This window comes from Manis pentadactyla, chromosome 16, assembly GCF_030020395.1.
Source record: "Manis pentadactyla isolate mManPen7 chromosome 16, mManPen7.hap1, whole genome shotgun sequence".
Taxonomy (NCBI): Eukaryota; Metazoa; Chordata; class Mammalia; order Pholidota; family Manidae; genus Manis; species Manis pentadactyla.
In genome coordinates, this window is record NC_080034.1 from 61,490,610 (window position 1) to 61,551,557 (window position 60,948).

Below are 60,948 nucleotides of genomic sequence, written 5' to 3' on the forward strand. Positions count from 1 at the left end.
TAATGCAATGCTGTTGTCAACTACCCTTCAATAAAAAAAAAAAAAAAAAAGACTCTCAAAAAAAAAAAAAAAAAAAAACCTACATTAAATATTTTAATATTTAAATACAGAGATCTCAGGTTTTCTTCAATCAGGCCAAAAATCACAAAAATTACCACAGTTACCGATCGAATGAGTGGAATGTTTACATTTAAGATAACCCAAAAAGCCCATGTAACTTTTTTAAATACAATAATTTAATCAAATATACCGTAAAACGGAATGGTGGTAACACAGGAAGCAAAAATAAGCTTGCAAGTGAGATTTTTTTTTTATATAATTATTTTTTATTGAAGGGTAGTTGACGCACAGTATTACATTACATTAGTTTCAAGTGTACAACACAGTGGTAGAACATTTATATACATAATTCTAGGTTCCAGCTATCACCCTACCAAGCTGTTACAATATCTTGACTATATTCCTTATGCTATACATTACATCCCGGTTACTTATTTATTTTACCATTGGAAGTCTGTCCTTTTTTTTTTTTTTTTTTTTTTTTTTTGTGAGGGCATTTCTCATATTTATTGATCAAATGGTTGTTAACGACAATAAAATTCTGTATAGGGGAGTCAATGCTCAATGCACAATCATTAATCCACCCCAAGCCTAATTTCGTCAGTCTCCAATCTTCTGAGGCATAACAAACAAGTTCTTACATGTAGAACAAATTCTTACATAATGAATAAGTTACATGGTGAACAGTACAAGGGCAGTCATCACAGAAACTTTCGGTTTTGCTCATGCATTATGAACTCTAAACAGTCGGTTCAAATATGAATACTCATTTGGTTTTTATACTTGATTTATATGTGAATACCACATTTCTCTCTTTATTATTATTTTTTTTAATAAAATGCTGAAGTGGTAGGTAGATACAAGATAAAGGTAGAAAACAGAGTTTAGTGCTGTAAGAGAGCAAATGTAGATGATCAGGTGTGTGCCTGTAGACTATGTGTTAATCCAAGCTAGACCAGGGCAATAAAACATCCACGTATGCAGAAGATTTCTCTCAGAACAGGGGGGGTGAGGTTCTAAGCCTCACCTCTGTTGATCCCCAATTTCTCACCTGATGGCCCCCCTGCGACTGTGCCTGTCTTAGGTTGTTCCTCCCTTGAGGAATCTTACCCGTCTCTGGCTAACCAGTCATCTTCCAGGGCCATACAGGGAAATGTGAAGTTGGTAAGTGAGAGGGAAGCCTTATTGTTTGAAAAGGTTAGCTTTTTACTTCTTTGCATATTTATGCCCTGTGGCTTCTATGCCCAGCATTTGTCTTGAGGTATCTTTACCACTTGGAAGAATTATGATACTCGGTAAATTTGATATGAGGCACGAATTCTATTTAAGGGTTGTAATTAGGAAGGAAGAAGAAAAGCTATAGAAGTAGCAGGCGGAAGAAAACATGGGAAGATTGATTATTTCTTTGACATATCTTCTTGTAGAGTAACTTAAGCATGTATAGGTTTTAAGCTACTACTTAAATTGCGCACACACATTAACATAATAGGAGTATAGTTACATAACCAAAGCATATCTGTAATTACCAGCCATCTCCAGTGAAACCAAGAAAACCAGTTAGGCACCTTAGGCATTTGTGAAAACTTATCTATGATATGGTGGATATTGTCCAACTGAACTTGAACAGTCTGAGAGAAATCAGAAAAATTAAAACAACCCATTCCTGGGGACTGTTCACATGCCATATGTTCTTTTAACAGTAAATAGTCTGTAGTTGTAAGACTTTGGAGCGCTACAATTTGCACTTCTCCAAATTCTTGGTTGAGTTCCAGCAGTATAGATCCAGTCAAATTTGTTGTTTTACTGTATGCACAGGCCAGCTTAGATATCTCCTTCATTCCCATGGCAAGTCCAGGAACTGGTGGGATGAGTGCATCTACAGCTGTAGCAGTGCGTGGATCTTTGTTGGGATTTTTTGATGATCATCTTCTGGCATGAGTCTTCCAGAGAGTGCAGATGTTGGAAGTTCTTTTTCATATCGTATCTTAGTTCATTTTCGGGGTAGCCCAATTAGGCTTTGATCCTCTGTATAAACACAAACAGACCCTTTGCCTACACTTTTATATGCCCTTTATACTCTTGTGTAGAACTCGTTGGAGGTTACCACACAGGAACTGCCCCCTTTTATTTTTTTTTTTTGCTTTGTTTTTGGTATCACTAATCTACACTTACATGACGAATATTAAGTTTACTAGGCTCTCCCCTATACCAGGTCTCCCCTATAAACCCCTTTACAGTCACTGTCCATCAGCATAGCAAAATGTTGTAGAATCACTACTTGCCTTCTCTGTGTTGTACAGCCCTCCCTTTTCTCCTACCCCCCCATGCATGTTAATCTTAATACCCCCCTACTTATCCCCCCCTTATCCCTTCCTACCCACCCATCCTCCCCAGTCCCTTTCCCTTTGGTACCTGTTAGTCCATTCTTGAGTTCTGTGATTCTGCTGCTGTTTTGTTCCTTCAGTTTTTCCTTTGTTCTTATATCCCACAGATAAGTGAAATCATTTGGTATTTCTCTTTCTCCGCTTGGCCTGTTTCACTGAGCATAATACCCTCTAGCTCCATCCATGTTGCTGCAAATGATTGGATTTGCCCTTTTCTTATGACTGAGTAGTATTCCATTGTGTATATGTACCACATCTTCTTTATCCATTCATCTATTGATGGACATTTAGGTTGCTTCCAATTCTTGGCTATTGTAAGTAGTGCTGCAATAAACATAGGGGTGCATCTGTCTTTCTCAAACTTGATTGCTGCGTTCTTAGGGTATATTCCTAGGAGTGCAATTCCTGGGTCAAATGGTAAGTCTGTTTTGAGCATTTTGATGTACCTCCATACTGCTTTCCACAATGGTTGAACTAACTTACATTCCCACCAGCAGTGTAGGAGGGTTCCCCTTTCTCCACAGCCTCGCCAACATTTGTTGTTGTTTGTCTTTTGGATGGCAGCCATCCTTACTGGTGTGAGGTGATACCTCATTGTAGTTTTAATTTGCATTTCTCTGATAATTAGCGATGTGGAGCATCTTTTCATGTGTCTGTTGGCCATCTGTATTTCTTCTTTGGAGAACTGTCTGTTCAGTTCCTCTGCCCATTTTTTAATTGGGTTATTTGTTTTTTGTTTGTTGAGGCATGTGAGCTCCTTATATATTCTGGATGTCAAGCCTTTATCGGATGTGTCATTTTCAAATATATTCTCCCATACTGTAGGGATCCTTCTTGTTCTATTGATGGTGTCTTTTGCTGTACAGAAGCTTTTCAGCTTAATATAGTCCCACTTACTCATTTTGGCTGTTGTTTTCCTTGCCCGGGGAGATATGTTCAAGAAGAGGTCACTCATGTTTATGTCTAAGAGGTTTTTGCCTATGTTTTCTTCCAAGAGTTTAATGGTTTCATGACTTACATTCAGGTCTTTGATCCATTTTGAGTTTACTTTTGTATATGGGGTTAGACGATGGTCCAGTTTCATTCTCCTACATGTAGCTGTCCAGTTTTGCCAGCACCACCTGTTGAAGAGACTGTCATTTCGCCATTGTATGTCCATGGCTCCTTTATCAAATATTAATTGACCATATATGTCTGGGTTAATGTCTGGATTCTCTAGTCTGTTCCATTGGTCTGTGGCTCTGCTCTTGTGCCAGTACCAAATTGTCTTGATTACTATGGCTTTATAGTAGAGCTTGAAGTTGGGGAGTGAGATCCCCCCTACTTTATTCTTCTTTCTCAGGATTGCTTTGGCTATTCGGGGTCTTTGGTGTTTCCATATGAATTTTTGAATTATTTGTTCCAGTTCATTGAAGAATGTTGCTGGTAGTTTCATAGGGATTGCATCAAATCTGTATATTGCTTTGGGCAGGATGGCCATTTTGACGATATTAATTCTTCCTAGCCACGAGCATGGGATGAGTTTCCATCTGTTAGTGTCCCCTTTAATTTCTCTTAAGAGTGACTTGTAGTTTTCAGAGTATAAGTCCTTCACTTCTTTGGTTAGGTTTATTCCTAGGTATTTTATTTTTGTTGATGCAATTGTGAATGGAGTTGTTTTCCTGATTTCTCTTTCTGTTGGTTCATTGTTAGTGTATAGGAAAGCCACAGATTTCTGTGTGTTGATTTTGTATCCTGCAACTTTGCTGTATTCCAATATCAGTTCTAGTAGTTTTTGGGTGGAGTCTTTAGGGTTTTTTATGTACAGTATCATGTCATCTGCAAATAGTGACAGTTTAACTTCTTCTTTACCAATCTGGATTCCTTGTATTTCTTTATTTTGTCTGATTGCCGTGGCTAGGACCTCCAGTACTATGTTAAATAACAGTGGAGAGAGTGGGCATCCCTGTCTAGTTCCCGATCTCAGAGGAAATGCTTTCAGCTTCTCGCTGTTCAATATAATGTTGGCTGTGGGTTTATCATAGATGGCCTTTATTATGTTGAGGTACTTGCCCTCTATTCCCATTTTGCTGAGAGTTTTTAACATGAATGGATGTTGAACTTTGTCAAATGCTTTTTCAGCATCTATGGAGATGATCATGTGGTTTTTGTCTTTCTTTTTGTTGATGTGGTGGATGATGTTGATGGACTTTCAAATGTTGTACCATCCTTGCATCCCTGGGATGAATCCCACTTGGTCATGGTGTATGATCCTTTTGATGTATTTTTGAATTCGGTTTGCTAATATTTTGTTGAGTATTTTTGCATCTACGTTCATCAGGGATATCGGTCTGTAGTTTTCTTTTTTGGTGGGGTCTTTGCCTGGTTTTGGTATTAGGGTGATGTTACCTTCATAGAATGAGTTTGGGAGTATCCCCTCCTCCTCTATTTTTTGGAAAACTTTAAGGAGAATGGGTATTATGTCTTCCCTGTATGTCTGATAAAATTCCGAGGTGAATCCATCTGGCCCGGGGGTTTTGTTCTTTGGTAGTTTTTTGATTACCGCTTCAATTTCGTTGCTGGTAATTGGTCTGTTTAGATTTTCTGTTTCTTCCTGGGTCAATCTTGGAAGGTTATATTTTTCTAGGAAGTTGTCCATTTCTCCTAGGTTTCCCAGCTTGTTAGCATATAGGTTTTCATAGTATTCTCCAATAATTCTTTGCATTTCCGTGGGGTCCGTCGTGATTTTTCCTTTCTCGTTTCTGATACTGTTGATTTGTGTTGACTCTCTTTTCTTCTTAATAAGTCTGGCTAGAGGCTTATCTATTTTGTTTATTTTCTCGAAGAACCAGCTCTTGGTTTCATTGATTTTTGCTATTGTTTTATTCTTCTCAATTTTATTTATTTCTTCTCTGATCTTTATTATGTCCATCCTTCTGCTGACCTTAGGCCTCATCTGTTCTTCTTTTTCCAATTTCGATAATTGTGACATTAGACCATTCATTTGGGATTGCTCTTCCTTTTTTAAATATGCTTGGATTGCTATATACTTTCCTCTTAAGACTGCTTTTGCTGTGTCCCACAGAAGTTGGGGCTTAGTGTTGTTGTTGTCATTTGTTTCCATATATTGCTGGATCTCCATTTTGATTTGGTCATTGATCCATTGATTATTTAGGAGCGTGTTGTTAAGCCTCCATGTGTTTGTGAGCCTCTTTGCTTTCTTTGTACAGTTTATTTCTAGTTTTATGCCTTTGTGGTCTGAAAAGTTGGTTGGTAGGATTTCAATCTTTTGGAATTTTCTGAGGCTCTTTTTGTGGCCTAGTATGTGGTCTATTCTGGAGAATGTTCCATGTCCACTTGAGAAGAATGTATATCCTGCTGCTTTTGGATGTAGAGTTCTATAGATGTCTATTAGGTCCATCTGCTCTGCTGTGTTGTTCAGTGCTTCCGTGTCCTTACTTATTTTCTGCCCAGTGGATCAATCCTTTGGAGTGAGTGGTGTGTTGAAGTCTCCTAGAATGAATGCATTGCAGTCTATATCCCCCTTTAGTTCTGTTAGTATTTGTTTCACATATGCTGGTGCTCCTGTGTTGGGTGCATATATATTTAGAATGGTTATATCCTCTTGTTTGACTGAGCCCTTTATCATTATGTAGTGTCCTTCTTTATCTCTTGTTACTTTCTTTGTTTTGAAGTCTATTTTGTCTGATATTAGTACTGCAACCCCTGCTTTCTTCTCACTGTTGTTTGCTTGAAATATGTTTTTCCATCCCTTGACTTTTAGTCTGTACACGTCTTTGGGTTTGAGGTGAGTTTCTTGTAAGCAGCATATGGATGGGTCTTGCTTTTTTATCCATTCTGTTACTCTGTGTCTTTTGATTGGTGCATTCAACCCATTAACATTTAGGGTGACTATTGAAAGATATGTACTTATTGCCATTGCAGGCTTTAAATTCGTGGTTACCAAAGGTTCAAGGTTAGCCTCTTTAGTATCTTACTGCCTAACTTAGCTCGCTTATTGAGCTGTTATATACACTGTCTGGAGATTCTTTTCTTCTCTCCCTTCTTGTTCCTCCTCCTTGATTCTTCATATGTTGGGTGTTTTGTGCTGTGCTCTTTCTAGGAGTGCCCCCATCTAGAGCAGTCCCTGTAAGATGTTCTGTAGAGGTGGTTTGTGGAAAGCAAATTCCCTCAGCTTTTGTTTGTCTGGGAATTGTTTAATCCCACCGTCATATTTGAATGATAGTCGTGCTGGATACAGTATCCTTGGTTCAAGGCCCTTCTGTTTCATTGTATTAAATATATCATGCCATTCTCTTCTGGCCTGTAGGGTTTCTGTTGCGAAATCTGACGTTAGCCTGATGGGTTTCCCTTTATAGTTGACCTTTTTCTCTCTAGCTGCCTTTAACACTCTTTCCTTGTCCTTGATCTTTGCCATTTTAATTATTATGTGTCTTGGTGTTGCCCTTCTTGGATCCTTTCTGTTGGGGGTTCTGTGTATTTCCGTGGTCTGTTCGATTACTTCCTCCCCCAGTGTGGGGAAGTTTTCAGCAATTATTTCTTCTAAGATACTTTCCATCTCTTTTCCTCTCTCTTCTTCTTCTGGGACCCCTATAATACGGATATTGTTCCTTTTGGATTGGTCACACAGTTCTCTTAATATTGTTTCATTCCTGGAGATCCTTTTGTCTCTCTCTATGTCAGCTTCTATGCGTTCCTGTTCTCTGATTTCAATTCCATCAATGGCCTCTTGCATTCTATCCATTCTGCTTATAAACCCTTCCAGAGTTTGTTTCATTTCTGCGATCTCCTTTCTGGCATCTGTGATCTCCTTCCGGACTTCATCCCATTTCTCTTGCATATTTCTCTGCAGCTCTGTCAGCATGTTTATGATTCTTATTTTGAATTCTTTTTCAGGAAGACTGGTTAGGTCTGTCTCCTTCTCTGGTGTTGTCTCTGTGATCTTTGTCTGCCTGTAGCTTTGCGTTTTCATGGTGATAGGAATAGTCTGCAGAACTGGGACGAGTGACGGCTGGAAGGACTTCCTTTCTTGTTTGTTTGTGGCCCTCCTCTCCTGGGAGAACAGCGGCCTCTAGTGGCTTGTGCTGGGCAGCTGCGCGCAGACAGGGTTTCTGCTTCCTGCCCGGCTGCTATGGAGTTAATCTCCGCTGTTGCTGTGGGCGTGGCCTGGCTCGGGCAGCTACTCCAAAATGGTGGAGTCGCGTTGGAGCAGGAGCTGCTGGGAGGCTATTTATCTCCGTAAGGGGCCTCCCTGCTCCCTGCAGCCCAGGGGTTAGGGTGCCCAGAGATCCCGGATTCCCTACCTCTGGATTAAGTGGCCCGCCCTGCCCCTTTAAGACTTCCAAAAAGCACCCGCCGAAACAAAACAACGACCACAAAAAAAACAAGAAAAAAAATTTTTTTAATTAAAAAAAAAAAAAATTTTTTTTAATTAAAAAAAAAAAAGGTGGTCGTTCGTTTTTCTTTATTCTCCGGTGCCAGCCTCAGGCCTCTGCTCACCGGTCTTTCTGCCCTGTTTCCCTAGTATTGGGGTCCCTGTCCCTTTAAGACTTCCAAAAAGCGCTCGCCAAAACAAAACAGCAAAAAAGCAAAAAAAAAAAATGGTCGCGCGCTTTTCTTATGTCCTCTGTCGCCCAGCCTCCAGTGCCTGCTCACTGTTCTTGCTGCCCTGTTTTCCTAGTATCGAGCGCCCTGCACTCTGGCCCGGATGGCTGGGGCTGGGTGTTCGGCAGCCCTGGGCTCCGTCTCCCTCCCGCTCTGCCTGCTCTTCTCCCGCCGGGAGCTGGGGGGAGGGGCGCTCGGCTCCCGCGGGGCCGGGGCTTGTATCTTACCCCCTTCGCGAGGCGCTGGGTTCTCTCAGGTGCGGATGTGGTCTGGATATTGTCCTGTGTCCTCTGGTCTTTATTCTAGGAAGGGTTGTCTTTGTTATATTTTCATAGATATATGTTGTTTTGGTAGGAGATTTCCGCTGCTCTACTCACGCCGCCATCTTCCGCCCCTCTGGAAGTGAGATTTTTAGAAGCTCGTGGAAACTATGCCATATTGCAGAAGCAAAAAGGAAAGTTCTAATCTCATTAAGAGTACTTGGGTCATCTTCGTTCATTTGGTCATTCAAGGTTTTAAGTATTGTCACTTCCTGTATCACAAAGTCCACAGGAGGGACTGGTGGATCGGGTCCATTATGAGGACTTGTTGGCTTTCCAGTTAGGTTGGATCCTCTTAGATTAGGTTGTCTCAGTAGAAACAAGATCACCGCAATAATCATCCAGGCCATTAATTAAGATCATGGTAACACTGATGCCGTTATCACCAGAGGGTCCTGGTAATTCCTGCAGACATTCTGTCTGTGCAGCAGGACTGGGACTGCCTCAGTGGACTCATCAGCCTTCTCATCGCATATTCATGAGAGCAAACATTCACAGGGATCAAATCCACCTCCTGCCATGATTTCCCAGCTGGATTTATCTTGACTGTTTAAATCCACCCAGGCAACAACCAAGGGGGCGGGGGTAATGGGGGCCAGGCCCAAGGCTTGGCAGAAAGATCGCCTGGAGTTTCCAGAACGGTAGGGCTGCTCCGGAGGCCTCTGCCGGGGCTGCTCCCGACCACCAACTTCCGCCCCTCCTGTTTTGATTCAACTCTTGACAGTTTGTCTTTTGAGTGTTTAGAACATTTACATTTATTGTTTATTAAGGCCAGTATGGATGGGTTTAAATATGCCCTCTGGCTATTCGTTTTCCATTTGTCCTACCCATTCTTTTCCTTTTTCCTTTCTTCGTTTTTTTTTATTACATTTCCTCTCTACTATGACTTACCAGCTATACCTATTTTATTTAGTTAGTTGCTTCTCTGGGGTTTATCATGTATTTTTAACTTACCAGACTATATTCAAGCAATACACATTACGTGTATACTGTGCAACCCTTATAATGCATTTCCAATTCTCCCTTCCACGTTTGTGCTGCTGCTGTCTATGAGAGCTGTGTTTGACTCAAGCCATGATCGGAATTCCAGGGCAGCAATCCGCACACACAGGGCCCACTCTGTCAGACAGTGAGAAATGGACTATGTCCCATGCTAACAATGCTGTTACTTGGGGGAGATGCCAACTGCATAGTCCCCAGCTTCTCGGGCATCACCAATCAGCCCCAGACCTGGAGCAGGCTACTCCAAGGTTGCACCAGCACTGGCTCATTATTTGCTGCATCATGATGGTGTCTAGGAGTGGGTCAGGAATTTTCAGGGCAAAGTGGGGGACAGGGGAGGTGGGGCTTGGGACAGAAGTTATTTACCAAGCAGTTTAGAAGTATTCAGTATTTTTACACTGGTCAGCAATGCAGGTGTGTACAAGCTGTGCATATGCCCTGGAAATAGGTAATGTGAAACAGCTACTATACACATTTCCTTATGGAGCCTTCAGTGTATAGTGTGTTTGCTGATAAAGCACAAGAGAATTGTATTTAGGTTGGACCATAAGCAGAGCCAGACATAGAAGGCAGAGCAGAAAAAATAACAAGTGGGTTATTACAAATCATAGTAACAGTGTATCTACTACTTGCCATCTCTCAGACACTATGTGAGACAAGCCCCTCATTACCTCCAGGCCTCACCACCACTGACCGTTGAGGGTGTACTGCTATTCCCAATCTACAGATGAGGAATAGGAGGCATGGAAAAACTAAGACTATGCCCAGGGTCACATGGCAAAAAGGCAGATCTATATTATCTGACTCATCCCACTGTCCTCTTTGATCAAGGCTATTCCTTCCAGTACATAAAGGATTTATTACTTAAAAGTTTGTCAGCAATACCAATAAAGCCCAGGCTTGTGCCTCATCTCTCTGTCTTCCTGAAAGTTCCCTTAATTACCTTTCTCATTCTGAAGAGGAATCATGGCTTGCAGCTGGAGGAACAGGGGTTACCAAAGCTCCACAATTTTAGGAAATCAGCCTCATGAACATTGTACACAAGCATCCCAACCCCAAATCCCATAACTGGGGCCACAACGTGTGAGCTTACAAGGCAGGACTCCCGGGGCCTGCAGCCTTTCTAAATTTAACATTGTCCAGACAGCGTGGGTAGCAACTCTTCAAAATCCAAGTGCCTCCTGCTTTGTATTATTCTATTTTAAGCCAACATCCTTCCTCTTAGGTGGCCCTACTTGCTTTTTTTGAATGGGAAAGTGACAGTTTGCTCAGTAAAGATGAATCCAGCTTAAGTCTGAAAAATCATAATTTTTCTTTCCTGAAAAGGAGTACTATAAATTATCAGTCCCAAACCAAATATCCAAAAGCTGCAAGGACTTTTCATTACACCAAACTCCCAAATTTATGACCAGAGTAGGAATGAGTCAATAAAACAAGTGTGGGTTAAAAGAGTGTTAGTTTAATAATACAATTGCTAGTTCAATTACAGCAACTCAAAAGCAAGCTATAGCCTCATAAAAATATGCAAATAACAATCAATGGATTTATTTTTTTATACTTGGAATGCAACAAAGCTTTACACCAGAACTCTTGGACCATTATGAACTCACTAGACATGAAAAGAAAACATCCTCAGAAGACAGGTAGAGACCCTATGCACATTTTTATTTATTAATATTTCTGTATGACAGAAGTGATTAGAAAAAATTTTTTCCAATGCCAAATTATTTTCTCAAATTCACCACCTGACAACTACTTTTCACTGAAAGATTTGAGACTGTCCAATCAGATTACTCAAGAGGCAAAGAGTTGGAGATCACTGATCTAATTTAAAATTCTGAGTGATGAGTTCAGTTCGTCATTGAATGTGATCAGTGCCCTGGGTGCTCTGCTCAGCAGCTGCCTTGACAATATGTAAATTAAAGTGACCACGATCAGTCTAAACATTTGAGACATTTCCTTAATTTCTGCTCACAAATACCTCCTCTCAGCATAAGCACTATTTTCCTATGACAGATTGAAATCACACCCACATTCTCTTCAAGATGAGCAGAAGGGATGCAGTTGACAAGAGGATAAAGCAGGTTCTGAGTTTTTCCTCAGCTGATTCCAACTTCCTTATGCTGTTGAAATTCCTCCAAGAATCTGGCATTTAATTGTCAATTAATCTTAATTTTAGAAGGTGAGATTTTGCTTTTTGTCTTCATATGACATCTTGCTACATAGAGTTGATCAGTGCAATGAAGTTTGGTATGTAACTAAATGGTATCAAGATACAATGCAAGTTCATTTGTGGATCAGTTTAACAAAATGGCAGGTAGTAAATGTTCAATTTTTTTTTTATAAAGGAATTTAGTTCAGAGATAGATAGGGAGACTGCTACGAATTAGCAGACACTACTGTGAGTGAATCCATTAAAAAGGGTTCACAGTTAATAACATATTTTTATAGTGGTTAAGAGCAGGAACTCTAGGTTCCAATCTTGTTGTACTGTCTGTATGATGTTGGGAAAATGACTAAGCATCTCTATGCCTAAATTCCCTCATCTGTAAAATTATCACCTACATCATTCAAGAGTTATACTAAATAAGCACTTTGGGGATTCAAAGATAATCATCATGTATTTGATTTCAAAAAATCTTACAAACTTAGTTGGGGATAGGAGCAGTACAAAGGTAACTAACTATAAGGAGAAAAAACTCCAAGTGTGGATCCTAGAGCAAGACTGCATGGACTGGAATCCCCACCCCAACACTTTCTTTCAGCATCAGGAGCAAGCTGAGTTCACTGAGCCTGAGATTCCTCATTCCTAAAATGGTGATGACAATAGTATTTACATTTCAGAGTGTTTTATGAGAATTAAGTAAGTTTAATATGAAGAGCTCATCAAAACCATAACATGGTATCACTTCACACCCATTAGAATGGCTATTATTAAAAAACAAAAAAATCACCAGAAAATAACAAGTGGTGCCTAGCATGTGGCAAAACTGGATCCCTGGTACACTGCTGGCAGAGAATGTAAAATATACAGGTTTGTGAAAACAGTATGGTACTTTCTTGAAAATTAAACAGTTACCTTATGACCCAGCACTTTCAATTCTAGGTATACACTCAAAAGAACTGGAAGCTGGGACTCAAACAGATATCTGTATACCCATGTTCACAGCAGCATGACGTCGACACGTGAACAATGTGGGGTTAGGGGTGCTGACCCCTGTACAGTCAAAAATAACCATGTGAAATGTTGATTCCCCAAAAACTTAACTATTAATTGCCTACTGTTGACCAGAGAAGCCTTTACCAATAACATAAACACTTAACACATATTTTATATATGTATCATATACTATATTCTTACAAAAAAGCTAGAGAAAATAAGTTTTTTCAATGTTTCAAATCTCAAAAAAGTTCTCCAATATATTTAATGAAAAATAAATTAGTAAATAACTGTAAGTGGACCCATGCAGCTCAAATCCATGTTGCTCAAGAGTCAACTGTGTGTATAACAGCCAGAAGTTGGAAACAACCCAAATGTCCACCAACAGATGAATTGACGGACAAAATATATATACATATAATGGAATACTATTCAGCTTTAAAAAGGAATGAAATTCTGATACATGCTACAATATGAACCTTGAAAACACTGTGCTAAGTGAAAAATGCCAGACACAAAAGAACAAATATTGTGTAATTCCAATTACATGAGGTAACCTAGAACAGCCAAACTCAGAGACAAAAAGCAGAATGGGGGCTACCAGGGAGCAGGATAAATGGGCAATTGCTATTTAATGGCCACAGAGTTTCAGTTTGGGTGAAAACACCCTGCAGATGGATGGTGGTGATAGCTCCACAACACTGTGAATGTACTTAATGCCACTGAACTGTACACTTAAAATGACTAAAATGGTAAATTTCATTACGTGTATTTTACAATTAAAAAAGCTCAGAGTCTACCACATAGTACATACTTGGCAAACTTTCCTTATGCTTTTAAAAGAGTTCAGCAGAGAAAACTATTTACACCAGTAGGTCAGAAATGTAGGTGATAAGGTGTCATATAACCGAGGACTTAAAGGATGGGTAAGATGGATGGCAGTTACAGTAATTATTAGTATCAGCATATTATGAGTCAAAATTTAGGTATTAGTTATCGGGGGCTTAATAATGCTTCGGTCAAAATTTAAAGTAACAAATTGACAACTATTATGTGCTAGGCATAGAGGTTATATTAATGAAGATATAAACCCTGCCATCAAGGAGCTCATAATCCAGTGGATGCCAAAACACTAATAGATAAGCATAGAAAATTAATACTTTCAAGGGTCAAACAAATGTCTATTATGTTAACTCACATTTTATTTGATAGGTTGAAGTAGTTGATACTATAAAAATTTGGACTTTAAAGAACGCTGTTTTAGATCTTCTCCTTTTACCATGCTTTACCCTACTTGTCCCCAATCCCACCACTCAACTTCTCCTTTCCACTTATTTCTTTCTTCTATTAAAAAACCAAGTATGTCTTTCAGTTTTATTCTTTAGTTTCTTCTTGTTAGTAAACTCACTGAAATCATAATGGAAAACAAAATAAGAAATTAAGTTATACTGTATGAAACTGCTGTTAATTCAAATGGTTATATAAAGCAGTACTTTCATATGGTTTAACATTATGTTAACTCCAAAGTCCTTAAGATTTTTAAACCTGAATTTATAATTTAGAAATTAAGTATACTGGCAGTAACCAGACGTCATCTTGGCAAACAACCCTTTAATTTCCAATTTATAAACCTGAGAGCTGTTTTCCATACCTTGATCATAATAGCCAATCTGATCTAAATCCAGTCAATCTTTCTGTCATTGTCAGTTACTTTTCAAAATAATAAAGGTTTCACTTCTATTTGGAACCTATCTTGGAATCTTTAACCTGAGTATCCAAGATTCAAAATAATGCTATTCAAACATGAGATGCTTAACATTTACTGCCACAGTTTCAACTGAATGAACTATCACACAACAAAACATACTCCTAGCAGCAAAATGGAAGAGACTCCTGACAATATACATGGGTCAGGGTGGAGAGGAAGAAGGCAGGGTACACATTGTAGTATTCCATTTTTATGAATTCTAGAAAAGATTAATCAACAGTAACAAAAAGCAGATCTGTGGCTGCCTAAGGATGGGGCAGAGAAATTGATTTGGAAAACAGGTATAAGGGAGCTTTGGGGGATGATGGAAATGTTTTCTATATGATTGAAGTGATGGTAACATGGAGGAAGGGGATTAAGTTTGTCAAAAGGTAAAATAAGTGTATTTTATTTTGTGTAAACAGTACAATAGTTAATTTATAAAAAGCAAGACAGTATTGGAGCCAAGATGGCACCGTGGGTAGAGCAGTGGAAATCTCCTTCCAAAATCACATATATTTTTGAAAATACAACAAATACAACTATTCCTAAAAGAGAGACCAGAAGACACAGGACAACAGCCAGACCACATTCACACCTGAGAGAACCCAGCGCCTCGCGAAGGGGGTAAGATACAAGCCCCGGCCCCGCGGGACCCGAGCGCCCCTCACCCCAGCTCCCAGGGGGAGGAGAGGAGTCGGAGAGGGGAGGGAGAGGGAGCCCAGGACTGCTGAACACCCAGCCCCAGCCATCCGGACCAGAGCGCAGACAGTGCGGGGGGTGCTGCATACTAGGGAAACAGGACAGTGAGTGGGTCCCCACAGCCGGCGCCCATGGTACAAAGAAAAGCGAGTGCTTTCTGAAACTCTTAAAGGGACAGGGACCCCACAGCTGGACAGAAGCGTCCCGGGACACGTAGCCCAGCAGCTGGGAATCCCAGGGAACTCCGGGCGCCCTAACCCCCTGGAGGGCAGCGCAGCTCTGAGGCCCCTCATGGCGATAAACAGCCTCCCGCCTGTTTCCCCTCTGACGCGGCTCCGTGATATTGGAGCAGCAGCCTGAGGCAGGCCACGCCCACAGCAAACGCGGAGCTTAACTCCACAAAGGCAGGGCAAGAATCAGAGGCCCCGTCGGCGCGCAGCTGCCCAGCACAAGCCGCTAGAGGTCGCTGTTCTCCCAGGAGAGGAGGGCCATAAACAAGGGAGAAGGGACGTTCTCCCAGCCGACACACGTGCCAGCTCCCCACAACTACCTCTGTGGCCATGAAAAGGCAGAAGAATTTGATACAGACCAAAATCACAGAGTCAACCCCTGAGAAGGAGACAGACCTAACCAATCTACCTGAAAAAGAATTCAAAATAAAGGTCATAACCATGCTGATGGAGCTGCAGAGAAATATGCAAGAGCTAAGGGATGACGTCCAGAGGGAGATTACAGAAATGAAACAATCTCTGGAAGGATTGATAAGCAGAATGGATAAGATGCAAGAGGCCACACATGGAATAGAAACCAGAGAACAGGAATGCACAGAAGCTGACAGACAGAGATAAAAGGATCCCAAGTAATGAAACAATATTAAGAGAACTGTGTGACTAATCCAAAAGGAACAAAATCCGCATTATAGGTGTACCAGAAGAAGAAGAGAGAAAAAGGGATAGAAAGTGTATTTGAAGAAATAATGGCTGAAAAATTCCCTAAACTGGGGGAGGAAATAATCGATCAGACCTCAGAACTACACAGAACTCCCAAGAGAAGGAACCTAAGGAGGACAACATGAAGACACATAATAATTAAAATGGCAAAGATCAAGGACAGTTTTAACGGTAGCTAGAGAGAGGAAAAAGGTCACCTACAAAGGCAAATCCATCAGGCTATCATCAGACTTCTCAACAGAAACCTTACAGGCTAGAAAAGAATGGCATGATATATTTAATGCAATGAAACAGAAGGGCATTGAACCAAGAATACTGTATCCAGCACAATTATCATTTAAATAAGGAGGGATTAAACAATTCCCAGACAAGCAAGAGTTGAGGGAATTTGCCTCCCACAAACCACCTCTACAGGGTATTTTAGAGGGACTGCTCTAGGTGGGAGCACTCCTAAGGCTAAATAGATGTCACCAGAGAAAATAAAATCACAGCAAAGAAAGCAGACCAACCAAATACTAACTAAAGGCAAAAAATAAAATCAACTACCCACAAAAGCAGTCAAAGGAAACACAAAAGAGCACAAAATAAAACACCCAACATATAAAGAATGGAGGAGGAGGAATAAGAAGGGAGAGAAATAAAGAATCACCAGACAGTGTTTATAACAGCTCAATAAGCAAGTTAAGTTAGACAGTAAGATACTAAAGAAGCTAACCTTGAACCTTTGGTAACCACGAATCTAAAGCCTGCAATGGCAAAAAGTACATATCTTTCAATAATCACCCTAAATGTAAATGGACTGAATGCACCAATCAAAAGACACAGAGTAATAGAATGGATAAAAAAGCAAAACTCATCTATATGCTGCTTACAAGAAACTCACCTCAAACCCAAAGACATGCACAGAAAAAAAGCCAAGGGATGGAAAAAGATATTGCATGCAAACAACACGGAGAAAAAAGCAGGTGTTGCAGTACTAGTATCAGACAAAATAGACTTCAAAACAAAGAAAGTAACAAGAGATAAAGAAGGACATTACATAATGATAAAGGGCTCAGTCCAACAAGAGGATATAACCATTCTAAATATATATGCACCCAACACAGGAGCACCAGCATATGTGAAACAAATACTAACAGAACTAAAGGAGGAAATAGAACGCAATGCATTCATTTTAGGAGACTTCAACATGCCACTCACTCCAAAGGATAGGTCCACTGAACAGAAAATAAGTAAGGACACAGAGGCACTGAACAACACACTAGAACAGATGGACCTAATAGACATCTATAGAACTCTACATCCAAAAGCAACAGGATACAAATTCTTCTCAAGTGCACATGGAACATTCTCCAGAATAGACCCACATACTCGGCCACAAAAAGAGCCTCAGTAAATTCCAAAAGATTGAAATTCTACCAACCAACTTTTCAGATCACAAAGGTATAAAACTAGAAATAAATTCTACAAAGAAAACAAAAAGGCTCACAAACACACAGAAGCTTAACAACGTGTTCCTAAATAATCAATGGATCAATGAACAAATTAAAATACAGATCAAGGAATATATGGAAACAAATGACAACAACACAAAGCCCCAACTTCAGTGGGACACAGCAATAGTCTTAAGAGGGAAGTATATAGCAATCCAGGCATACTTAAAGGAAGAACAATCCCAAATGAATAGTCTAACGTCACAATTATCAAAATTGGAAAAAGAAGAACAAATGAGGCCTAAAGTCAGAAGAATGAGGGACATAATAAAGATCAGAGAAGAAATAAACAAAATTGAGAAGAACGAAACAATAGAAAAAATCAATGAAACCAAGAGCTGGTTCTTTGAGAAAATAAACAAAATAGATAAGCCTCTAGCCAGACTTACTAAGAGAACAAGAGAGTCAACACACATCAGCAGAATCAGAAACGAGAAAGGAAAAATCACAACAGACTCCACAGAAATACAAAGAATTAATAGAGACTACTACGAAAACCTAAATGCTAACAAGCTGGAAAACCTAGGAGAAACGGACAACTTCCTAGAAAAATACAACTGTCCAAGACTGACCAAGGAAGAAACACAAAATTTAAGCAAATGAATTACGAGCAAAGAAATTGAAGCAGTAATCAAAAAATTACCCAGGAATAAAACCCTCGGGCCAGATAGATTTACCTCGGAATTTTATCAGACATACAGAGAAGACATAACACCCATTTTCCTTAAACTTTTCCAAAAAATAGAAGAGGAGGGAATACTCCCAAACTCATTCTATGAAGCCAACATCACCGTAATACCAAAACCAGGCAAAGACCCCCACCAAAAAAGAAAATTATAGACCAATTTCCCTGATGAACATAGATATAAAATACTCAACAAAATATTAGCAAAACTGAATTCAAAAATACATCAAAAGGATCATACACCATGACCAAGTGGGATTCATCCCAGGGACGCAAGGATGGTACAAAATTGGAAAATCAGTCAACATCATCCATCCACCACATCAACAAAAAGGACAAAAACCACATGATCATCTCCATAGATGCTGAAAAAGCATTCGACAAAATTCAACATCCATTCATGATAAAAACTCTCAGCAAAATGGGTAAAAAGGGCAAGTACCTCAACATAATAAAGGCCATATATGTTAAACCCACAGCTAACATCATACTGAACAGCGAGAAGCTGAAAGCTTTTCCTCTGAGACTGGGAACAAGACAGGGATGCCCACTCTCCCCACTGTTATTTAACATAGTGCTGGAGGTCCTAGCCACAGCAATCAGACAAAACAAAGAAATACAAGGAATACAGATTGGTAAAGAAGTTAAACTGTCACTATTTGCAGATGACATGATATTGTACATAAAATACCCTAAAGACTCCACTCCAAAACTACTAGAACTGTTATTGGAATACAGAAAGTTGCAGGATACAAAATTAACACACAGAAATCTGTGGCTTTCCTATACACTAACAATGAACCAACAGAAAGAGAAATCAGGAAAACAACTCCATTCACAATTGCATCAAAAAGAATAAAATACCTAGGAATAAACCTAACCAAAGAAGTGATAGACCTATACCCTGAAAAGTATAAGACCCTCTTAAGAGAAATTAAAGGGGACACTAACAAATGGAAACTCATTCCATGCTCTTGGCTAGGAGGAATTAATATTGTCAAAATGGCCATCCTGCCCAAAGCAATATACAGATTTGATGCAATCCCTATCAAATTACTAACAACATTCTTCAACGAACTGGAACAAATAGTTCTAAAATTCATATGGAAACACCAAAGACCCCAAATAGCCAAAGCAATCCTGAGAAGGAAGAATAAAGTTGGGGGGATCCCACTCCCCAACTTCATGCTCTACTACAAAGCCACAGTAATCAAGACAATTTGGTACTGGCACAAGAACAGAGCCACAGACCAGTGGAACAGAACAGAGACTCCAGACATTAACCCAAACATATATGGTCAATTAATATACGATAAAGCAGCCATGGACATACAATGGGGAAATGACAGTCTCTTCAACAGATGGTGCTGGCAAAACTGGACAGCTACATGTAAGAGAATGAAACTGGATCACTGTCTAACCCCATACACAAAAGTAAATTTGAAATGGATCAAAGACCTGAATGTAAACCATGAAACCATAGAACTCTTAGAGAAAAACATAGGCAAAAATCTCTTGGACATAAACATGTGTCATTTATTAACACAAAAGGCAAGGAAAACAAAAGCAAAAATAAACAAGTGGGACTACATCAAGCTGAAAAGCTTCTGTACAACAAAGGACAGCATCAATAGAACAAAAAGGTACCCTACAGTATGTAAGAATATATTTGTAAATGACAGCTCCAATAAAGGCTTCACATCCAAAATATATAAAGAGCTCACGCACCTCAACAAACAAAAAGCAAATAATCCAATTAAAAAAGACAGAGGAGCTGAGCAGACAGTTCTCCAAAGAAATTCAGATGGCCAAAAGACACATGAAAAGATGCTCCACATTGCTAGTTATCAGAGAAATGCAAATTAAAACCACAATGCGATATCACCTCACACCAGTAAGGATGGCCACCATCCAAAAGACAAACAACAAATGTTCGTGAGGTTGTGGAGAAAGGGGAACCCTCCTATACTGCTAGTGGGAATGTAAATTAGTTCAACCATTGTGGAAAGCAGTATGCAAGTTCCTCAAAAAGCTCAAAATAGACATACCATTTGACCCAGGAATCCCACTCCTAGGAATTTACCCTAAGAATGCAGCAGCCCAGTTTGAAAAAGACAGATGCACCCCTATGTTGATCGCAGCACTATTTACAATAGCCAAGAAATGGAAGCAACCTGTCCATCAGTAGATGAATGGATAAAGAAGATGTGGTACATATACACAATGGAATATTATTCAACCATAAGAAAACAAATCCTACCATTTGCAACAACATGGATGGAGCTAGAGAGTATTATGCTCAATGAAATAAGCCAGGTGGAGAGAGACAAGTACCAAATGATTTCACTCATATGTGGAGTATAAAAACAAAGAAAAACTGAAGGAACAAAACAGCAGCAGAATCACAGAACCCAAGAATGGACTAACAGTTACCAAAGGGAAAGGGACTGGGGAGAATGGGAGGGAGGGGAGGGATAAGGTGGGGAAGAAGAAAGGGGGTATTATGATTAGCATGTATAATGTGAGGGGGGAATGGGGAGGGCTGTGCAACACAGAGAAGACAAGTAGTGATTCTACAACATCTTAGTATGGTGATGGACAGTGACTGTAATGGGGTTTGTTGGGGGGAGTTGGTGAAGGGGGGACCCTAGTAAACATAATGTTCTTCATGTAATTGTAGATTAATGATAAGAAAATAAAAACTTTAAAAAAACAAAAAAATAAAAAAAGTATTTTAAATTAGCAAGTGAAACATGAATACTCTATTTTTTAAAAATCAACGTATTATGCATAAAGCTAAAGATTCCTTGGACTACCCTCCTAATTCTGGATTCCACCCCTTGTCTCTCCCATCTACACCTCCCCCAAATAATCACTGTTAAGTGTTTGGTATGGGTTCTTCTGAACCTCTAAAAATATATTCACATACATATATAGTCAGAGAAAATGTGTAGTATTGTTTTGTTCATAACTTGTACATATCTTACTACAACTTGCTATTTTCACGAAGCATTTTATTTCTGAGACCTATCCATATTAATATAATGAAGTTAATTTTTTAAAATCCAATATAGTAATCTATCATATGACTACACCATATTTTATTTAGCCAGGCCATTTCCCTTCTAACATGTATTAAGGTTGTTTTTCCCTATTATAATTCACTAGTATAGTGGGGTAAGTAAGAGTTACCACTCCACTGGGGTGCCCACAGGAATTGCAGATGGTGTTCCAAGGGACTTTAACCTTATCTGTAAGGTTAAATCTTTTTATAATGAGAATCTATTCATGTTATTAGTTATATAGTTTAAGTATTTACTTTAATTAGAAATTTTCTCATAAATTATCACAAAGAATGAATCAAAATCAGTAACAGGAAACAATCATTTATTAACACAAAAGGAAAACAAGGCTATACGGCATAACAGTATACTCATGCTTTGAGAACTAATTGTTGAAAAATAATGATCTGAGCATTAAAACAAGTCATATAAACACATTCTCCTACTCAAATCAATTAATTAAAACAGTGGTATCTTGGTTACCATGGCATAAGCATAATTATTACATGCATAAATACTTTTATACTTTTTGCTTTCTTCTTTTATGACTATGATGTCTTTCCCCATCCCTGAAATGAAAGGGTGAAAAAAATTGTTATAAATGATGGCCATTTTAATATCAGAGCTTTAAAACAACAATTCACCAGTAATATGCTTACATCAGATATAAACCAGAACAAGTTAAAACATGTACTTAGAATTAAACAGTGATTTCTTTTAAAAGTAAATATGGAAAATGAATCATTAAAACTAAAGGACAAAAATGAGATGGGGATAAAAAAGATTTTGTAAAAATTGTGCACTGAAGTTCTACTTTAAAATTAACTTTGAATGAAGTCATAGAAGAATTCAGAAAATGTTTAGTTTCCTTATCTTGGCACCTATCTTAATTCCCTACAGTGCAATTCTACTTCAGGGATGGATAGCAAAGACTAGCCTTGCCTTACTGAGAAGCAGTTCCTGCCAATACTCAGTTTATCCTCTCTAAAGGAAAATTATTTCATGCTAGGATTTTGAGGCTAATATATTTAAGTCAATAGCGACTGGTCAAAGATGCCAAAAATTAAATGGAAGAAGCACTAAAAATACAGAAAGGAGAGAGCACAATTTCTAAGATATAATCAAGGATCAATTTTTATATAACCATTATAAAATATTAATTGTATGAATCAAGAGATTACTAAGCAAATATTTCATTTTTACAAGAGAAGGACTAAGTCATAGCTGGCTTTAAACCTATGAACTGAGTGATAATAAGATGAGCAAAATTATTAAACCAACAAACATTCCCAAGTCCTGATCATCAATGGTCCTGGAGACAAGATATCATCTGAAAGTCTACTGTTAGACAAGACTAGGCGTATACTACTAAATAGGACAATAGGCTTGCCTTCTAGGAGTTTACAGCCTAATAGGAAAAGCAGTAACTTAAGTTCAATAAAAAGTATTTTCTAGGAGAGTGGTGACAAAATGGAAAAGATCTCTACTTGAATGAATGAGACTGAGCTGAGTCTGAAAGGATGAGGAGTTTACCAAGCAGGCTTTGAAGAAAAAAATTAGGCAGCAGAACATGACAAAGGTATAGTTGTGGCACAGTGGATGAGGAACTTTAAGTAACTTGGGATGGCTTGAGTGTAATTTATGCATTTCATAGGGTAGTGGCAAAATATAAGGATAGGTAGGCAGGAGCCCTGATCCTGGAGGTCTTGAATTTTGCCACTGAAGAGTTTTAAGAGGTGAAAATTCACTCTGGCAGCAGAGTAGAGATGGATCTATATGACACAAGCTTAGTAATAGGTAGAAAAACTAGGAAAACTACCAGAAATCTTAAACAGACAGCACTAAGGACAGAGAGGAGGGGGTACACGTGAGGTATCTTCAGGCACAACTGGCAGCAATCAAGAACTGACCAGATGAAAGGAATACAAAAGGAGTATCTAAAATGACACTTTGATTTCTGGCTTAGGCAAATAAATGATGGTCATCCCATTAACCAGACTATGGAATGCTGGGAAAGAAGGAGCAGACTGAGGAAACGGTGGTTAAGTTCAGTTATAGAACTAGTGAACTTGAAATCCAGGCAGATGCCCAGTAAGGAGATGGAATATAGGAACAGACCCTATTGATTTAGGTTTATTTTACTATTAATTCATATATCTCAAGCTATCAAAACTTTATCAGGGTTATTAACAACAGAAAAATTGACTGACCTTAAAGTTTGGATCTTTTCTCTGACCCTTTAACTGAGGAATTAGCTAGAGAAAGGAAGAACAAGACAAAGGAAGAGGGAGGCATCCCCAGTGTTGTGACACACAGAGGGAGGGATCTCACCAGAGAGACCTCTCCCAGAGGAGGGATTGGTGCCCCACGTGGAGCACCCTTGCCCTGGGATCTGCACTGGAAAACTGAACCCCCAGAACATCTGGCTTGGAAAACCAACAGGGCTGATGCCCAGAGGTCACAAAATGCTGTAGGAAATAGAGATTCCCCTCTCAGATGCTGCATGGAATCGCACCCCTAGACCCAAGGAAAAAACAGCAGTTTGAAAAGCACCTAGCAGTGACCCACAAGCAGAAGGGATGGCACAAGCATGGAGGTCTTCCCTGAGAGGTGAGGGATTCAAAGCCCATATTGGGCATCCCCTGCTCCTGGGGATCTGTATCAGAAATGGGCCCCCATAATATCTGGCTTTGAAAAATCATCAGGGCTTAACTCTGGGAGAACCAGAGGGCTATAGGAAACAGACTCTGCTTTTAAAGGTCCGTGACATAATCTCACTCTTTCAGAAATCCAGCGCAGAAGCAGCAGCTTGAAAAGGGCCTGGGCCATATGTGAGAGATGTATTGACTCATTTTGGGCAAGTGCCAGAAGGACATGAATCTGAAAGAACTTCCTCTAGAAGTTGTGGTAAGACATCAGTCTTGGATTCTTTCAGCCTAGATGGCCCAACAACAGCAGGCACCAGTTCTGGCCCTCTCCATCTATATTGCTAGCAATGCTCACCCAGTGCAGTGTACCTTGCAGCCCAGCCCCTCCAAGGTGCCCCTCCAAGGTGGCTCCTGCCCCACCATATGAAGCAGGCAGCCTCAGACGGGAACAGCACCCCTCTGTAGTGTTCCTGCTTGGCTGGGGGAAGACAGTGGCCCTGCCCATACTAGGGCCTCTCTGCCAACCCTGCCAAGGGCCAGCCCAACCCACCAACAACACTGCAGCAGATGCAGCTCAGTCACCGCAGGAGGGTACACGGCCCATAACTTGGAGAACCCAGTTCTGGTGACCAAGGAAGGACTGTACTTCTGGGCCCCACAGGACACCTTCTGCATAAGACCACTAACTCCAAGAATAGGAAATGTAAATGACCTACCTAACACAGAGACAAAATGAGGAAACTGAGGAATATGTTCCAAACAAAAGACAAAACCTCAGAAAAAGGCTATACAAAACAGAGATAAGCAATCTACCTGATAAAGAGTTCAAAGTAATGGTCGTAAAGATGTCCACTGAACTTGGGAGAAGAGTGATGAATGAACTCAGTGAAAACTTCAACAGAAAGAAAGGAAATGTAAAAATGAACCAGTAATACAGTAACTAAAATGGAATATATACTATAAGGAATGAACAGCAGGTTAGAGAATACAGAGGAATGGGATCCGTGATCTGGAAAACAGAGTCTGCTGAAAGTACCCAAGATGAACAGCAAAAACAAAAAAGAATTTAAAAAGTAAGGATAGGCTAAAGGAGCTCTAGAACAACATCAAGTGTCCTAATATCCACATTACAGGGTTCCCAGGAGGAGGAGAGAGAGAGAGAAAGGGGCAGAAAACTTATCTGAAGAAAAAATAACTGCAAACTTTCCTGACCTGGGGAAGGAACCAGGCATAAAGAAAGGTCCAGAAAGCACAAGATGAACTAAGGGGTCCACACCAAGACATGTAATAATTAAAATGTCAAAGATTAAAGATAAAGAATTTTAAAAGCAGCAAGAGAAAAGCAATGCACAAGGAGACACCCATAAGGCAGGCTATCAGCTGATTTTCCAGCAGGAACTTTGCAGGCCAGAGAGGGTGGCACGATACATTCAAAGGACTAAAAGGAAAAAACCAAGAATACTCTATCTGGCAAGGTTATCATTCAGAATTAAAGAAGAGATAAGGAATTTTCCAGAAAAGTAAATACTAAAGGAGTCCATCACCACTAACTTAGCCTTATGAGAAATGTAGAAGGTACTTCTTTAAGTGGGAAAAAAGGGCCATAAGTAGGAGAATATTATTAAAGAAAAAAATTTCACTGGTTAGAGCAACATACAGCAAAGGTAGTAAATCAATCATTTATAAAGCTGGTATGAAAGTTAAGATAAAAGTAATCAAGTCAACTCCATCTATAATAATTAACTGAGGGATACACAAAATGACAAGATATAAAAATATGATATCCAATACATAAATCATGGTGGAAGGAGTAAAAATGTCAATCGTTTAAAGGGTGTTCCAACTTAAGCAACCATCAACTTAAAATAGACTGCTACATATACAGGGGTTATACATCAACCTCCTGATAACCACAAACCAAAAACCTGTAACAGATACATGCACACACAAAAAGAGAAAGGGATTCAAGAACAACACTAGAAAAGGTGAGTAAATCACAAAGGAAGAGAGCAAGAGAAGAAAGGAACAGAGAACTACAAAAACAACTAGAAAACACCTAACAAAATGATAGTAAGTACATACCTATCAGTAATCACTGCAAATGTAAATAGACTGAATATTTCAGTCAAGACACAGAATGACTAAATGGGTAAAATATCAAGACCAATTTATATGCCACCTACAAGAGACCCACTTCAAACCTAAAGACACATACAGACTGAAAGTGAAGGCATGGAAAAACATATTCTATGCAAATGCCAATGGAAAAAAAAAAGCTGGAGTACCAATGCTTCTATCAGACAAAACAGACTTTAAAACAAAGACAGAAACAAGAGACAAAGAAGGGCATTAAATAAGGATAAAGGGATCACTCCCACAAGAGGATATAATAATAATAAACACCTGTGCACCCCAATATAGGAACACCAAAATACACATACAAATATTAAGACATAAAGGGAGAAATTGACGGTAATACAGTAATAGTTGGGGACTTTCACACCCCACTTACATCGATGGGATAGAATATCCAGACAGAAAATCAATGTAAGGGAACAGTGGCATTGAATGACATATTAGACCAGATAGACTTAACAGGTATATATAAAACATTCCACCCAAAATCAGCAGAATACAATTCTTCTCCAGTGCACATGAAACATTCTCTAGAATAGATCACATGTTAAGCCACAAAACAAGTCTCAACAAATTTAAGACAATTAAAATTGTATCACACATCTTCTCTGACCACAATACTGTGAAACTAGAAACCAATTACAAGAAAAAAACTGGAAGAAAACACAACCACGTGGAGGCTAAATAACATGCCACCAAACAACCAATGGGTCAATGAACAAATCAAAGAGGCAATCAAAAATTACATGGTGACAAATGAAAATGGAAACACAACATTCAAAAATCTTTACAACACATCAAAGACAGTTCTAAGAGGAAAGTTTACAGCAATAAAGGTTCTACCTCAAGAAATAAGAACAATCTCAAATAAATAAATAATCTAACCTTACACCAAAAGAACTAGAAAAAGAACAAAGCCCAGAGTTAGTAGACAGAAAGAAATAATAAAGATCAGAATAGAAATAAATGAAAGAGACTTAAAAAACAAGAGAAAAGATCAATGAAACTGAGAGCTAGTTCTCTGAAAAGATAAGCAAAATTGATAAACTTTTAGCCAGACTCATTAAGAAAAAAGGAGAAAGGACTCAAAGAAATGTCAGAGGAGACATTACATCCAACACAACAGAAATACAAAGGACAAGAGATTACTATGAAAAATTACATGCCAATAAATTGAATAACCTAGAAGAAATGGATAAATTCCTAGAAACATACAATCTTCCAAGACTGAAACAGGAAGAAATAGAAAATATGATGACCAATTACTAGTAACAAAATCAAATCAGTAACCTAAGAGCTCCCAACAAACAAAAGTCGAGGACCAGGTGGCTTCACAGGCGAAATCTACCAAGCAGGTAAAGAATTAATACCTTTCTCAAAATACTAAAAGGAAGCAATGTTTCCAAATTCACTCTATGAAGCCAACATTATCCTGATACCAACACCAGACAAAAACACTACAGAAAAAGAAAACTGCAGTCTGCATTCCTGATGAACACACATGCAAAAAAAACTCAACAAAATATACACAAACCATGTCCAGTAAAACATTAAAAGAATCATTCACCATGATCAAGTGGAATTTATTCTGGAGATGCAAGGATGGTTTAATACCCACAAATCAATCAATGTGCTATACCACATTAACAAAAGGAAAAAAAATCATATGATTATTTCAATAGATACAGAAAAAGCATAACAAAATTCAACACCCATGCATGATAAAACTCTCAACAAAGTGGGTATACAGGGAACATATGCCAATATAATAAAGGCCAACTATGACAAACCCACAGCTAACTTCACACTCAATGCTGAAAAGCTGAAAGCTTTTCCTCTAAGATAAGGAACAAGACAAAGATGCCTAATCTCACCACTTTTATTCAACATAGCACTGGAAGTCCTAGCCACAGCAATCAGAGAAGAAAAACAAAAAAAGGCATCCAAATTGGTAAGGAATAAGTAGAACAATCACTATTTACAGATGATGTAAAATTTGTATGGAACCACAAAAGACCCTGACTACCCAAAGCAATCTTAACAAAGAAGAACAAAGCTAGGGGTATCACACTCCCTGATTTCACGTCATAGTAATCAAAAAGAGTATGGCAATAGCACCAAAACAGATACACAGATCAATGGAAGAGAAGAGAGAGCTCTTAATAAAACCATGCCCACATGGTCAATTAAATATGACAAAGGAAGCAAGAATACACAATGGCAAACAGACAGTCTCCTTAAAAAGCAGTGTTGGGAAAACGGAGCATGCTACATGCAAAAGAATGAAACTGGAATACTGTCTTACACCATAGATAAAAATAAACTCAAAATGGATTAAAGACCTAAATATAAGACCTGAAACTATAAAACTCCTAGAAGAAAACACAGGCAGAGAGGATTAAGGATCGCAGTATGAGAGGTGAGACAGAGACTTCCTTCTAAAACCACATATAATATGAAAATATAATTAATACAACTAATCCTGAAAGAGCAACAGGAAAGAGGACTGCTCCAGACTGCACACACCTGGAGAAAAGACCAGACCTCATGGAACAGAGTAACGTACCAAAGCTGTGGCCCGGTGGGACCCAAGCCCTTCCCCCACCCCAGATCTCCGGCGGGAGGAAGAGAAACAGAGCAGGGAGGGAGTGGAGGCCTGGGACTGCTGAATACCTAACTCCAGAGATCTGCTCTGGGAGCACAAACTTACATTTAGTGGTACTTTCATGAGACTCTCATGATTAGGGGATTGGAAAGATAAGACAGGCAGAATTCCTGGAGAAACTGAGATTCCAGCCGCTAGTGAGAAGCAGGGATCCATACCCGGCTACTCTGGGACAAAAGAAAGGCAGGCAGTCTGAGAGACTTCCTAACAAGGAAGCCCTTAGCAAGAGGGCAGCTAAAGGGGCAAGGATTGCACAGAGCTTACTGCTCAGGAGAAAGAACAGGTAGACAAAATTGTCTGGGTACACTCTGCCCAGCAGGTTGGGAGCTTTCACGATTTTTAGGTGCTCCAGCTCCCTGGGTGGCTGCACAGCTCCAAGGACCCCCTCCGTGATACGCAACCTACTTTGCCTTTCTCCCGGCCAGCCCACCTGGCTCACAAACCAGCAAACCCTACCCTGGCGTTAGGCCAGCCAGAGGGAAGATCTGTCTACAGCAACTACAAATGCAAAGTACAGAGGCTTATACCTGTGTTCTTGGCCCAGTGGTTCAGGCAGTGGAGATAGGAATAGCATCTGGGAAGCAGGAAACAGCTCTTTCCTTCCCCCCAGGCACCAATACCACTCCCCTGTCACCCCCAACATTGCTGGGCTGAGCAGCTTGAGACTAGTGCTTCTGGACACTAGAGCGTGCCATATACAAAAATGAAACGCCAAAGGAACCTGGTTCAAACTAAAATTACTAACACAACTCCTGAAAAAGATGACATCGACCTCATGAATCTTCCTGAAAGGGAGTTCAAAACAAAAATCATTAACATGCTCATGGAGGTACAGAAAGATATTCAAGAACTCAGGAATGAATTCTGGTCAGAGATCCAATCACTGAAGAGAACAATGGAGGGTATTAAAAGCAGATCAGATATGGTGGAAGAGACAATAAATTAAATAGAAACTAGAGAAGAGGACTACAAAGAAGCCAAGGCACACAGACAAAAAAGGATCTCTAAGAATGAAAGAATATTGAGAGAACTGTGTGACCAATCCAAAAAGAACAATATTCACATTATAGGGGTACCAGAAGAAGAAAGAGAAAAAAAGCTAGAAAGTGTCTTTGAGGAGGTAATTGCTGAAAACTTCCCCTATCTGGGGAGGGAGATAGTCTCTCAGGCCATGGAAGTGCACAGATCTCCCAACACAAGGGACCCAAGGAGGACAACACCAAGACATATAGTAATTAAAATGGCAAAGATCAAGGATAAGGACAGACTATTAAAAGCAGCCAGAGAGAGAAATAAGATCACATACAAAGGAAAACCCATCAGGCTATCATCAAACTTCTCAGCAGAAACCTTATGGCCAGAAGGGAGTGGCATGATATATTTAATGCCATGAAGCAGAAGGGCCTGGAACCAAGATCACTTTATCTGGCAAGATTATCATTTAAATTTGAAGGAGGGATTAAACAATTTCCAGATAAGCAAAAGCTGAGAGAATTTACCTCCCACAAACCATCTCTACACTCTATTTTGGAGGGATGGCTATAGACGGAACTGTTCCTAAGGTTTAATAGCTATCACCAGAGGTAATAAAACCACAGTAAAGAAAGTAGAACAGCTAATTGTGAAGCAAATGCAAAATTAAATTAACTATCCCCAAAGTTAATCAAGGAATAGACAGAGTACAGAATATGATACCTAATATATAAAGAACGGAGGAGGAAGAAAAAGGAGGAGAAAAAAAAGAAAAAGAACCTTTATATTATGTTTGTAATAGCATATTAAGTGAGTTAAGTTAGACTCTTAGATAGTAAGGAAGTCAACCTTGAACCTTTGGTAACCATGAATCTAAAGCCTGCAATGGCAATAAGTACATACCTTTCAATAATCACCCTAAATGTAAATGGACTGAATGCACCAATCAAAAGACATAGAGTCACTGAATGGATAAAAAAACAAGACCCATCTATATGCTGCTTACAAGAGACTCACCTCAAACCCAAAGACATACACAGACTAAAAGTGAAGAGATGGAAAAAGATATTTCATGCAAATAATAGGAAGAAAAAAGCAGGAGTTGCAGTACTTGTATTAGACAAAATAGACTTCAAAACAAAGAAAGTCACAAGAGACAAAGAAAGACACTACATAATGATAAAAGGGTTAATCCAACAAGAAGATATAATCATTATAAATATCCATACGCCAAACACAGGAGCACCTACATACATGAACAAATACTAACAGAATTAAAAGGGGAAATAGAATGCAAAGCATTCATTCTAGGACACTTCAACACTCCACTACTCAGAAGGACAGATCAATCAGACAGAAAATAAGTAAGGACACAGAGGCACTGAACAACACACTAGAACAGATGGACCTAACAGACATCTACAGAACTCTACATCGAAAAGCAGCAGAATACACATTCTTCTCAAGTGCACATGGAACATTTTCAAGAATAGATCATATACTAGGCCACAAAAAGAGCCTCAGTGAATTCCAAAATATTGAAACTGTACCAACAAGTTTCTCAGACCACAAAGGCATGAAACTGGAAATAAATTATGCAAATAAAATGAAAAATCCCACAAACAGATGGAGGCTTCACAACATGCTCCTAAATAACCAATGGATCAATGACCAAATAAAAACAGAGATCAAGCAATCTATGGAGACAAATGACAACAATAATTCAACACCACAAAATCTGTGAGACGCATCAAAGGCCGTGCTGAGAGGAAAGTATATTGCAATACAGGCCTACCTCAGGAAAGAAGAAAAATCCCATATGAGCAGTCTAAACTCACAATTAACAAAACTAGAAAAAGAAGAACAAAGGAGGCCCAAAGTCAGTAGGAGGAACATAATAAAGGTTAGAGCAGAAATAAATAAAATCAAGAATAAAACAATAAAAAGAATCAATAAAAGCAAGAGCTGGTTCTTCAAGAAAATATAAAGATAAACCCCTAGCCAGACTTACCAAGAAAAAAAGAGTCAACACACATAAACAGAATCATAAATGAGAAAGGAAAAATCACTACAGACACCACAGAAATACAAAGAATTATTAGAGAATACCACAAAAAATTATATGCTAATAAACTGAATAACCTAGAAGAAATGGACAACTTTCTAGAAAAATACAACCTTCCAAGGCTGACCCAGAAAGAAAGAAAATCTGAACACACCAATTACCAGCAACAAAATTGAACTGGTAATCAAAAACCTACCTAAGAACAGAACTCCTCAACCAGATGGCTTCACTGCTGAATTTTATCAAACATTTAGTGAAGACCTAATACCCATCCTCAACATTTTCCAAAGAGTAGAAGAGGGAATACTTCCAAACTCATTCTATGAGGCCAGCATCACTCTAATACCAAAACAAGGCAAAGACACCACAAAAAAGAAAATTATAGACCAATATCCCTGACGTACATAGATGCAAAAATACTCAACAAAATATTACAAACCGAATTCAAAAATGCATCAAAAAGATCATCCATCATGATCAAGTAGGACTTATCCCAGGGATGCAAGGATAGTACAACACTCAAAAATACATCAACATCATCCACCACATCAACAAAAAGGACAAAGCCACATGATCATCTCCACAGATGCTGAAAAAGCATTCAACAAAATTCAACATCCATTCATGATAAAAACTCTCAACAAAATGGGTATAGAGGGTAAGTAGCTCAACATAATAAAGGCCATATATGACAAACCCACAGCCAACATTATACTTAACAGCAAGAAGCTGAAAGCTTTTCCTTTAAGATCAGGAACAAGACAAGAATGCCCACTCTCCTCACTTCTATTCAACATAGTACTGGAGGTCCTAGCCATGGCAATCAGACAACACAAAGAAATAAAAGGCATCCAGATTGGCAAGGAACAAGTTAAACTGTCCCTCTTTGCAGATGACATGATATTGTACATAAAAAAACCCTAAGGAATCCACTCCAAAACTACTAGAACTAATATCTGAATTCAGAAAAGTTGGAGGATACAAAATTAATACACAGAAATCTGTGGCATTCCTATACACTAACCATGAACTAGCAGAAAGAGAAATCAGGAAAACAATTCTATTCACAGTTGCATCAAAAAGAATAAAATACCTAGGAATAAACCTAACCAAGGAAGTGAAAGACCTATACCTTGAAAACTACAAGACACTCATGAGAGAAATTAAGGACGATACCAATAAATGGAAACACATCCCATGCTCATGGATAGAAGAATTAATATTGTCAAAATGTCCAGCCTGCCTAAAGCAATCTACAGACTCAGTGCAATTCCTATCAAAATACCAACAGCATTCTTTAACGAACTAGAGAAAATGGTTCTAAAATTCATATGAAACCACAAAAGATCCCAAATAGCCAAAGCAATCCTGAGAAAGAAGAATAAAGCTGGGGGGATTATGCTCCCCAACTTCAAGCTCTATTACAAAACCACAGTAATCAAGACAATTTGGTACTGGCACAAGAACAGACCCATAGACCAATGGAACAGATAGGAGAGCCCTGATATAATCCCAACCATATATGGTCAATTAATATATGCTAAAGGAGCCATTGACATACAATGGGGAAATGACAACCTCTTCAACAGCTGGTGTTGGCCAAACTGGACAGCTACATGCAAGAGAATGAAACCGGATTATTGTTTAACTCCATACACAAAAGTAAACTCGAAATGAATCAAACACCTGAATGTAAATCATGAAACCATAAAACTCTTAGACAACATCAGCAAAAATCTCCTGAATATAAGCATGAGCAACTTCTTCCTGAACGTATCTCCTCAAGTAAGGGAAACAAAAGCAAAAATGAACTCATAGGACTACATCAAACTAAAAAGTTTCTGTACGGCAAAAGGACACCATCAACAGAACAAAAAGGCATCCTATAGTATGGGAGAATATATTTGTAAATGACATATATGACAAGGGCTTAACATCCAAAATGTATAACGAACTTATACGCCTCAACACCCAAAGAGCAAATAACCCGATTAACAAATGGGCAGAGGATATGAAGAGACAATTATCCAAAGAAGAAATGCAGATGGCCAACAGACACATGAAAAGATGCTCCACATCACTAATCATCAGGGAAATGCAAATTATAACCACAATGAGATATCACCTCACACCTGTAAGGATGGCCAGCATCGAAAAGATTAACAACAAATGCTGGCGAGGATGTGAAGAAAGGGGAACCCTCCTAAACTGCTGGTGGGAATGTAAGCTAGTTCAACCATTGTGGAAAGCAATATGGAGGTTCCTCAAAAAACTAAAAATAGAAATACCATTTGACCCGGGTATCACACTCCTTGGAATTTACCCAAAGAATACAACTTCTCAGATTCAAAAAGACATATGCACCCTATTTTATCGCAGCACTTTTTACAACCGCCAAGATATGGAAGCAACCTAAGTGTCCATCAGTAGATGAATGGATAAAGAGGTGGTACATATACACAATGGAGTACTAATCAGCCTTAAGAAAGAAACAAATTCTACCATTTGCAACAACATGGATGGAGCTGGAGGACATTATGCTCAGTGAAATAAGCCAGGCAGATAAAGACAAGTGCCAAATGAGTTCCCTCATTTTGTGGAGTATAACAATGAAGCAAAACTGAAGGAACAAAATAGCAGCAGACTCAAAGACTCCAAGAAGGAACTAGTGGTTACCAAAGGGAAGGGGTGTGGGAGGGTGGATGGGGAGGGAGGGAGAAGGGGATTAAGGGGTTCTGTGTTTAGTACACATGGTGTGGGGGATCATGGGGAAAACAGTGTAGTACAGAGAAGGCAAATAGTGAATCTGTGGCCTCTTACTACACTGATGGACAGTGACTGCATTGGGGTATGGGTGGGGACTTGATAATATGGGTAAATGTAGTAACCACATTGTTTTTTCTTGTGAAACCTTCATAAGAGTGTGTATCAATCATACCTTGATTTAAAATTTTTTAAATTTAGAAATTTAAAAAAGCAGAGGCAGAAAACTCTTGAATAATAGCATTAGAAATGTTCTGGATTATGTCTCCCTAGGCAGGGGAAATAAAGGCAAAAATAAATGATGGGACTACATCAAAATAAAAGCTTCTGCACAGCAAAGGAAACCATTAACAAAACAGAAAGGTAACCCACTGAATGGGAGAATATATTTGCAAATAATTTATCCAATAAAGGGCTAATATCCAAAATATATGAAGAACTCATACAACTCAATACCAAAAAAACACAAATCATCCAATGAAAAAATGGGCAGAGGACCTGAAAAGACATTTTTCCAAAGAAGACATACAGATGGCCAACAGACACGTGAAAAGATGCTCCACAACACTAATTAGCAGGGAAATGCAAGTCAAAACCACAATGAGATATTATCTCACACCAATCAGAGTGGCTAACATCAACCAGACAAAAAATACTAAGTGTTTGCAAGGATGTGGAGAAAAGGAAACCCTTGCACACTGTTGGTAGAAATTTCACTTGGTGCAGTCACTATGGAAAGCAGTACTGAGGTTCCTGAAAAAGCTAAAAACAGAAATACTGTACAATCCAGTAATTCCACTTCTGGGAATTTACCCAAGAAAAAAAATCAGTAATTTGTAAAGATACATGCACTCTTATATTTACTGCAGCATTTATTTACAGTAGCCAACATATGGAAGCAACCTAAGTGTCCATAAACATAAAAAGATCAAGATGTGGTGTACACAATGGAATATTACTCTCACACACAAAAAATGAAATTTTGCCATTTGCCACAACATGAAAGAACCCAGAGGGTATATTACGCTAAGGGAAATAAGTTAGACAGAGAAAGATAAATACCACAGGATGTCACTTACATATGGAATCTAAAAACAAAACAAAACAAAACAGAACAAAGACAAAAATTCAGAGAACAAACTGAAGGTTGCCAGAGGGTGGGGGTACAGGCAAAATAGATGAAGGGGATAAGAGGTACAAACTTCCAGGTCTAAAATAAATAAGACATGGGGATATAAAGCAGAGCATAGGGAATATAGTCAATAATATTATTAATAACTTTGTATGGTGATAGTATCTACACTTATTGTGATGAGCATTTCATAATGTAATATATAAATGTGGATCACTTTGTGGTATACCTGAAAACTAGTATAATACCGTATGTAAACTATAGTTCAGTTTTTTTTTTAATTAAAAATTAAAAAAAGAGAAACGAAGGAGCAGAAAAGATCTAGGCAAACTCCTTTTTAACATAGTTAATTTCTTACACAGACATTACTTTCACATGCCCTAGGTAGGAAACGGGAAACAAATATGCAGTCAGGCATAGAGAACAATGTCACCTGAGCTATGATTATGTGAACTGAATTAGGATAAATGTTAAGAATTTTTATCAATTATTTACTCTCCTTAATTTATTCTTGATTCATTTTCTCAAAATGGTGTCTACAACAAAGGACCTATTTACTCTTCAAAAGTAAACAAGTAAACATGGGATAACACAGTGTTAAGAATTACCTCTCAATACAGTTAATGATTCTGTGACATTTTACTATATTGATGGACAGTGAACACACTGGAGGGGGTGAGGGCTTGGTAATATGGATGAATATTGAACGACTGTGTTGTGTATTTGAAACTATCACGAGAATGTGAATCAATGATACTTCAATTAAAAAAAAGTTACCTCTCTTTCTTTCTTCTTGAGTCCCAGTTTTTATCCTTATCTTTATTTCTTTTTCGTCTATGTGGGCTCCTGCTCCGATCTCTTCTATGTCGTGAACACTCAGCATCCAAATAGCTTTCACCAGACTGTCGGGAATCTACTGAAGCTGATCGTCTTTCTTCATTCCTGAACCACATAAAGGAACATGAATCAATTAGTTTTAACCACCCATCTCCAGTATACACACACACATCAGTCTAAAGTCCAATATTCTATATCAGTTCAGCGACAGAGTATAAAAAACTATGTGTGATGTTATATTCCACGTAAGAGTGCAAAGAAAGAGCTCTTATGTTCTACTTTTTAACTAATACAGCTGTCTCCCTTAAACAGTCCAAGGGTGATGGCAGAGAACTCTGATTTAACAATCCTGAGCAATGACAACAAGAAACAACAAACATTTTGATGAATTATTGTGTGCTAACAATGGTCTTGGAAATGCAAAAACTTAGCAATATGTGTAAGTAACAGATTAAAAAGAGAGTATTTTCACCAAAAAACATAGTGACATACTTTTTGGCATCATCCTCTGCTTTTTCCAGCTCTTCTTGCCATTGACTACTGAGTTCCTCCATGTGCACATTTATCACATCCCGAATCACCTTTGGAGAGTTAAGCACCAGATTTCAAATATGACAGCTTTTCAAAAAATTAAGACTATGAAGCTAGAAAAATCACTGCTAACAATCAATCAAATATTTACTAAGAGCTATGATGGACTGTGGGACATGTACAGTTTAGAGAACATATAAGAAAGCCAAAGGTCAAATTGGAATATGAATGGTGGTTGAAGTACAGTTGACCCTTAAACAACACTGGAGTTAAAGATGCCACTGATGGTTCTGTGCCATCAAAAATCCATGTATAATTTTTGACTCCCCTAAAACTTAACTACTAACAGCCTACTACTGACTGGAAATCTTACTGATAACAGTAACAGTCAACTAACACATATTTTGAATGTTATATGTATTATATGCTGTAAAAAGCATGCTAAAGAAAAGGTTTTTCAAATAATTGTAAATCTCCAAAATATTTTCCAATATTATCTACTGAAAAAAGTCTGTACATTAGTGGACCCCTGTTCAACACAATTCAAACCCATGTTATCCAAGTGTCAAGTGTATCATATCAATGATGAATTTGCCCAAGTAGTTAACTATACTATGATTATATAAGAAAAATATTCCTATTTCTAGGAAATACATGCTAAATTTAGAGACAAAAGGACCATGAGGAATGTAACTTACCCTTAAGTATTTCAGAAAAAAAACTATGTACAGAGAGAGATTAAGAGAATGAAAAATGTACAGAGAAAGAGAGAGTGCATATGACAAGCAAGTGGGGCAAAATGTTAATAACAAGTATCTGGATAAAGGCTACATGGGAGTTCTTTGTACTATTTTAAATTGTGCAACTTATTTATATATTTGAGATTACTTACAAATAAAATGTAGAAAGAATTCTTATAATTATGTCAAGATGACAAAATACAAAACATCACAGCCACTTCAGATACTCTCCAATGAGACTATAAATTCCCTACCTGTAAGAATCATTTATAAGCTTTTTCCTTATTTATCCATGCCATCAAAAACAGGGCTAGTCACAGAGAGGCACAGATGAAACTAAAGTAGAATCTTACACTTCTCTCACTCATAACTAATTAGGAAATGTGTTAAGAAGGTACAGGGGTCAAGGGCCAATCTCAGAGACACATACTACACTTCAGATCTGACTACTTCTTCCCACACCTCATAGAAACTTTCAATGGCTCTGGAAGTAAAATGGAACAATGTCCAAATTCCTTAATAAAGCCTTGAAGCCTTTCATGATTATACTGCACCACATAGAAGGCAGCCCTATCTCTCATAGGATAGTTCTCAGGAGCCCTAAGCTCTAGCCAGCCTGGATTACTAGGGGGTCTCTGGAAAACTCCCATACCTTTATTTATTTTTAGGAGCACTAGTCCTTCTATCTGTAAAATCTGTATCCACCATCTTCCTCCTCTACTATATTGTCCTAAGGAAAATCTAAAACACGTCAATGCCTCACCCAGGAAATAACATGAGTCACAGACCCCTGAATTCCAATTTCAGCTCCAGCACTTCCAGAGTAGCCCTACAATGACTCCCTGACTAAGCAGCCCTACCTCTGCTCTGGGAAGCCCGAACATTACCGGACGCTGTTTCCACCAAGCTGACCTCGCACAGGTTTACCACACACAGGGAAGAGTCGATAAACAGACATTCCTTTCCCCTTTCCTGCTTCTTTCTCTCAACGCTATCTTTTCTATAAAGCCTATACTAATCTTCTTTTAAGAAGAATCACTCCCTCCTCCCCTATACTTTGATCTTACTGTACTTCAGCACTTAACATAATCTGTACTTTGAAAGGCCCCTTTCACTTACTAAACTGTAAGTTCCTTGAAGGTGGGCTCTATGTGCCATGAACAGTAACTATAGTAGATAAAACACTTTTGCTGAAATTTGTCAAAGTTCAGATTCTAGTCCAGAACAAGCAAAAAATATGTGGGATATGAAGCTAGGAATGTATAAACTGTTGAAAAAGCCATGACCAGGGATATGATAAATCACTGAAAATTTATAAACACTGAAATATTTACAGATGAAAGATATTTGGGATCTGCTTCCAAAATTACCAATGTGGAGACAAAGAGAAGTAGACAGTGGGCATATTAAGTAAAATGAGGAGGCCACATATTAACTGTTGAAGCCTCGGTGATGGGTATATAAGGTTTCATTAGACTATTCCATCCACATTAGTGTGTTTGAATATTTCCATAATAAGAAGTTAACCACAGAATTGCAAAAAACACTAACAAAAACACTTAAACTTGATTACAAGGTTCTAAGACCAAAGAAGAAATGACTGATGAACCACCAAGTATTTGAGGGACTGTAAGGACCACAAAGGGTAGCATGACATGGTCTCTGACTGCCACTGGGAGAGAGAAGTCTAAAAACAAAAACTCTTGTAAAAGAGAACAATCTAAGATTAGGCGCTAAGCCAGGCCTGCCAACACTTGGATTTTGGACTTCTGGCCTCTCCAACTGTGAGAGAATAAATTCCTATTGTTTTAAGCCACCCAGTTTGTGGCAATTTGTAACAGAATCCAGGAAACTAATACATTTTGCAATAACTGGCTACAACAGTCAAGTCAAAATTGAGGGAAAGTTTCTCTTTGAAGAATGATGCCTACTCTAATTGAGTAGGTCCCATAAGCTAATATCTGCTTAGTTTTCATTTCTAAATTTTGTTTACTGCTGGAGCTATAATAAAGTAGTAACAGAAAAAAAAAGATTAAGTGCTAAGCTATGTGGTACAGAGCATAAATGCAACAAACCAACAGATGGCTGAGTGAACTCACACCTCATGGGAACAGTGGAGCTTAAACTCCTCAAAGTTTTTCAAAACAGCCAAAACCAAGCATTACAGGCAAGAAAACAGTAAGTATTTATTTCAACACAGAGGTAAGAATAAATTGTTTAATTAGATAAAGTTTAAGAGACATACTTGACTAAAGCAAAAAAAATGCTTGGTAAAAATGAGGCCAGATTATGAAAGATCTTTAAAATCAGAGAGAAGTAAAAAATAATGTGGAAACAACCAGGGAGTCAATGAGGAAATGATTTGTAGAGTCTGTGCAAGGCAATTCATGTACCAGAAAACTCATCTATGCTTGCCACTAAAGAACATCTGAAAATAAGTCTAGATGTGCTTCAAGAGATTAATGTATAAGTAATTTATACCAAGACATTTCTTAAAACCAAATATTTAGTAGAATACATAAAATTATGCTATAATTCTGCAAAAGAGGTAACAGGTACTTATTAAGCAATTTCTGTGCCCACACACATTATTTCCTTCAGTTCTTGTAGAACAACCTTGCCAAGTCTAATTAAAATGTATAAAATGAAAAAAACTGAATCTTACAAAGCTCAAACAACTTGTCCATGTCAAATAGCCAATGATAAACAGCAGAATCAAAACTCAAGCCCAGGTCTGACTAAAGCCCCAAACCCTGCTCTTATCATGACATAGTACTACTTTCTCAAAAATGGGTACTTTTTTAAGATTGTGCAACCTCTTTATGTAAGGTTTTTGTACCCTGAGAAGCTTTTGTCTGGTAAAGAGTGGGTCTATAAGTGACGAGCAAATACAAATCAGGTGTGGCCCCCTTGAAGACATTTTCTTTAACTGTGGAAATCCACAGAATGGATTTAGAAAACTAAGGAAAACTGTTCTCAACAAAGCTCTACATGATTATATAAAACTCACCTCAGTATATGACTTCTTGGTTATGTGAACATTCTTAGCTCTGTAGGACTGGCGTCTTCTTTTATAATCTCTCACTTCTGCCAGGATTTCAAGGTAAGATTTTGGACTTTTCCGACTATTATCTAATAAAAGAATAAAATAAAATAAATTATTATACCCTTAGAAGCTTTTAAATTCTTATGAATTAAGTAAGGAGAAACACCACAATCACCCTATATATCAACATACTTTAGTGTGGCACACAAAAACATTCTAAATATCGTATATTATATAAATAGGCTAAGTTTTATATAATCATTCCGTTTCTCTAGCCATTAGCTGAACATAAGAATGTTAAGGCATATAGATTAAAGTAACAGTACAACTGTAAGTAAATTCTTACAGAAGGGAAGTATGCTTAATGTAAAGGTCAGAAAGCAAAATTTCATGCACAGAGTAAACATCTTAACATATATGTGAATATCAGGTGATATAAAACCATTCTATTCCAACCCAAAGAGGCCTGGCAATTCAATCTTAGTAACACTTAAAAGATGGTATAACAAGAAATATAAAACTGTGATAGTCATCTCAAACCTTGATTGACTTTGGCAGCCAAGTCTACAAAGAGATCACTGTCATTTTCAATAATCTGAGTATCAGAGAGCTTTTTCTTTGTTTCCTCGATTACAAAATCATAGAGGGCGAGACGATCAGCTTGGGTTAGATCACAAACAAACCGTTTGTGATTCAGAGGAACTTCAACAGGCAATGAAGAATAAATCCCTAAAGTAAAAATAAAACCACAAGAATAAACAATACATGAAGCATTGTGGGCTTAAAAATCTACTACTTATGTTTAAACATGTGCTGTAATAACGCAATATTAACACAATTTTTTTCATTGTAATCCCAAAATATATAAAACATCAATTTATGTGATAAATAGTAAACAACAACTCTATCTTGGATGCTATATCCACAGCAAGGATGTACTGTGGATGTTTGCTATTGTCTCCAAATGGTAATAATCATGAGACAATCAGCTCATAAGAAAACCTTTTGGGTAACAATTTTTAAAAGGCTACCCATAATATAAAAATAGATTAACTTTCTGTGTATATGTTATTTCCCATGAAAGGCTATTTCCCCCATGGGGAAAAAAGTGTTTTTAATAGTTATACACATTATATATAAGTCCCTTTGAAAATAAATTATGGAAATATTTTTATAAAGTGTAAAAAAAATTTTTTATGTAAGACATTAAGCTAGATATTCCAGATTGCAAAATATATCTCACTTAAAGCTAGGGATCAAAAAACCATTAAGTAGCACAAATCCCAAACTTCCTCAGACCAGAGAAAGATTGAGACTAAACTCATTTTAACTATCTGAAGAGGAAGCATATTGGATTAATCCAATTAACTGAAAAAAGTTAATAGCAGTGCCCGCCAGAACAGTTACAGAACTTTCTAACATCTGCTCATTAATGAAAAAAAGTAAATACAATACCTTGATATGATGTATTAAACATTGAAGAAAATTTTTTTGAGATTCAAATTTTCTCAAAGAAATAAAATTATTGTAACTGTAAATAAAGCAATTTAAAACGAATTCTTTCTAGACTTCATTATTCACTAATGCAAAGAACATGAGCTACTAAAGAATCTTTTTGTTTCCTAGGTTACTCTAAAGTAGTAACTCTCTCTCCTTACAGAACAATGTGAAATCAGAAGCTCTTCCCAAATACTTGTATTTGATAAAGTCTAACCTCACTGACTTCCTAAGTAGAGGCAAAAGAGAAATTCAAGTAAGAGCCAACTATGAACTAAGCACAACAAACAAAAAGAGATGACTTTACATTTGTCCACTAAGAGAACTACATTGAATTTGTTCATTAAGAGAACTACAATGAATCTGAGTCCAGGGTTTAAACCTCTATGGGTAACAATATACGGCCATTAGTACTAGTCAAAGGGTTCTGAATGAGAGGAGAAGAGTTCTCTTTCAAGTCTACCGATTTTACTAATTCTAGTAAAAAAAAAAACCCCTTTTACTAAGCCAGGTGTTCAAAACATTTTATTTTGTAATATAAAAGTGGATTCGCTTCGATAAGCCTAATTCCTTTGAATATAAGCTATAAAAATCGGGAGGAAAAATACAAAGATTAGAAAACAATGATGTATAACAAACAAGCTCCACATAAACCTTTGTCTGTTACTTTTAAACAGATAAATTTAATTTGCTCCTTAAAATATTTTGGAGTTTTCTTTATTCACCTTAAATTTCTGCATGGTGAAAATTGATATTTAAATTCCTTGAAATTCAACTAAAATTCCAAATCAAGACTATCATATTGTGACAGTGATTAAGATAAAGTTTAGAAATTTGAGTGATACTTTTAAAAGGATATCATTTGCAAAAAGGATACTGCATATCTTTAAATAAGGAGTACATTCAGGTTCCTAATTCCTCTTTATACTCACCCCAATTACTGAAAAAGAAAAAGTACAGGAAAAGTTAAACAACAAACTGCATTCAAATCATTCAGAACACAGACATTTTTGACAAAAAAGATAAATACACTTAAATAAGCTTACATTTCCATAAAATGTACATTTTCAAATGCAAGTTTCCAAATGATTTAAAGGTACAAGTGAATGTGCTATAATCATATTAATTCTGTGACCCTCTATCTACCTTTTTTTGTGGTAGCATTTTTTAAATTGTGGTAAAATACACACAAAATTTACCATTCTAGTCATTTTTAAGCATACAATTCAATGGCATTAAGTACATTTCATTGTTTTGCAACCATTACCTCTATCCATCTCCAGAATTTTTTCATCACTCCAAAGTTAATCTCAAATCTATTTTTTTAAATAACTCTAATTCTCATTCTTCCTTTTTGGTCACTTTTGCCATCAGAAGGCATCTTAAATGCATGACATAATATTACGCACTAATAAGAGGTATTGTCTCAAAGATACAAACTCAGAATTTTTTTGTTGTTGTTGTAAACTAGATCTCAGTATTTTTTTTTTTTGAGAGGGCATATCCTATATTTATAGATTAAATGGTTGTTAACAACAATAAAATTCTGTATAGGGGACTCAATGCATGATCATTAATCAACCCCAAGCCTAATTCTCAACAGTCTCCAATCTTCTAAAGTATAACGAACAAGTTGTTAACATGGTGAACAAGTTCTTACATAGTGAATAACTTCTTATATGGTGAACAGTGCAAGGGCAGTCATCACAGAAACTTTCGGTTTTGATCATGCATTATGAACTATAAACAATCAGGTCAAATATGAATATTCGTTTGATTTTTATACTTGATTTATATGTGGATCCCACATTTCTCCCTTTATTATTATTATTATTTTTTTTTTTTTAATAAAATGCTTAAGTGGTAGGTAGATGTAAGATAAAGGTAGAAAACTTAGTTTAGTGCTGTAAGAGAGCAAATGTAGATGATCAGGTGTGTGCCTGTAGACTATGTGTTAATCCAAGCTAGACAAGGGCAATAAAACATCCACGGATGCAGAACATTTCTCTCAAAACAGGGGGGAGAGGTTCTAAGCCTCACCTCTGTTGATCCCCAATTTCTCACCTGATGACCCCCCTGCGACTGTGCCTGTCTTAGGTTGTTCGTCCCTTGAGGAATCTTACCCATCTCTGGCTAACCAGTCATCTTCCGGGGCCATACAGGGAAATGTAAAGTTGGTAAGTGAGAGAGAAGCCATATTGACAAACTCAGAATTTTAAGGAGAATTCATAGAGTGTTAATTTCCAAATAATAGGGATAAAGAATTAAAAGTAAAATGACTTGCCCATGTCTCATATAAGTGGTAGGAAGAGATAAGGCCTAGAACCACTATATTCTCTCTCTTTAAGAGTTTAGTATATATAGTACAGTGATCTTCACATCAGGGCCATGACTCAAATATACTTCATGAAACTGAAGTACAGCAAATACAGCTGAAGGAAAAAGATAAGCCACTAAATATAAAATCATTGCTTATGATTGAAATTAGTATCTTAGTTATAAAATCAACCAAAATAATTTTATCTGAAAGTAAGTACATCTAATGGTTACTCAAGCTTTCGCGCAGATTAATGGATTGAGAATTCTGTACACTGAGCTTAGACCTGATATGACTGATGAAAACATATGTAGTGTAAGACAAATGGAATATTAACTAAATGGGAAAATGTAAAATTGCTCATGTTTGTCTTTCTTCCTTTAAAGTAAATAAATCAATAGGGTATTAAAGAAATTCTTGTCCTGGGGTATAAGACTTTAAAATCTGTAAGAGATAAGTGGGAGAGGGGTGGAAGATGGCGGCGCGAGTAGAGCAGCGGAAACCTCCTCCCAAAACCACACATATCTATGAAAATATAACAAAGACAACCCTTCCTAGAATAAAGACAAGAGGACACAGGACAATATCCAGACCACATCCGCACCTGAGAGAACCCAGCGCCTCGCGAAGGGGGTAAGATACAAGCCCCGGCCCGGCGGGAGCCGAGCGCCCCTCCCCCCAGCTCCCAGCAGGAGAAGAATAGGCAGAGCGGGAGGGAGACGGAGCCCAGGACTGCCGAACACCCAGCCCCAGCCATCCGGGCCAGAGTGCAGACACAGTACGTGCGCAGGGGGCCCTGGATGCTGAGTAAACAGGGCAGCAAGAACAGTGAGCGGGCACTGGAGGCCTGGCGCCAGAGGACACCAGAGAAGCGAGCGACCATTTTTTCTTTTTTTTTTTGCAGTTTTGTTTTGGCGAGCGCTTTTTGGAAGTCTTAAAGGGATAGGGACCCCAATACTAGGGGAAACAGGGCAGCAAGACCAGTGACCAGATGCCTGAGGCTGACGCCGGAGAATAAAGACAAACGAGCGGCCACCTTCTTTTTTTTTAATTAAAAAAAAATTTTTTTTTTTTTAGTTTAAATTTTTTTTTTTTTTTTTTGTGGTCGTCGTTTTGTTTTGGCGGGTGCTTTTTGGAAGTCTTAAAGGGGCAGGGCGGGACACTTAATCCAGAGGTAGGGAATCAGGGGATCTCTGGGCACCCTAACCCCTGGGCTGCAGGGAGCAGGGAGGCGCCTCACGGAGATAAATAGCCTCCCAGCAGCTCCTGCTCCAACGCGACTCCACCACATTGGAGTAGCTGCCCGAGCTAGGCCACGCCCACAGCAACAGCGGAGATTAACTCCATAGCAGCCGGGCAGGAAGCAGAAGCCCTGTCTGCGCACAGCTGCGCAGCACAAGCCACTAGAGGCCGCTGTTCTCCCAGGAGAGGAGGGCCACAAACAAACAAGAAAGGAAGTCCTTCCAGCCGTCACTCGTCCCAGCTCTGCAGACTATTCCTATCACCATGAAAAGGCAAAGCTACAGGCAGACAAAGATCACAGAGACAACACCAGAGAAGGAGACAGACCTAACCAGTCTCCCTGAAAAAGAATTCAAAATAAGAATCATAAACATGCTGACAGAGATGCAGAGAAATACGCAAGAGAAATGGGATGAAGTCCGGAGGGAGATCACAGATGCCAGAAAGGAGATCGCAGAAATGAAACAAACTCTGGAAGGGTTTATAAGCAGAATGGATAGAATGCAAGAGGCCATTGACGGAATTGAAACCAGAGAACAGGAACGCATAGAAGCTGACATAGAGAGAGATAAAAGGATCTCCAGGAATGAAACAATATTAAGAGAACTGTGTGACCAACCCAAAAGGAACAATATCTGTATTATAGGGGTTCCAGAAGAAGAAGAGAGAGGAAAAGAGATGGAAAGTATCTTAGAAGAAATAATTGCTGAAAACTTCCCCAAACTGGGGGAAGAAATAATCGAACAGACCACGGAAATACACAGAACCCCCAACAGAAAGGATCCAAGGAGGACAACACCAAGACACAATAATTAAAATGGCAAAGATCAAGGACAAAGAGTTTTAAAGGCAACTAGAGAGAAAAAGGTCACCTATAAAGGAAAACCCATCAGGCTAACATCAGACTTCTCGACAGAAACCCTACAGGCCAGGAGAGAATGGCATGATATATTTAATACAATGAAACAGAAGGGCCTTGAACCAAGGATACTGTATCCAGCACGACTATCATTCAAATATGACGGTGGGATTAAACAATTCCCAGACAAACAAAAGCTGAGGGAATTTGCTTCCCACAAACCACCTCTACAGAACATCTTACAGGGACTGCTCTAGATGGGAGGAGCACTCCTAGAAAGAGCACAACACAAAACATTCAACATATGAAGAATCGAAGAGGAGGAATAAGAAGTGAGAGAAGAAAAGATTCTCCAGACAGTGTATATAACAGCTCAATAAGCGAGCTAAGTTAGGCAGTAAGATACTAAAGAGGCTAACCTTGAACCTTTGGTAACCACGAATTTAAAGCCTGCAATGGCAATAAGTACATATATTTCAATAGTCATCCTAAATGTTAATGGGCTGAATGCACCAATCAAAACACATAGAGTAATAGAACGGATAAAAAAGCAAGACCCATCTATATGCTGCTTACAAGAAACTCACCTCAAACCCAAAGACATGTACAGACTAAAAGTCAAGGGACGGAAAAACATATTTCATGCAAACAACAGCGAGAAGAAAGCAGGGGTTGCAGTACTAATATCAGACAAAATAGACTTCAAAACAAAGAAAGTAACAAGAGATAAAGAAGGACACTACATAATGATAAAGGGTTCAGTCCAACAAGAGGATATAACCATTCTAAATATATATGCACCCAACACAGGAGCACCAGCATATGTGAAACAAATACTAACAGAACTAAAGGGGGAAACAGACTGCAATGCATTCATTCTAGGAGACTTCAACACACCACTCACCCCAAAGGATAGATCCACCGGGCAGAAAATAAGTAAGGACACGGAAGCACTGAACAACAGAGTAGAGCAGATGGACCTAATAGACATCTTTAGAACTCTACATCCAAAAGCAACAGGATATACATTCTTCTCAAGTGCACATGGAACATTCTCCAGAATAGACCACATACTAGGCCACAAAAAGAGCCTCAGAAAATCCCAAAAGACTGAAATCCTACCAACCAACTTTTCAGACCACAAAGGCATAAAACTAGAAATAAACTGTACAAAGAAAGCAAAGAGGCTCACAAACACATGGAGGCTTAAAAACATGCTCCTAAATAATCAATGGATCAATGACCAAATCAAAATGGAGATCCAGCAATATATGGAAAAAAATGACAACAACACTAAGCCCCAACTTCTGTGGGACGCAGCAAAAGCAGTCTTAAGAGGAAAGTATATAGCAATCCAAGCATGTTTAAAAAAGGAAGAACAATCCCAAATGAATGGTCTAATGTCACAATTATCAAAATTGGAAAAAGAAGAACAGATGAGGCCTAAGGTCAGCACAAGGAGGGACATAATAAAGATCAGAGAAGAAATAAATAAAATTGAGAAGAATAAAACAATAGCAAAAATCAATGAAACCAAGAGCTGGTTCTTCGAGAAAATAAACAAAATAGATAAGCCTCTAGCCAGACTTATTAAGAAGAAAAGAGAGTCAACACAAATCAACAGTATCAGAAACAAGAAAGGAAAAATCACGACGGACCCCACAGAAATACAAAGAATTATTAGAGAATACTATGAAAACCTATATGCTAACAAGCTGGGAAACCTAGGAGAAATGGACAACTTCCTAGAAAAATACAACCTTCCACGATTAATCCAGAAAGAAACAGAAAATCTAAACAGACCAATTACCAGCAACGAAATTGAAGCGGTAATCAAAAAACTACCAAAGAACAAAACCCCCGGGCCAGATGGATTTACCTCAGAATTTTATCAGACATACAGGGAAGACATAACACCTATTCTCCTTAGAGTTTTCCAAAAAATAGAGGAGGAGGGGATACTCCCAAGCTCATTCTATGAAGCTAACATCACCCTAATACCAAAACCAGACAAAGACCCCACCAAAAAAGAAAACTACAGACCGATATCCCTGATGAACGCAGACGCAAAAATACTCAACAAAATATTAGCAAACCGAATTCAAAAATACATCAAAAGGATCATACACCATGACCAAGTGGGATTCATCCCAGGGATGCAAGGATGGTACAACATTCGAAAGTCCATCAACATCATCCACCACATCAACAAAAAGAAAGACAAAAACCACATGATCATCTCCATAGATGCTGAAAAAGCATTTGACAAAGTTCAACATCCATTCATGATAAAAACTCTCAGCAAAATGGGAATAGAGGGCAAGTACCTCAACATAATAAAGGCCATCTATGATAAACCCACAGCCAACATTATATTGAACAGCGAGAAGCTGAAAGCATTTCCTCTGAGATCGGGAACTAGACAGGGATGCCCACTCTCCCCACTGTTATTTAACATAGTACTGGAGGTCCTAGCCATGGCAATCAGACAAAACAAAGAAATACAAGGAATCCAGATTGGTAAAGAAGAAGTCAAACTGTCACTATTTGCAGATGACATGATACTGTACATAAAAAACCCTAAAGACTCCACCCCAAAACTACTAGAACTGATATCGGAATACAGCAAAGTTGCAGGATACAAAATCAACACACAGAAATCTGTGGCTTTCCTATACACTAACAATGAACCAACAGAAAGATAAATCAGGAAAGCAACTCCATTCACAACTGCATCAAAAAAAAAAAAAATACCTAGGAATAAACCTAACCAAAGAAGTGAAAGACTTATACTCTGAAAACTACAAGTCACTCTTAAGAGAAATTAAAGGGGACACTAACAGATGGAAACTCATCCCATGCTCGTGGCTAGGAAGAATTAATATCGTCAAAATGGCCATCCTGCCCAAAGCAATCTACAGATTTGATGCAATCCCTATGAAACTACCAGCAACATTCTTCAATGAACTGGAACAAATAATTCAAAAATTCATATGGAAACACCAAAGACCCCGAATAGCCAAAGCAATCCTGAGAAGGCAGAATAAAGTGGGGGGGGATCTCACTCCCCAACTTCAAGCTCTACTATAAAGCCATAGTAATCAAGACAATTTGGTACTGGCACAAGAGCAGAGCCACAGACCAATGGAACAGACTAGAGAATCCAGACATTAACCCAGACATATATGGCCAATTAATATTTGATAAAGGAGTCATGGACATACAATGGCAAAATGACAGTCTCTTCAACAGATGCTGCTGGCAAAACTGGACAGCTACATGTAGGAGAATGAAACTGGACCATTGTCTAACCCCATATACAAAAGTAAACTCAAAATGGATCAAAGACCTGAATGTAAGTCATGAAACCATTAAACTCTTGGAAGAAAACATAGGCAAAAACCTCTTAGACATAAACATGAGTGACCTCTTCTTGAACATATCTCCCCGGGCAAGGAAAACAAAAGCAAAAATGAATAAGTGGGACTATATTAAGCTGAAAAGCTTCTGTACAGCAAAAGACACCATCAATACAACAAAAAGGAACCCTACAGTATGGGAGAATATATTTGAAAATGACACATCCGATAAAGGCTTGACGTCCAGAATATATAAAGAGCTCACACGCCTCAACAAACAAAAAACAAATAACCCAATTAAAAAATGGGCAGAGGAACTGAACAGACGGTTCTCCAAAATAGAAATACAGATGGCCAACAGACACATGAAAAGATGCTACACATCGCTAATTATCAGAGAAATGCAAATTAAAACTACAATGAGGTATCACCTCACACCAGTAAGGATGGCTGCCATCCAAAAGACAGAGAACAACAAATGTTGGCGAGGCTGTGGAGAAAGGGGAACCCTCCTACACTGCTGGTGGGAATGTAAGTTAGTTCAACCATTGTGGAAAGCAGTTTGGAAGTACATCAAAATGCTCAAAACAGACCTACCATTTGACCCAGGAATTGCTCTCCTAGGAATTTACCCTAAGAATGCAGCAATCAAGTATGAGAAAGATCAGTGCACCCCTATGTTTATTTCAGCACTATTTACAATAGCCAAGAATTGGAAGCAACCTAAATGTCCATCGATAGATGAATGGATAAAGAAGATGTGGTACATATACACAATGGAATACTACTCAGCCACAGGAAAAGGGCAAATCCAATCATTTGCAGCAACATGGATGGAGCTGGAGGGTATTATGCTCAGTGAAACAAGACAAGCGGAGAAAGAGAAATACCAAATGATTTCACTTATCTGTGGGATATAAGAACAAAGGAAAAACTAAAGGAACAAAACAGCAGCAGAATCACAGAACTCAAGAATGGACTAACAGGTACCAAAGCGAAACGGACTGGGGAGGATGGGTGGGTAGGGAGGGATAAGGTGGGGGGAGAAGTAGGGGGGTATTAAGATTAACATGCATGGGGGGGTAGGAGAAAAGGGAGGGCTGTACAACACAGAGAAGGCAAGTAGTGATTCTACAACATTTTGCTATGCTGATGGACAGTGACTGTAAAGGGGTTTATAGGGGAGACCTGGTATAGGGGAGAGCCTAGTAAACATAATATTTGTCATGTAAGTGTAGATTAGTGATACCAAAAAAAAAGGCAGTTCCTGTGTGGTAACCTCCAATGAGTTCTACACAAGAGTATAAAGGGCATATAAAAGTGTAGGCAAAGGGTCTGTTTGTGTTTATACAGAGGATCAAAGCCTAATTGCACTACCCCGAAAATGAACTAAGATACGATATGAAAAAGAACTTCCAACATCAGCACTCTCTGGAAGACTCATGCCAGAAGATGATCATCAAAAAACCCCAACAAAGATCCACGCACTGCTACAGCTGTAGATGCACTCATCCCACCAGTTCCTGGACTTGCCATGGGAATGAGGAAGGAGATATCTAAGCTGGCCTGTGCATACAGTAAAACAACAAATTTGACTGGATCTATACTGCTGGAACTCAACCAAGAATTTGGAGAAGTGCAAATTGTAGCGCTCCAAAGTCTTACAACTACAGACTATTTACTGTTAAAAGAACATATGGCATGTGAACAGTCCCCAGGAATGGGTTGTTTTAATTTTTCTGATTTCTCTCAGACTGTTCAAGTTCAGTTGGACAATATCCACCATATCATAGATAAGTTTTCACAAATGCCTAAGGTGCCTAACTGGTTTTCTTGGTTTCACTGCAGATGGCTGGTAATTACAGATATGCTTTGGTTATGTAACTATACTCCTATTATGTTAATGTGTGTGCACAATTTAAGTAGTAGCTTAAAACCTATACATGCTTAAGTTACTCTACAAGAAGATATGTCAAAGAAATAATCAATCTTCCCATGTTTTCTTCCGCCTGCTACTTCTATAGCTTTTCTTCTTCCTTCCTAATTACAACCCTTAAATAGAATTCGTGCCTCATATCAAATTTACCGAGTATCATAATTCTTCCAAGTGGTAAAGATACCTCAAGACAAATGCTGGGCATAGAAGCCACAGGGCATAAATATGCAAAGAAGTAAAAAGCTAACCTTTTCAAACAATAAGGCTTCTCTCTCACTTACCAACTTCACATTTCCCTGTATGGCCCCGGAAGATGACTGGTTAGCCAGAGATGGGTAAGATTCCTCAAGGGAGGAACAACCTAAGACAGGCACAGTTGCAGGGGGGTCATCAGGTGAGAAATTGGGGATCAACAGAGGTGAGGCTTAGAACCTCCCCCCCCCATTCTGAGAGAAATCTTCTGCATACGTGGATGTTTTATTGCCCTTGTCTAGCTTGGATTAACACATAGTCTACAGGCACACACCTGATCATCTACATTTGCTCTCTTACAACACTAAACTATGTTTTCTACCTTTATCTTGTATCTACCTACCACTTCAGCATTTTATTAAAAATAATAATAATAAAGAGAGAAATGTGGTATCCACATATAAATCAAGTATAAAAATCAAATGAGTATTCATATTTGAACTGACTGTTTATAGTTCATAATGCATGAGCAAAACCGAAGGTTTCTGTGACGGCTGCCCTTGTACTGTTCACCATGTAAGAACTTATTCACTATGTAAGAATTTGTTCTCCATGTAAGAACTTGTTTGTTATGCCTCAGAAGATTGGAGACTGACGAAAATTAGGCTTGGGGTGGATTAATGATTGTGCATTGAGCACTGACTCCCCTATACAGAATTTTATTGTTGTTAACAACCATTTGATCAATAAATATGAGAGATGCCCTCACAAAAAAAAAAAAAAAAGAGATAAGTGGGTCACAAAAATAATCTCTGTTGAGAAACTGCAGAACTTTGAACAGGAGAAAAAATGTATTTTAAAAAGAGGGTTACAAACCATATAAAAAAAATTCTTAACAATTAAATCTTAATTTAAGATAGTGCAAAAGCTAAAAACAAATAAAAGTTCCTCTAAACTATTTACTGCAAGAATTATTCAAATTAATTCTTTTTTTTTGTGAAGTAAACTCAATTACCAAATCTGTCTTATGACTGTTATGTAAATAAAAAATTTAAACACTTTCTAAATTACATATAAAATTCTCATGCACTTCACTATTTTAATATAGCTTAATACTTTAGTATTGCTTTCTACAGATTAATTTGCTTAAGAAATTAACTTTCTTAGCGATAGCAGCTACCAATTTAGTTAGGGCTAGTTTAGCATTCAGTATCTCTACTGCTCTACACAACACTATAAGACAGTTTTATATTAAAGATAAGGAAATAAAACCTCAAAATGTCACTTGTACAAGGCCAAGCACCCAGTTTTTTTTTAAATAGGCCTACACAAAGTAGAATGGACAATGAACAGTACCATTACTAACAGTAAATATGTACAGTTTTGAAGTTTGTGATATTCTACTTAATCACAACAGACATAATTGATTATATTTTGAGCGATATCTAGAATTCTACTCTGCAAATTACACTGAGTAGAGTTTCTCTAACACAAAGCAGAATATCTCAGTTCAGAGTTTGTGTCAAAATTCAGAACCTGGTTCTTGATCCAGCTTTGTAGTTAAATAGCAGAGGAGTGTTAACTCACTTATTAGTTAATTTGCTAATTCACTTCTGCACACCTCTATTTCTTAACCTAGTATGGATTGCAAAATATTTGTCCAACCTATCACAAATTTGTTGTGAAAGAGAAATGAAATACATAAAGAGCTTTTAAGAAAAATAACGTACTGAGAACTTTTAGAAAAAATGCACCAGAACTTTAACATCTGTATTACAAAGGGTTTGTTCCTTTATCTGTAAAATGCAGACACTGGACTATATGATCTCCAAGTTCTCCTTCAACTCTAACATAAATTTGGTAAATCTAACTAAAGTAAAAAAAGGCCTTTGACTATTAACCCCTCTGAAAAACAAAAACAAAACCCTATACTTTTTTTTGGTTCACAGGGACAAGAAGTAGAGCCAATAACAGGGGCCAAAAACAGCTCAACTGATAGTCTCTTCAAAAAAGATCAGAGTCAAATGCCTCCCTCAAGGGGAAAACCCTGAAATAAAGAACAAGAGAAATAAAAATTGGAGCTTCAAAACAAGAAACACAAGAAATGTGCTTCTGGCTATTTTAAGGAATCAATACAATATTAGAAAGGTTCTTCTGAAGCCACAATGCAACTTAGGAAGAAAGCAAGCCCAAATATTGGCTTATTAGAATAACGGGTTAAGACTCTGAACTTCAACAAGGGAGAAAACAAATCATAACCATCAGCTGGTGAATATAATTCAGCTAGAAAGAAGAGTGAGGGAAAAGGTAAGATGTCCAGAGAAAGCTACCTACAGAAGGTTCAAGAACACAACCCAGAAATCCTTATAAAAGGAACCAAGAGAAATTAAAGATACCAATAAATGAAAACACATCCCACGCTCATGGATATGAAGAATTAATATTGTCAAAATGGCCAATCTGCCTGAAGCAATCTACAGATTCAATGCAATCCCTATCAAAATATCAATAGCATTCTTCAACGAACTAGAGAAAATGGTTCTAAAATTCATATGGAACCACAAAAGACCCCAAATAGCCAAAGCAATCCTGAGAAGGAAGAATAAAGCGGGAGGGATTAGGCTCCCCAACTTCAAACTCTACTACAAAGCCACAGTAAATCTAGACAATTTGGTGCTAACACAAGAACAGACCCATAGACCAATGGAACAGACGAGAGAGCCCTGATATAAACCCAAGCATATATGGTCAATTAATATATGATAAAGGAGCCATGGACATACAATGGGGAAATGACAGCCTCTTCAACAACCGGTATTGGCAAAACTGGACAGCTACATGCAAGAGAATGAAACTGGATTATTGTCTAACCCCATACACAAAAGTAAACTCAAAATGGATCAAAGACCTGAATGTAAGTTATGAAACATAAAACTCTCATAAGAAAACACAGGCAAAAATCTCTTGAATATAAACATGAGTAACTTTTTCCTGAACGCATCTCCTTGGGCAAGGGAAACAAAAGCAAAAATTAACAAATGGGACTACATCATGCTAAAAAGCTTCTGTACAGCAAAGGACACCATCAGCAGAACAAAAAAGCATCCTACAGTATGGGAGAATGTATTTGTAAATGACATATCCAACAAGCAGTTAACATCTAAAATATATAAAGAACTCACATGCCTCAACACCCAAAAAGCAAATAATCCTATTAAAGAATGGGCAGAGGATATGAACAGACAATTCTCCAAAGAAGAAATTCAGATGGCCAACAGGCACATGAAAAGATGCTCTACGTCACTAATTATCAGGGAAATGCAAATTAAAACCACCATGAGATATCACCTCACACCAGTTAGGATGGCCAACATAGAAAAGAATAGGAAAAACAAATCCTGGCGAGGATGCAGACAAAGAGGAACCCTCCTACACTGCTGGTGGAATGTAAACTACTTTAACCATTGCAGAAAGCAATATGGAGGTTCCTCAAAAAACTAAAAATAGAAATACCATTTGGCCCAGGAATTCCACTCCTAGGAATTTACCCTAAGAATGCAGGAGTCCAGTTTCAAAAAGACATATGCACCCCTATGTTTATTGCAGCACTATTTACAATAGCCAAGAAATGGAAGCAACCTAAGTGTCCATCAGTAGATGAATGGATAAAGAAGATGTGGTACATATACACAATGGAAAATTATTAAGCCATAAGAAGAAAACAAATCCTACCAGTGCAACAACATGGATGGAGCTAGAGGGTTATTATGCTCAGTGAAATTAGCCAGGCAGAGAAAGACAAGTACCAAATGATTTCACTCATCTGTGCAGCATAAGAATAAAGTAAAAACTGAAGGAACAAAACAGCAGTAGACTCACAGAACCCAAGAATGTACTAACAGTTCCAAAGGGAAAGGGACTGGGGAGAGTGGGTGGGAATGGAGGGAGAAGGGGAATAAGGGGCATTACGATTAGCACACATAACATGGGATGGGGGGCGGGCACAGAGAAGGCAGTATAGCACAGAGAAAACAAGTAGTGACTCTGCAACATCTTACTACACTGATGGACAGTGACTGTAATGGGGTATGTGGTGGGGACTTGATAATGGGGGGAATCTAGTAACCATAATGTTCCTCATGTGATTGTATATAAATGATACCAAAATTTAAAAAAAAAATTTTTTTTTAAAGGGAGCCTGCTTTGGGTAGGTTTTATACCTAGATTCAGAAATCTACCAACTCCATTTACTTGTTAACTTTAATGTTTTTTGAATTCCCTACAAACTCATACTTAGCAATTGTGTAACATAATCTCTGCTGAAGTAAATCCCAAGCAGAAACTCTTAATTCAGATCCAAAGCTGGGCATGAAGGAACCTACAGACCTTTGCAATTGTATATAAAACTTTGTTTTTGCTTTGTTCTGATGGACAGCTGTGGAGACTGATCTCTTTCAGCCTAAGTCCTTTCTTTCACATTGTGTTTGAACATTCTCACTACATCAGGCTAATTCTAGAGAAAATCTCAGGGTAAAACAGTCTCACTTAATGGGATTTACTACTAAATTCCCATAATTTAAAAATTATCTACAAGGCAATCTCACCTACTAATTCCGAAGTATGAACCCCTAGCTAAAAGAGTGTGCTAGTGAGACTCTGGTTTATTTGAGCAGAAAATATCTAACAAATTAAGTTGACACCAAGCACTTCAGTCTAATATTAAATGTAAAAATCTTTTCCGTGTAACTGTTTCCACCAGATTTTTCTTGAAAATTAGTAGTGTGCTTACAGGGGGAAAAGTTTGATTAATTATTTAGCTTAAATTATGATGCAACTTACTTTGATTATAACAATCACCATCTTTTCCAACTGCAGTTCTAGCTTGTTTAATTATCTGGAATTGTGAGTCCTTATCTGTCAAAAAAAAAAATCCATAAACAAAATATGAATCATCATCATCCACATTAATTATTAACCGGTTTCCAACCAAACTTTTTGGGCACATTGACAAATCTTCCAGAATCTTGACAGACCTACATTGCTGCCTAGGTCATCTGAATGCAAAATTCTTTCAGATTTACCTAGAGCCCAGGAAGTAACCAGACTTCAAGCAGTTCAGAAAACACTATAATCAGCAGTAGCCACTACAAATTTTAGCAACCAATATTAGCTAACATTTCTTGAACTCCAGCTAAGTGTCAGGCACTATTCTAAGCATATTACCTACATTTTATCATTCAATCCTCACAAAGTTGCTCTTACCATCATCCCCATTTTATGAAGAAATTTAGGCAACAGATTACCCTGCTGAAAGTCACACATCCATTTAAACAGTTAGTGACAAAACCATGAGTTGAACCAGAGCCAAAATTTTACATCTACATATGTGAGAACAATTTGAACATATTTCCATCCTCAGTCCTATTTTCAAACTGTGTTGTGTGGCCAGGTTCTTGTTATTACCAAAAAAGAAAGGGATCTGTCCTACTGTACAAAGTATTGCAGGGTTTTCACTGCCTATTAGTATAAAGCTGGTTTCTAAATTTCAAATTAAGCAAACTACTTTCACTCTACACTTATTAATCCTATATTCTCTTAAGGTACAAAATGGCCTTATTGAACATTAAAATAAGCATACTTATAAAGCCCATTTTTCTGAAAATTCAAAAATGAAATATCAATACCTGTACTAAGATATTTGAAAATTATAATCTATAAAATACTTACTCAAAGTAATCGAAGGTATCTTCATATTCTCATAGAAAAATTCAGAATTATACATTTTATCCTAAACAGTAAAACAAAACAAAATTTAGGGTTCTTGAGTAATAATTGACTACTCTAAGATTTGACATATTAGTATTGTTTATTTATTGCAATAATTTGTGAAATTTGGCAAGTACCACTCTACCCCACAAGACTATTATTTTATGTCAGAAAACCTCACACTGTATCTCCCAAATACTGTGAATTTATTAATGCAAGAAGAATTACACTATGTATACATGATAAATACATGGTACCTCTTCTTCTTTGGTATAGCCCAGTTTCCTCAGTCTGCAAGATACCATGTGCTTTGCTAAAGATGATTTGGGCATATGATGATTGGAATCATAAGGGCATATCACAACTTTACCCTATGAAAAACAAAAGCAAAGAAAAAAGGTACATATTTAAAGAAATAATTATACCACTGAATGTTTACTACTTGAATAAGTGGTATCTTCCAGTTATCTCCTCTTTTGCAGGCCTCTCCCAAGCCTCTGTGTGGGTATATGTGCATATTAAAAAAAAAAACAAAAAACCTCTCAATCTCCCCCCCAACCCCATATAGCCTCTGTGCCCCCTTCTCCATCCCTTCCAAGACCAACTTTCTGAAAGACTTGTTTACACTCACTGCTTAGACAACCTACCAGTCAATCTCACTTAACAGTTGGTAGGTCACTAACAATCTTGTTACTATAACCAAAGAACACGTCATAGTCCTTGTAATATTTGAACATTTAGAAGGTCACAATCCCATCATCCATTTCTGTTATCCTGACAGACTCTTCATGTTCCTTCTACCTCCCCAGCTCATTCTACTTGGTATCCTCTAAAGATCTGTCCCCCTTTAAATGTTGGTGTTTCATGTAGATCTAACTAGTGACCTTTTACCATTTGCTATATGCTTACTGGAAGATCTCAAGGTTTCAATTTTTACATCGTATAGTGATTTTCTCCCAAATTCTGTATCTTTAGATCTTGTTTCTCTCTTGAGTACCTTAAAGAAGATACTAAAATTTCAACATGACAGAAATTAATTCGTTACATTCATGGTCTCCTGACACTGAAACCTGTTCCTCTTGTGTTGTCTTATTCCAGTGAAAGGTCCCACTTGCTCAATCAGGAAACCGCCTCTTCTGCCTCAACACCCACACCTAATCAATCGCCTAGACCTTTTTACTACTAAATAACTGTTAAGTCCCTCCACATACTCTATCCCCACGGCCATTTCCGCAGTTCGGAACACAATCATCTCTCCGGGATTACAACAGCCACTGGTGCAAGCGCGGAATCATGTGATAAGATGACAAGGCAAACCGACAAAACCGACTGCACAAAACCTCTGCCAGCAACGCTCGGAAACCCATTCGCCTATTTTTTATGGAAGCACCAGACCTGCCACTTCCTCTTCACCCCCACATTTCCTTTTTTCTTTAAAAGCGACGTTCAGCAAGAGGCGTGCGGCACGGGGCGTGGGTGCGCAGCGTTCCGGGGCCGCGCGAGCCACAGCCCGGGACGGGAGGTGTCAGGGGTGCTCCAGGTCCGGTCCCCGGCGACTGCCGGGCTCGGCGGATGGCCGGGACCCCCACGCCCTTCCTTACGCGGACCCCGCTCGGCCCTCCGCCTCCAGAGGAGACCGTGGTGAGGGCGGGCGAGGGCCCCGAAAGGACCCCGCACGCCCGCACCCCTCACCTCCTCCGCCACCTGCTCTCCCGGGTCCAGCCGATCCAGGCTCCAGCCCAGGGACGCCGTCACCTCCTCCAGCGTACGGCAGCAGCTCTCCACGAACTCGTTCAGTTCCTCCCGCAGCCGCCGCCGCTCCTCCACCGGGGGCGGTTGGCTCTCCATGGCCGCGCCGGTCGCCCAAGAGGAAGCAGCCGAACCGCCGGCGGCGCGCGCGGGCTTCTGGGAGCTGCGGGCCGGGCCGCGCCGCCACGTGACCGGAACTGCGTATGGGGAAAGGCCTCGGGGAGCGCGGGAGCTGTCCTTTTAGCTTTCGGTCGTTTTCCAGGCGTCCTGCTTTTGCGACTGCTCCCAGGTGCCTTTGAGCCTGGCCTACCCTGAACGCCATTCCCCACCCACCCCAATTTTTTAAAAAACATGGCTTATATCTACAGAAAGATTAAAAGAATAGGGCGATGAGCGTTTGCATAACTGTCCTCCGGCTCATGGTTAACTTGACCACGTTTGCTTTCTTTTGTTGTCACACTCACAGCCCCTTATTTTTATTTATTTTGAAATTTTTGCTGAACTTATTTTTGTTTAACTATTTGAAAGTCAGTTGCAGCTGCTTCCACTCCCAAATATGTGTCAATATACATCTAAGAATGAGGACATTTTCCTACATATCCGTGATACCTGATCAGAGCTAAGGAAATTAATTTCATAATATCCTTCGATGTACAGCTCATATTTATTTCCTCTTTGTTCCCCAAAGTTTCTTTCATAGCCGTTTTATTATTTTTCTCAACCCATGAGCTGTAATTGGCTATTGTCTCTTTTAATCTTTTCATCTGCAACAGTCTCCTCCCACCCTCCTTTTTTAAATTAAGTAATTGAATTTTGTCAGGAGCCTCAGCCTCTTGTCTTCTAGAACGTCCCTTTCTGGATTTGTGAAATTTTTTTTTCCTCTTAAAAGGTTTAAGCATTTTTTACAAGATCTGTGTACCTCTATTACATCTCATAGAGGACCTGTATCTTAGATTCTGTTATTAGCAATGCTAAATTTGATCACTTGGTAAAGGTGGTGCCTGTATTGCTCCATTGTAATAGTTCATTTTCCTCTTGGTAATTAACTGGTAAGTAATCTGTGGAATGATACCTTGGGGCCATATGAATGCAATAACTCATGCAGTCCTTCACTGAATCAGTTACTATGTTAGGAATTATAAATGATGATTCTTTAATATCATGGCTTCTACATTTATTAACTGGCATCCTTACCACAGTTCCATTTTGTTATTGCTTCACTATGGATTCAAGGTTTTGAAAAAATTTATTATTGATTTAAGGTTTTTATTTAAAAACCTTACATTATTACATACTCCCTTACCATCATGATTCTTGTTGATGCTCA

General features: G+C 38.4%; 1 protein-coding gene and 1 pseudogene across 3 annotated transcripts; both read right to left on the reverse strand.

Annotated features, from left to right (window-relative positions):
* Positions 1-8,421: 8,421 nt before the first annotated feature.
* LOC118931912 (small integral membrane protein 14-like) lies at positions 8,422-8,889 on the reverse strand (annotated as a pseudogene).
* A 12,588-nt stretch (positions 8,890-21,477) lies between these two features.
* On the reverse strand, positions 21,478-59,882 carry SNRNP48 (small nuclear ribonucleoprotein U11/U12 subunit 48). Of its 3 annotated transcripts, none has more exons than XM_057493965.1 (9): positions 59,628-59,882; positions 58,130-58,243; positions 57,834-57,894; positions 56,946-57,020; positions 41,245-41,433; positions 40,669-40,790; positions 36,880-36,968; positions 36,328-36,492; positions 21,478-21,738 (listed from the first exon to the last, which is right to left on the reverse strand). In XM_057493965.1, exons 1-9 carry the CDS (start codon positions 59,718-59,720, stop codon positions 21,690-21,692), a joined length of 957 nt encoding a protein of 318 aa, XP_057349948.1. In that variant the 5' UTR covers positions 59,721-59,882; the 3' UTR covers positions 21,478-21,689. The 3 variants fall into 3 exon arrangements, with proteins under 3 accessions (XP_057349948.1, XP_036780766.2, XP_036780767.2); XM_036924871.2 differs by having other exon boundaries at positions 59,565-59,882; XM_036924872.2 differs by lacking the exon at positions 21,478-21,738 and having other exon boundaries at positions 36,324-36,492; positions 59,565-59,882.
* Between the last annotated feature and the right edge of the window lie 1,066 nt (positions 59,883-60,948).

Excerpts from the sequence above, each read along its gene's own strand:
- SNRNP48 (XM_036924871.2), bottom strand. The coding sequence starts at position 59,720 with ATGGAGAGCCAACCGCCCCCGGTGGAGGAGCGGCGGCGGCTGCGGGAG. Across the intron at positions 57,895-58,129 it reads GCTATACCAAAGAAGAAGAG|GATAAAATGTATAATTCTGA; the intron begins GTACCATGTATT and ends TTTACTGTTTAG. Across the intron at positions 40,791-41,244 it reads GGCTGCCAAAGTCAATCAAG|ATAATAGTCGGAAAAGTCCA; the intron begins GTTTGAGATGAC and ends TTCTTTTATTAG.